The sequence below is a fragment of the Coregonus lavaretus genome (genome assembly GCF_964263955.1).
Source record: "Coregonus lavaretus genome assembly, contig: HAP1_SCAFFOLD_1089, whole genome shotgun sequence".
Lineage (NCBI taxonomy): Eukaryota > Metazoa > Chordata > Actinopteri > Salmoniformes > Salmonidae > Coregonus > Coregonus lavaretus.
The window spans coordinates 78,050-145,000 of NW_028163412.1; the positions used below are offsets into that span (position 1 = coordinate 78,050).

A 66,951-nucleotide genomic window follows, 5' to 3' on the forward strand; every position below is an offset into this window, starting at 1 on the left:
GTGATATTAATATAGTTGATGATATTGTTATGTGTATTCATATAGTTGATGATATTGCTATGATATTAATATAGTTGATGATAATGTTATGTGTATTAATATAGTTGATGATATAGTTATGATATTAATATAGTTGATGATATTGTTATGTGTATTAATATAGTTGATGATATTTTGTTATGTGTATTCATATAGTTGATGAATATTTTGGTGGACAGAGTGTTATAATAGGCCTACTCTCCTTAAAATGTTTTGGATATAAATTAGATGCGGGATGTGAATTCGTTCTGTTTCCATTTGTGTGCCCCAGGGTGATCACTCCTACACTATCTAGAATCTAAAAGGGTTCTTTAGCTGTCCCCATGGGAGAACCCTTTGTAGAAACCTTTTTGGTCCTAGGTAGAACCCTTTTGGGTTCCATGAAGAATCCTTTCCACAGAGGGTTCTACATAGAAGCCAGAAGGGTTCTACCTGGAACCCAAAAGCGTTATCCTGTGGGGACAGCCAGAGGACCCTTTTGGAACTCTTTTTTCTAAGAGTGTACTGTATCATAGGTCTATAGACTTGTCTTCTCAAAACAGGCTTAAAACACAACAAGCAACAACATTTTCTCTTTCTAATCTACTGTTAACTCTTTTCACTCAGGAAGGTATTTTGTGTGAAAGAGAGACAAATAAATATTGTGGAAAGGCTGTGTGTTCATTAGTGCCCACCGTAGCAAAACGTTTGGCAACAGAAACCGTTTAGGTCACGTTGTACAGCGTTTGGAGTAAACTGTTTATGCAACATTTTAAAACTGTTGGCTGCTGTGTAAACGAATGAATACGACCCAGGTAGTAGCCTACAACTTGGCTGTTGATGCCTGCCTCATGCTGAAACCTGAACTTGGTGTACTATGTGTGAGAAAAGAACTTGGTGTACTATGATGCTAGCTAGATATACTGGTTAAAACCGATTTGTAGGTGATCAATCCTGCTACTGATAACCTATGTGAACTGATTTGAACAGGTTTAGGCTGGTCATCTAGGATATTGTATGCTATAGCCGAGGTATAGACCTTGATCTGCATATCACTAACAAACTGCTATTATACAGTAAAACCTAGCCTACTTTGCATAATATAAAATCTCGTACTTCTTGCAAAAAACCTTTCTGTACGGATCACTGATCACCCTCAGATCAATCATGTCCGTTTTAGCCCTTCTGTCTACATTCTCAGATACGTTTAGAAAAGAACAGATTGAAAAAAATAGTCTACTTTTAATAAATACACATTAGCCTGAGAGAGTGGAAGGCCTGAGAGGAATGTGGCCTTGTGTTGCTGCACTGTCTTTAACTACCTTAACAAACAGTAACAGGGAGATGAGGTGAAAGATATCAGTCACGACTACATGTTGTTACAGGCTTTGGTATTTCCATTTATATTTTGAGGTTGGACGTTAGCACGTTGGCCGCACCTCTTGGCGCCACCTCAATAGACAGTATGCTTATGCCTGTGCTGGCTTGTCATCTCTTTAGTCAGAAGGGTTCCATCTGTTATGTGATATTGAAGAGCAGCTGGCCCAGTGTTCTGGTTGGCCTTAGATATGTTAGAAGACTGGTACCTCTTTGTAGCTCTGCTTCTTTAAGTTGATGAACAAAGTCTTTCTGCCTTGTATCTCCCAGGTTTTTGTCTGGTTTGGTTTGGTCTGGTTTGGTTTGGTCTGGTTTGGTCTGGTTTGGTTTGGTCTGGTTTGGTTTGGTCTGGTTTGGTCTGGTTTGGTCTGGTGTGGTCTGGTTTGGTTTGGTTTGGTCTGGTTTGGTCTGGTTTGTTCCACTTGTTTTTTTACTCCATATTGTAAGTTGGAGGGTTTTATTTCAGATGTCCTCGTCTGGAGCCACTTCAATGGGCACTCATGGTGGGAGTCTTTTAGGTACCACTTTCTTGTTGCTAGTCAACATTCAGTGGACACTAGGGATTGGACGATTAATACCGGAGCTACGATGTGCCGTTGCAGTTTTCAAAGCACTACTGATTCGACACAACGTATCAATGCTTGTATCAAAGTAACAATACTACGTGATGATGACGGTCGAAGCTTCAGACATCACACTACCATCTGACAGGTGTCAGAAGAGCACCGACCTCTGCTGGAAGCTTTGTGTTTTTATCTATACAGGACAAAAATATAAACGCAACATGTAAAGTGTTGGTCCCATGTTTCATGAGCTGAAATAAAATATCCCAGAAATGTTCCATGTGCACAAAAAGCATATTTCTCTCCGATTTTGTGCACACATTTGTTAACATCCCTGTTAGTGAGCATTTCTCAGTTGCCAAGATAATCCATCCACCAGACAGGGGTGGAAAATCAAGAAGCTGATTAAACAGCATGATCATTACACATGTGCACCTTGTGCTGGAGACAGTAAAAAGGCCACTCGAAAATGTGCAGTTTTGTCACAAAACACAATGCCACAGATGTCTCAGGTTTTGAGGGAGCGTGCCATTGGCATGCTGACTGCAGGAATGTCCACCAGAGCTGTTGCCAGAGAATTACATTGGTGTCAGAAGTGGAACGGCGGCTGTGAGGTCATCAGACTGGCCCGGACGTGTGAGTAGTCGACTTCCTGGTCGGAGGGGGCAGTGTGAGCCACATTCCAATTCCCACCATGTGGGTTAACCCTATTGGTGCGATGCGTAGGTTGTTTGCCTTTTACACGTGCAACCTGGGTTCGCTTCCCTGCCCTGCTGTTTGCTACATTGGAGTCAGAATAGTATGGTGTCTGTGAGGCCATCAGAATGCACGGCCCGGATGTGTGAGGGGTCTGAGTAGACGAAGCACGGGACTTGCTTTTATAAGGGGCAGTGTGAGCCAGGTTACAATTCCCATCGCAGCAATAGGTTTAACCCTATAGACAGGTTATAATTAGGTTTAACCCTACTGCTGCGATGCTTAGGGTGTTTGCCTTTTTCGCCAGCGACCTGGGTTCACTGCCCTGCCCCGCTGTTTATTACAATATTAATATCACAGGCTACCCGACGTCCGTTGAACAAAGAGACACAACAATATGAGTGAAAGGATTTTAGGATAATATCAGTTAGTGTTTATTTAGAGTTGTCTTCTGGGTTCAGCCTTCTAGCTGGCTTTTTCAATAGGGTGAAATATAACAAATGACATGGTCTCAGAGTTTGGAGATAACCATTCCCAGTTTAAATCGCCCATGATTTCCATTTCATTATTTCCCCAGAGCAGCAAGGGAATCTAGAGACTCAACCTTTGCAGAATCAGAATCACCTTTAATCGCCTACAGTTGGCATGCTGACTGCAGGAATGTCCACCAGAGATGTTGCCAGAGAATTGAATGTTCATTTCTCTACCATAAGCTGCCTCCAACGTCGTTTTAGAGAATTTGGCAGTACGTCCAACCGGCCTCACAAAATGCGAGAGATCTCACTGATTTCTCCCTGGTGCCAGTGCTTTTTTTTTTGATGCAAAGTCTCTTTCAAACACTGACCTCTACTGGACACCGTATTTATACATTTAGTTTGATGTCTTCCAGTTTGTAGCCCCTGAATGGGAGCTCAGCAGGTAGGGACAGGGATTGGGATTTCCCATTGTTGTTTAAATAATGTGTTTTATTTAGTGTAACCTATGATAATCTTCTGTATTTAGTATCCTAAATAATACCACAGATGCATCGTTTTTGAAAACATAACTAACTAAATGTTATTTTTATTAGTACTCAAATCTATCCATGGCGTTTTCAGCAAAATTTGTTGAAAGCCCCAAAGGGTTCAGAAAGCCTCTGTTTCCCATCACTAGTGGACACCCCCATGAGTGTCTTTCAGAACCCCTCCTAAAACCACCTGTTTCGTTTTGGTTGTTGTTAGTGACTCTTTGTTAGTTCCTTCTTCTGTTTGAGAGACAATGTTTTATTTCTTGTTGAGGAACGTAACAATGTTCCTCAATAATGTGATTAAATTAAATCACCCAACTGTTTGGATACGTCTGTTAGTAAATGTTTTATTTCTAAGAGATCATGAGTAAAAGAGAAAAATTGACATTCTAGAATGAGTTGTCACTGTGTTCACCACAACCAACATTCTGCATCTCTGTTTAGGGGTCAGTGGTCTAAAATGAGTCTCTCTGGGGAGAGAGAGGAGGGGGGCCCTGCCTCTAAAATGAGTCTCTCTGGGGAACATGACACCAAAGCTAAGAGGTGAGATAACAATTATATGAATAATTTATTATGTTTATTTCCAAAACGCTATTTCCCCCAAAAAATCACATTTGTGTTTAAAAAAATATATAATTTATTGCTAATATTACTTTTCTCAGATTTGTTATTCATAGATTTTAAATGTGTATGCATTTTTTTTTGTTGTTGTTTGCAAAACACTACATTTCCATTGTTCAGCCAGAATAAAATGTTTATATCCTGTATATATGACTGTGATATGTGGTTGTCTCACCTAGCTATCGTAAGATGAATGCACTTACAGATGCCATATCTTAATTTGACCCAGTTTCTCTCAGCAGGAAAATAATCCTGCAGCATCCTGCAGCAACAGGAAATATGAATTATTATGTGGATTATAATTAATGGAAATTTGTTGTAGGGGTTGATACATTTTTCATTATAGCAAAATAAGTCTGACATTTTGAAGTGGAAATTATAAACTTTAGAAGCCTTTTTAAACCTTGAATACATTACAAGTATGCATTTCCTGATGTGTGGGAAAATTCATTTTCAAATTTCAACTAAAAAAAAGAGAAAAGTAAAAAGAAAGTAAAGTAAAAGAGAACAATGGCACTGAGTTTGAAGGTAGGCCTTGAAATACATTCACAGGTACACCTCCAATTGACTCAAATGATGTCAATTAGAATATCAGAAGCTTCTGAAGCCATGACATTCCAAGCTGTTTAAAGGCACAGTCAACTTAGTGTATAAAAACTTCTGACCCACTGGAATTGTGATACAGTGAATTATAAGTGAAATAATCTGTCTGTAATCAACTGTTGGAAAAATGATTGTGTCATGCACAAAGTAGATGTCCTTACCGACTTGCCAAAAATATAGGTTGTTAACAAGGAATTTGTGGAGAGGTTGAAAAACGAGTTTTAATGATTCCAAACTCAGTGTATGTAAACTTCCGACTTCAACTGTATGGAACCAATAAAAGTAATATATATTTTTGGGTTCAGTGAAGAAGAACCTCTAGCGTTCTGATCAACGAAAGGTGAATGTTTTGAGGATGTGAACCCAGCAGCCCTCCAGGTCAGATCAAGCCCGCCTGTTTTTTCCAGCGCCCGGCCCGGGATTCGAACCAGCCACCTTTCTGCCATAGGTCCAACTCCTGCCACTGCTCCAACTCCTTAGACACTGGGCGAAAACCTGAGTTAATCTTCAGAAATAAGAATGAGTTGATCTGCCAAAATGAAGACAAAATGCTATGCAGACATACACAGTATCAGTTGTTATACATAATTATTATACATAAATCATTGCCAAAAGCACAAGACATACTGTGCATGTAGGTCTATATTTATGGATTGATCATATAGAAATATAAAAATATTATTTTTAACTACTCCAAAGCAATTACATGTGGTGCAGGAACCACTGACTCGCTGCATTATTCTATAGTATTATCAAGACACCTGCTGTTAATTCTTAACTGGTTAGGACAGCTCATGAGGTGTCCTAAATATCTGCCGACTAGGTGGGACTAGAGGCTTCATGCATAGCTTTAATTTATACCCATAAGTGTAAAATGTCTTTATTCTCAGCACTTATACGACCAATGTTCTACTCTGAGACATTTTGTGGATATGGGCCCAGATCTCAAAATATTGTTATAAAAAAACTTTAAATATTTGTTATATATATATATATATGTAAATTAATATTAAAAATGAAAGTTACTAATGTAAGCCACTGTAAAGACTTGGTTTAGTTTGTTGTGTTGCACTGCTCATGTCCACGTTCTGGAACTGTCCGCGTCCACGTCTGGTGTGGCGCCAGGATATTGTCCAGTTAGGGCTGAGGTGATCTTGGGGAATAATGACGAAGTTCGTTTCAGTGTTTCAGTGTTGAGATGCCGGAGTTTATTGTTCAATTTGCTTTTTGGTCAGGGACAGTATGAGTGTAGCCAGATCCTTTTCACTCGCTATCCATGTTTAATTTTGTGGTTCACCGGATTCGTCATCATCCTCGAGGGACAGACAAACGACCTGCTGGTTAGCCAAGCTAGTCGGTACAGCTAGCTAAGCTAGCTACTCTACCAGCAGAATCCTAGTTATCCTAGCTACCACTACATCATCACCGGCTGCCTGCATTTCTTGTGGACCGATGGAGCTCCCTGGTTGTTTCTTCCACCTGTTAAATACTGTGGAGAGCTTCTCCCTCTCTCGTTGACGGATGCTGGCTTCCTACGCTCCCTCTGTCCGGTTCTCCTCTCTTCACTAGATGGACGGTAACTTTAGTGTTTAACCCCTCTCTGTCCAAGGACCGAACTTTTGAATATTATTTTCGGGGCGCCTCAACTGGGCTCCATGACATTTTTAACGCTTTTTATCTTGATAAAAACTAGTTCATTGCATCCGCCATGGAGCCCAGTTTCATAATATTACCTTATGTCCCTACTTATGGAGTAATTGTGAAAAAACAGGCCTTATGTTTGGTCATGTTTCACCCTACCAGCTCCTATTAGTTCTATTGAGCTCCGAGACACTGACTCGCATTCAGAACGTTCTATTCCCAGCCCATTGTTCTGAGTCACAATGCCAGCTTCATTATTGTTATCAATGAGACCTGCCTGCGTTAACCCTGTAGGTTTACCTCAGGTAACTTATTATTAACAAGATTACGGCTACTTGGTGAGCGGGGCTAATGTTCACCTGTGTACACGTTTGCATTCACCCATTCTACTATCGATAGCCATCAAAAGTTTTAAAAAAAAACGCATATCCCTGTCCTCTTTTTCAAGATTTTGCCGATTTAAACAGCCAGAAGACATTTTTAAATTAAGAAATATACTTTTTTTTGACGATTTGTTGTTTCTATATGGCTGCTGGGTAATTTGATATGCATCGAAATCTTCGTTTGTAGGCATCGAATTGAGCGAATACTGACCAGGTTCACTGAGTTGCAAACCAAATGGATATAATGGGGTGATCGTTGTCTAATCGGGTGGTCTAGCTAATAGATTTGTAGATCTGACGCAGTTGCTACCTCAGATTATGAGCCTAGCAGGTGTTGTGAATGAGGTATGTAGTACCCACATACGGCCACAAGGAGGAGCAAGAGTGCCATAAACCCATACTGTTTTTTGCCTTAAAAACCCTAAACTTAACAATCAATCAAATATATTTATAAAGCTCTTTTTACATCAGCAGATGCACAAAGTGCTATACAGAAACTCTAACCCTAGATATAACCTATTTTAGCCTTAACCCTAGGTATAACATATTTTAGCCTTAACCCATAAGTTATTTTATGAAATTTATTATTGCAAGGCTGTACGTGAATTAATAACTTTTAATTAATAAATATTTCCAATAGATGGAAGCATATGACCACAAATCATCAGTTATAGGCTGCAAGCAGCAATATGATTGACATAAAATAGCATGCAACCAAAGACTATATGTCCCGTGATTAACTAAGACTGTCACTCATTACTTTAGTTAGCTATATATCTCGTATTAGGCCTGTGTTGCTTTTAGAAGAGCAATTAAATAGTGACTATAGCAGGTGATGAACACTGGGTAAATAATCACTAGTCAGATGCGCTAACCTCAACCCTAGTATACATGCATTATAAAAAATGATCTTAATATCTGATATTGGGAGTAAACAACCTCGGAATAGAAAAGACAAGAGTGCATCTTCCAGCCCGCCAATAAATTACATCATGCAAATGTACCTCAACATGCCCCTCGCTTGTGCTAGAAGGCAGAGTGCTCGCTGCTGGTTGATGAATCTGACAATGAATGTACTAGGAAAATAAGTTTTCCTTGACCAGAGGTGACTAAATTAATGTTCAGGCTTATTTATAATCGTTATAGTAATGAAGTATAATTTCAAAACATGAGCATAAAACAGCTAATAATAAACATGAATCATCATTATATTATTTCACAGTAATCTGTTAAATGCTTTTTCAGTCGTTCCTCTTGCGTTAGCAGTGTGGAAAGGGACAGTAAAAAGCGTGTGCAGGAGTTTTCCTGTGAGGGGGAGTGGTGGTGTATCCAGGGAGAAAACTAAAGGAATATTCTGAAATGTCATTTGTGGTCTTATGCTGCCATCTATTGGAAGTAGTCAGAAACTGCAGTAGTACTGAATAAAGTGTATCCTTACTGAAGTAGTAATTACTCAGAATTTCAAAATATGACATTTTCTAGTTCATTGTACCACCTACAACCATAAAATAACAATTTATAGCATAACAAACAATGAAACTGACATAAACCAAAAACACTATACAAAAACACTATACCTAGCAGTACTACTTATTTATCTGAGAGTGGGGCAGATATATGTATTATTACTGTGTAAAACCTAGCAGTACTACTTATTTCTCTGAGAGTGAGGTAGATATATATTATTACTGTGTAAAACCTAGCAGTACTACTTATTTCTCTGAGAGTGAGGCAGATATATAGCATTTTGCAAAAAACATGATTATTTGTCTCTCTGAAATAAAACTGTTAAGTGATAGATTTTAAACAAATGCATGTCTCCAATCTCTTTCATAATTTATTTAAACAACAAAAGCTACTTTACAAACATTTCTGAAAATGGATATATAGCGTTTTGGAATGAAACTCTTCTTATTTTTCCCGATCTGAGCTCAGAGTAGATGAGAGACATAATGTTTGTCTCTGTTGTGTTGAAGCCCAATCAAGCAGGAGAGACCAGCCTCCCCTGTACCCAGCTGTGTATCCATGAAGAGTGACCGGTCTATGAATCATCCTATAATGTTTAGAGAGGGAGACTTTTCTACTGAACAAAGGTAAGAATAACTCATGGGTCATGGTCAGTGAGTTAAACAACACTGTCTCTAGTAATTTCTCCTCTCCCATTTTCCCATTTATTTTTGTTGTTTTCATAATCCATAGGCTAATCTTTTTTTCAATTTTCATAGTCCTGAAACAATATTAAACAAACACAACATTCCCTCCCTGTGTGTGTGTGTGTTTGTGTCAGTGAGTGAGTGTGTGTGTGTGTGTGTGTGCACTCCCTGGATGAGGAGATGTAATCTCTATCCTGATTGCCTAGTCACTTTCACCCCTACCTACATATACATATTACCTCAATTACCTCAACTACCTGGTACCCCTGCACATTGACTCAGTACTGGTACTCCTTGTATATAGTCTAGTTATTACCTCAACTACCTGGTACCCAGCACATTGACTCAGTACTGGTACTCCTTGTATATAGTCTAGTTATTACCTCAACTACCTGGTACCCTGCAAATTGACTCAGTACTGGTACTCCTTGTATATAGTCTAGTTATTACCTCAACTACCTGGTACCCCTGCACATTGACTCAGTACTGGTACTCCTTATAGCCTCATTATTGTTATTTTATTATGTTACTATTTCCTTTTTTATTTAGTGACTTTTTGTGACTTTTTAACTCTGCATTGTTGGGAAAGGGCTCGTAAGTAAGCATTTCAAGGTAAAGTGTACCACTGTTGTATTCGGCCCATGTGAGAAATACAATTTGATTTGATTTTAAGCTCATGCGCAGAAATACGTCATTGGGTCTAATGGTCGTCTTGTGCCGAACTGCACATGTGCAGGCCGTCAAATCAAAGGCACTCCTTCGATATGAAGTTGTTTTTGACTAACATGAAAATGTGTTAGTTTGTTAAACTACTTAAGACAGAACATTTTCAAAATTAACAACTAAGGAAGTCATTTTTACCTCTCATTGACTTCTCAAACCCCAAACCCTGGCCTGGTCTGCTTCATATGTATTCCCAGAAGACATTTTTTACATCAGCAGTTGTCACAAAGTGCTTATATAGAAACCCAGTCTAAAACCACAAAGGGCAAGGCACGCGTAGACAAGATGGCGTATTGAATAGAAATCGGTACAAAACACCTCAAGATAAAAACATAATATTCAAAATCAGTAAGTTAGACTAAATATTAGCATTTCATATATTCACAGTTAATATAATTCAATCTGGATAATAACACAAAACAGATCATAAGGCTAGAGAAATATATCGACAAATATTACAACAACACGCAACACCCAAACATGACTGAAGAGAAGCGTGGAGAGCCGATCCCCAAAAGGAAACGCGACTCATCGACTGATACAGATGATATATGCTTTTCATCACTGGGTATGGTAAGTGTGGAAAGCGACCTGTTGAAGTCGATAAATGACAAATTGGGCATACTAGAATTGGTCAGTAAAGACGTAAAAGATATGAAAGCTAGTCTTCAAATGAGTGACGAAAAAGCTTTGGTAATGGAGAAAGAAATCAAAGAATTAAAAGTGACAGTTTCTAAAATGGAAACGGACGTTAGGGAACTAAAAAAGGAGAACTACCTTCTGAGAGAAGCCTTACTAGACATCCAAACTAGATCGATGAGGGAAAATCTAGTACTTACGGGTATTCAGGAAAAGGAGGGAGAAATAACAGAGAATATTATGAAGGACTTCCTGCATACAGCGCTACAAATCCCACTCGAGGCTGTCGATAAAATCCAACTCGAACATGTACATCGTTTCGGAAAAAGAGGACAGAAATATGAGCGCCCAATCGTTGCCAAATTTGCTTTATTTAAGGATAAAGCTATGGTGAAAAGCCTAGGAAAAAGACTTGCTGGCACGAAAATAGGCATGAATGATCAGTTCCTGAGGGAGATTGTAGAAAGGCGCAAAGTTCTGTATCCAATCCTCAAGGAAAACAGATTAAAAGGGAAACGTGTTGCACTAGTGGTGGATAAATTATATATTGACAACCAAATGTTCAGAGACACAAAGACTACTCCATGGCTATTCTAAAAGTTGTAATAGAGGAGTCAAATATTGGAGCACCTGACACTAGCAATGATAGGGTGTTAAAGATAATGATGTTAAATAACATTTATAGTAAGTATAGTATGTTATAAAAGGATAAAACGATATAACAAGCAGAATAATACATATTTAAATACAAATAATTAGAACATGGCTTTGTTGGCGGGAGGTTGTTGTTTTGGCGGATGGTTGTTGTGGTTGGTCCTGTGTTCTCTCTGGCGTCCTTTCCCCCTTGCGGCAGATGTGGATGCGGGTGCGTTTGCACGCTCGGCCCATTTCTTCCGCAGTCAACCATGTGATGTGCATTTTTGTGTTTGAAAAGGTGCGGTGTTAAGTGAGTGAGAGGGGAAATGGTTGCATATCCCAGAGCCGACCGGGGGTCTATGAGCAGGGGTAGTGAGAGAGAGCTTTCAATTTTGTGTAGATGAGGGATATACATTTTCAAATATAGTATACATCTAATCGAATTATTCATTGTCCTATCATGATGGAAAGATCCCTAACCCTATAACCTGGACACCCACCTGAGCGACCCATTCACCAAAGAGAAGTTCCCATCTCTTTTATGGACCTGCTGTGAATATGCAGCCTAAGCAGAGAAATAAATGTGGTCAGAGACATACTTGAGCAGCACCACCCCCTCAAGATTCTGAGCCTGCCTGGCAGGGTTGGTCCTACAAAGCCAGAGCCCCCTGATGGGAGAGCATAATATACAAGGAAATTCTCAAAGCTGCTAATGAGAACCTTGACGACCTTTTACCTAGCCGGTGGGGATTCCGGTGGGGTACGCCCACCCAGGTAGTGGATGTGCTGGCAACACTGGCTGCAGTAACCCATGGGGAGGGGGTCACACTCGGACAATCAGAGAGGGGGTTTATCATTGTGGCCCTGGTGGCACAAAATAATCAAAGGTCTGACCGCATGGAGATGCTTGGGAAAATGGTTACAACATCAGAGTGTTTGTGTCTCAGGTGAAGAGGGTGGATCTGATCTCCATCACCTAGGACTTGACATAGATTAAGTAGATTAATCAAATCTCACATTGTTATATATTTCTGCTCAATCTGCATGCTTTCTCAATCAGCTTTAACTGTATGTGCGCTCGTAAATCAAGTTATTTCTCGAGTTGGGCTCTGGGATATAACAGCCGTTGAGTATCTGATTTTATGGTGGATTGTGGAGGAGGGGGGTTGAGTGTGTTGGAGTATGTGAGTATGTGCGTGTGTGCTTGTCTGGCATCTGTTGTGGGGGGGTGGGGATGTTGGGGGGGAGGGGGGACTATGGGATGGACCACAGGAATTATTTGCTAGTATAATAATTGCTTGAATTAAATGTAATACAATGTCAATCCGGGTTATATGTTAGAATCCTATGCGTGAACTGCCGACATTATTACGCATATTAATTGATAATGATGGAAAATAGGATATGCATAATTTAAAAAAAATAGTTATATAGATATATATATATATATATAGAGGTGAAAGCATTGGAAATGCTTTTGGCGGTTAATCTGCTTCTGTTTTGTGGGTGGCACTGTGTGCTGTTTTCGATGGATGGGTCCTGGCCTCTCAGGGCCTTAGGGATCCGGAGGGACGTGGGTGGGATGCTGATCACTGGGATGACGGCTCAACTTGGGATGGGGAGGGGCTTTAGCGGGGGAATTAGTGGAGAACAATTGAAGGGTTACTCCGTAGCAATGCAAATATCACGGTACAGCTATATGGACACTCAATCATTACGGTATTTTTTATTGGTAAATTTACAAACATATATAATGATAAATAGACTTGAAACTTGTATCTCATTATGGTGTATGGTGAAATAAGTATAGCCAGTTATAATTTTAATGGCTTAGCTGATAATAACAAAAGAAGAACAATATTTACATGGCTCAAAGAGAAGGAATATAATATCTATTGTATACAGGAAACTCATTCAACAATTCGAGATGAAGTAGCGTGGAAAAAATAATGGGGGGATATACTTCTCCCATGGGCAAAGAAATTCAAAAGGGGTGATCTATTAATTAATAGTAATTTCGATCCGAATGTGCAAATTGTCCAAATAGATACGCAAGGTAGATGGATTATTTTAAATATGTTATTGGACCATAAACAGATATGGCTCATTAACCTTCACGGACCAAATAATGATGATCCACAATTCTTTGACAATATATATAATAAATGATCAAGCCTGCAAGCAATCCAAGACAATATTATTATGGTGGGGGATTATAATACTGTTTTAAATAGCTCAATGGACCGTAAAGGAAATCACACCACAAACAATCACCCACATGCTCTTAAGGAAATTGTGAATGTCATGGATACATTAGAACTAGTAGATATATGGAGGCTTAAATATACTGATCTAGTGAGATATACATGGCGGAGACTGAATCAAGCTAGTCGTCTTGACTTCTTTCTTATCTCATTCTCGTTGGCACCAAAGTAAAAAAAAAAGTGTTGATAGGGGACAGAATGCGGTCAGACCATCATATAATAGGCATATAAATTACTCTTACTGAATTTCCACGTGGGCGAGGATATTGGAAATTTAATCAAAGCCTATTGGATGATAATTTATTTATAATTAGAACAAAGGAATTTATAACTGACTTTTTCCAACATAACATAGGTACAGCGAATCCCCTTATTGTATGGGACACCTTTAAATGTTCCTTTAGAGGCCATGCAATTCAGTACTCATCTCGAAAAGCAATTTAGGTCAAAAGAGTTTATACAAAGAAAGGAAAATGAAAGTCTAACAGGACAGATAGATGGCAATAAAAACTGTAACATAGAGGCTCAGAATAAAATAGAGGAAAAACTAAAAGAAATTGAGAAACTTATTCAAGAAAGATCAAGTGTAATATATTATAAAAATAAAGCAAACTGGATGGAATATGGGGAAAAATTCACAAAATTATTTTTTAATCTTCAACACAGGAATGCTACCAAAAAGAACTTAATGAAACTGGTTACAATTGACGGTGTCACCCATAATTCACCAAGTTATATTTTGAAGGAAGAAACAAAGTACTTTAAGCATATGTTTTCTTTTCAGTCGCCTCCATCTCCTCTAACTGAAGCTAATTGTAGAGATTATTTTTCTATTGATAATGTCAAATTAACAGCCACACAGAAAGACTCATGTAAAGGTGAAATTACAGAGGAGGAACTTATGGATGCAATTAAAGACTTTAAGTCTGGGAAAACTCCAGGGTTGGATGGCATACCAGTCGAGGTATACCAAACCTTTTTTGATATACTAAGAGGACTGTTACTAGCATGTTTTAACCACTCCTATGTAAATGGTAGATTATCTCACACTCAAAAAGAAGGTCTGATCTCATTATTACAGAAACAGGATACAAGTGGAAAATATAAAGATCCAGTCCATTTACAAAATTGGAGGCCCCTTACACTTCAGTGTTGTGATGCAAAAATCCTAGCAAAATGTGTAGCGCATAGAATTAAAAATGTATTGTCGGATATTATTCATTCTAATCAGACAGGTTTTTTACATGGAAGATACATTGGAGATAATATAAGGCAAGTATTGGAAACAATAGAACACTATGGAAAATGTGGGAAACCAGGCCTGCTATTCATAGCAGACTTCGAAAAGGCATTTGATAAAGTTCGACTGGGGTTTATATAAAAATGCCTGGAGCATTTCAATTTTGGAGAATCTCTTATAAAATGGGTCAAAATCATGTATTGTAACCCTAGGTGTAAAATAGTAAATAATGGCTATTTCTCAGAAAGTTTTAAACTGTCAAGAGGAGTGAAACAAGGTTGTCCACTATCGGCATATCTATTTATTGTGGCCATCGAGATGTTAGCTATTAAAATCAGATCCAATAATAATATCAGAGGATTAGAAATACAGGGCTTAAAAACAAAGGTGTCATTGTATGCTGATGATTCATGTTTTCTTTTAAATCCACAACTAGAATCCCTCCACAGCCTCATAGAGGATTTAGATACATTTTCTAACCTCTCTGGATTACAACCAAATTATGACAAATGTACTATATTACGTATTGGATCACTAAAAAATACAATTTTACCAATAAAATGGTCTGATGGTGATGTGGATATATTCGGAATACATATCCCAAAGGAAATAAATGATCTCACTTCAATACATTTTAATAGAAAATTAGCAAAAATAGATGAGATCTTACTACCATGGAAAGGAAAATACCTGTCAATTTGTGGAAAAATCACCCTGATTAACTCTTTAGTATTATCCCAGTTTACCTATTTGCTTATGGACTTGCCTACACCTAGCGAACAGTTTTTGAAATTATATGAGAAAAAAATATTCAATTTTATTTGGAACGGCAAGCCAGACAAAATTAAAAGGGCATATTTATATAGAAATTATTACATATTAAAGCATTAGACCTATCACTAAAAGCTTCAGTCATACAAAAGTTATACTTAAATCCGAACTGGTTCTCAAGCAAATTAGTAAGATTGTCTCACCCAATGTTCAAGAAAGGCCTTTTTCCCATTATTCAGATTACAACCTCTCACTTTCAGTTATTTGAAAAGGAAATAATCTCCCAAATATCACTATTTCTAAAACAAGCCACAGAAAGTTGGTTGCAATTTCAATTTAATCCTCCAGAAAAGACAGAACAAATAATGCAACAAATATTGTGGTTAAATTCAAATATACTAATTGACAAAAAACCTTTATTTTTTGACAGAATGTTTAAAAAAGGTATAATCTTCGTAAATGATATCATCGGTAGGACTGGTGGAGTTATGTCGCACATGCAGCTAACAAAAACATATGGAAATGTCTGCTCTACCCAAAATTACAACCAAATAATTGCAGCCTTACCGCAAAAGTGAAAGAGGAAAGTGGAAGGGGGAGAAAGTAAGGAACTTGTCTGTCGGCCATTAAAGAACATAATTGGTTAAGGAAAACTGTGATAAATAAAAAAGTATGTCAGTTTCACTTAAGGACCAAAGGATTGACAGCCGTCCCATAAAGATTACAAAATAGTTGGGGAGAGATCTTTGACGTACCAATCCCATGGCATAGTGTTTATGAACTGACACGCAAAACGACACCGGATTCAAAAATTAGAATCTTTCAATTAAAATTATTATATAAAATTCTTGCTACCAATAGAATGTTATTTATATGGGGGATGCAATCTTCCCAGCTCTGCAGATTTTGCTGTGAAGAGACAGAATCGTTAGATCATTTGTTTTGGTTCTGTCCATTTGTAGCTTGTTTTTGGACACAGGTCCATGAATGGCTAAAGGATTGCAATATTTACCTGGTGCTAACCTTGCAGATAGCATTACCCAATGTTCAAGAAAGGCCTTTTTCCCATTATTCAGATTACAACCTCTCACTTTCAGTTATTTGAAAAGGAAATAATCTCCCAAATAGTATATTTGAATTTAACCACAATATTTGTTGCATTATTTGTTCTGTCTTTTCTGGAGGATTAAATTGAAATTGCAACCAACTTTCTGTGGCTTGTTTTAGAAATAGTGATATTTGGGAGATTATTTCCTTTTCAAATAACTGAAAGTGAGAGGTTGTAATCTGAATAATGGGAAAAAGGCCTTTCTTGAACATTGGGTGATGCTATCTGCAAGGTTAGCTCCAGGTAAATATTGCAATCCTTTAGCCATTCATGGACCTGTGTCCAAAAACAATTTGGGTGATCTGAAAAGTCATAGTCAATCAATCAATAATATAATAATACTTTTAGCAAAAATGTTTATTTTTTATTCACAATCTGTAGAAGCAATGAGAATAGAAAGGTTCAGAACTTTTGTAAAACATCACAGTACGGTTGAAATATACATTTACATTTTATATGGCAAATAGAAATCCTATATGGATGGTGTTAAGAGATAGATGGGAGGTATTGAATAGAGTTGAAGGATGGGACTAATAACAAATAACAACAAATAATAACAAAGATAGCTAATAATGTAAGCATACTGTGTCCATAATAAGTAAATAGGTTGTATGTTGGGAGCTTTTGGGAAAGAGCACAGTTAGAAAGATATGGCATATAGAAGCAAACCGGATGGACATCATGAAAATGATCGGAGAGATTGAGAGTAGAAGAAGTTCAGGAGAAAAAAAAAAATGTATATAAATATATATATAGAATTATTATAAAATTAACTCTGTCCATAAGGTGTAGATAGTAAGTATAGACTGGAAGTAGAGGCCTGGGCATTGTTGTTCACTCATTTACTCCAAGTAGGGAAAGGATGGTGGGGTTGAAAATTAATAAAGGGGAGTATATAAAAAAAAATAACATGGGGGATTGGAAGTGATGCAGACAATTACATTGATAGAAGTTACAATCTATCTGCAATATTAAGCTGATCCATTCCCCCCCCCCCCCCCCCCAAAAAAAAAAAGGAGACGAAAAACGAAAATCCAACCATCACCCCTGGTGAGACAAAACCGTGACTCATCAGTGAACAGCACTTTTTGCCAGTCCTGTCTGGTCCAGCGACGGTGGGTTTGTGCCCATAGGCGACGTTGTTGCCGGTGATGTCTGGTGAGGACCTGCCTTACAACAGGCCTACAAGCCCTCAGTCCAGCCTCTCTCAGCCTATTGCGGAATCTGAGCACTGATGAAGGGATTGTGCATTCATGGTGTAACTCGGGCAGTTGTTGTTGCCATCCTGTACTTGTCCCACAGGTGGGATGTTCGGATGTACCGATCCTGTGCAGGTGTTGTTACATGTGGTCTGCCACTGCGAGGACGATCAGCTGTCCGTCCTGTCTCCCTGTAGCGCTGTCTTAGGCGTCTCACAGTACGGACATTGCAATTTATTTACCTGGCCACATCTGCAGTCCTCATGCCTCCTTGCAGCATGCCTAAGGCACGTTCACGCAGATGAGCAGGGACCTTGGGCATCTTTCTTTTGGTATTTTTCAGAGTCAGTAGAATGGCCTCTTTAGTGTCCTAAGTTTTCATAACTGTGACCTGAATTGCCTACCGTCTGTAAGCTGTTAGTGTCTTAACGACCGTTCCACAGGTGCATGTTCATTAATAGTTTATGGTTCATTGAACAAGCATGGGAAACAGTGTTTAAACCCTTTACAATGAATATCTGTGAAGTTATTTTGATTTTTACGAATTATCTTTGAAAGACAGGGTCCTGAAAAAGGGACGTTTCTTTTTTTTGCTGAGTTTATGAGTACATGGCCATTAATGCCAGATCGTTCTTCAAGATGTTCAAATGTTCATAGATGACCAGCAGGGTCAAATAATAATCACTGTGGTTATAGAGGTTGCAACAGGTTAGCACCTCAGGAGTAAATGACAGTTGCCTTTTCATAGTTGAGCATTCAGAGGTCGAGACAGCAAGTGTGGTAGAGAGAGAGAGAGAGAGAGAGAAAGAGAGAGGGTCAAAACAGCAGGTTTGGGACAAGGTCGCACGTCCGGTGAACAGGTCAGGGTTCCATAGCAGCACGACAAGGTTGGATGTCCGGTGGAGCATGTATCAATACTGATAGGATCGAAAGAAAGGGAGCGCTGCTCTCGGATCAGTTTTCTCCATTCAAATCTTTCCTTAACATTATAATTATTGCACGATGCTGATAACGGATCAGCTCCTAGAGAGATATTACCACCTACGGCTGCAAATATTGAGGCAGCTTTTTCTAAATCACAGATTCGGCACATCATTGGGCACATGTTAGGCTACACATCATGAAATATATTGAGACAAATTACAGACTGTAGCCTCCAAGTAGCAAAATAGAACACAATTAATTGAACATTGAATATATTTCAATTTGATTGAAATAGGACTATAGCCTACGTTTTATATTGTAATGCAGTCATCTCGATTTTCATTTGAAACAAATTTGTATAAGTCCCTTGTTTGAATCAATTGCAAAGACATTGGCAACTTTGTATTTGTACTCAACTTTGTTCTGAATTTATCGGCGGTCACAGAGAGACAGATAAACCATGTGATTCTATGTTTAGTGGAGATCTTCTGTGTATAAAGTCACACGGAAGAGCAAAAAAGCATCTATGATGCTCCTAGGAAGATTATAACCATGAACTTAGCCTTTCTCTGAGAGTGAGGCAGATATATTATTACTGTGTAAAACCTAGCAGTACTACTTATTTCTCTGTGAGTAAGGCAGATATGTAGCATTTTGCAAAAAGAAACATGATTATTTGTCTCTCTGAAATGAAACCATCAAGTGATAGATTTTAAACAAATACATATCTGTCATTGAACAACCTCATGCCATGATTAGATAGTGAGAAAACACACCAATCTCTTTCATAATTTCTTTAAACAATAAAAGCTAATTGACCAACATTTCTGAAAATGGATATATAGCGTTTTGGAATGAAACTCTTGTTTCCCCATCTGAGCTCAGAGTAGATGAGAGACGTAATGTTTGTCTCTGTTGTGTTGAAGTTCAATTAAGCAGGAGAGACCAGCCTCCCCTGTACCCAGCTGTGTGTCCATGAAGAGTGACTGGTCTATGGTTCAACCTCTAAACTTTAGAGAGGGAGGCTTTTCTACTGAACAAAGGTAAGAATAACTCATGGGTCATGGTCAGTGAGTTAAACAACACTGTCTCTAGTCATTTCTCCTCTCCCATTTTCCTATTTATTTTAGTTGTTTTCAAAATCCATAGGCTAATCCTTTTTTCCATTTTCATAGTCCTGAAACAATATTAAACAAACACAACATTCCCTCCCTGTGTGTGTGTGTGTGTGTGTGTGTGTGTGTGTGTGTGTGTGTGTGTGTGTGTGTGTGTGTGTGTGTGTGTGTAATCTCATGTTTTGTCCACAGAAACCAACAGGAGAGATCAGAGTCAGAGATTCTCAGTGGTCAGTCTTCCCAGAGTCATCAAACAGACCTGTCCTCCATATTCAGTGTAGGTGGTCCTGTTATGTACATTTGTTTTTGATCTGTCAATCATTCATTAATGTGTTAATGAGAAAGCATTTAGTCTCTTGCTTAACTTATTTACTTGATTTATTTCAGTTGCTTGAAGAGAATATTATGACATTTGTGAAGAAGGAGCTGAAGATGTTCAAGAGGATTCTTAGTCCAGAACTCCCAGAAGGCTTTGAGAGTCAGAAGCAGGATAAGGAAGTGGTGGATGCTGAAGATGAGAAGCAGGAGAGCAGTGCCAGAGAGGGGGCTCTGAAGATCACACTGCACGTCCTCAGGAAAATGAACCAGAAGGAGCTTGCTGACACACTGGAGAAAAGTAAGAGCTGTCTGCCTCATGTTGAATGCTGTTTTAGAACAAACATTTAAAAGCTGTAGCTAAAGTACAGCTAAAGTAGCTGTGTGACTAAATGATATTGTAGCAGCCTTAACACAACACCTAGTGACCTCATCAAGTAGCAGCAGGGATGTGTTGTGGTGATTCATTTAGACAGAGAGAGAGAGAGAGAGAGAGAGAGAGAGAGAGAGAGAGAGAGATAATACTAACAATAATATAATCAGTCACACCAGTTTGTAATGCATTATGAAAACATTTACATTTCAGTCATTTAGCAGACGCTCTTATCCAGAGCGACTTACAGTTAGTGAGTGCATACACTTTTTTTTTCTTCATACTAGCCCCCCGTGGGAATCGAACCCACAACCCTGGTGTTGCAAGCGCCATGCTCTACCAACTGAGCTACAGGGGACCTTAAATTTGCACATTTAGAGACAGAGGAGAGAGAGAGAGAGAGAGAGAGAGAGAGAGAGAGAGAGAGAGAGAGAGAGAGAGAGAGAGAGAGAGAGAGAGAGAGAGAGAGAGAGAGAGAGAGAGAGAGAGAGAGAGAGAGAGAGAGAGAGAGAGAGAGAGAGAACATTAATAATACCATCAATAAGAGATTTATACATTTTTTACATTTACATTTCAGTCATTTAGCAGACAGTCAGTTAAGCGAAGAAATTATTATAATTTAACATTTTATAACAGTCCTACTATACTGTTGGCATTAAAACAGACATAATATTAATATCCTTTGTGTTATTTCTTCATTCAGATGAGCTTGCTGTGATTTTCAAACGTGAACTCAAATCTAATCTAAAGAAGAAGTTTCAATGTGTATTTGAGGGGATCGCTAAACAAGGAAACCCAACACTTCTCAACAAGATCTACACAGAGCTCTACATCACAGAGGGTGGAACAGGAGAGGTCAATAATGAACATGAGCTGAGACAGATTGAGACAACAACCAGGAAACAAGCAAGACCAGAGACTGCAATCAAATGTAACGACATCTTCAGACCCTTAACTGGACAAGACAAACTTATCAGAACTGTGCTGACAAAGGGAGTCGCTGGCATTGGAAAAACAGTCTCTGTGCAGAAGTTCATTCTGGACTGGGCTGAAGGAAAAGCAAATCAGGATGTCCAATTTGTATTTTCATTCCCTTTTCGGGAGCTGAATTTGATGAACGGGGAAAAACACACTTTGATTGAACTTCTCAGTCACTTCTCAATGGAAACCAAAGAATCAAGAATCTCCAACTACGACAAGTACAAAGTTCTGTTCATCTTTGATGGTCTGGATGAGTGCCGACTGCCCCTAGACTTCCAGAAGAACAAGATCTGTTGTGACGTCACAAAGTCAACCTCAGTGGATGTTCTGCTGACAAATCTCATCAAGGGAAATCTGCTTCCCTCTGCTCTCCTCTGGATAACTACCCGACCTGCAGCAGCCAATAAGATCCCTTCAGTGTGTGTTGACCAGGTGACAGAGGTACGAGGGTTCAATGACCCACAGAAGGAGGAGTACTTCAGGAAGAGATTCAGTGATGAGGACCTGGCCAGCAGAATCATCTCACACATAAAGACATCAAGGAGCCTCCACATCATGTGCCACATTCCAGTCTTCTGTTGGATTTCTGCAACAGTCCTTGAACACATGTTGAAACATAAGAGAGAAGAGATGCCCAAAACTCTGACTGAGATGTTCATACACCTTGTGGAGTTTCATACCAAACAGAAGAATGAAAAGTATCTTTGGAAAGAAGAGACAGGTCCACACTGGAATAAAGAGAGCATTCTGTCACTGGGAAAACTGGCTTTTCAACAGCTCGTGAAGGGCAATCTGATTTTCTATGAAGAAGATCTGAAAGAGGCTGGCATTGATGTCAATGAAGCCTCAGTGTACTCAGGATTGTGCACACAGCTCTTTAAAGAGGAATGTGGGCTGTACCAGGACAAGGTGTACTGCTTCGTGCATCTGAGCATTCAGGAGTTTCTGGCTGCTGTATATGTGTTCCTCTCATTCATCAACAACAATGACAATCTAATGGCAAAACCTCAATCAACGTCCAATAACTTTTCTGTGAGGATCAGACACAAGCATAAAGTTACTGTCTACAAGAGTGCTGTGGATAAAGCCTTACAAAGTGAGACAGGAAACCTGGACCTGTTCCTCCGCTTCCTTCTGGGCCTCTCACTGGAGTCCAATCAGAAGCACTTACGAGGTCTACTGACAAAGACAAGAAGCAGCTTACAGAGCCATGAAGAAACAGTCAAGTACATCAAGGAGAAGATCAGGGAGAATCCCTCTCCAGAGAGGTGCATCAATCTGTTCCACTGTCTTAATGAACTGAATGACCATTCTCTAGTGGAAGAGATCCAAAGATACCTGAGATCAGGAAGTCTGTCAAAAGTCAAACTGTCACCTGCACAGTGGTCAGCTCTGGTCTTTGTGTTGCTGACTTCAGAAAAGGAGCTGGATGTGTTTGACCTGAAGAAATACTCCAGATCAGAGGAAGGTCTTCTGAGGCTGCTGCCAGTGGTCAAAGCCTCCAGATCTGCTCTGTGAGTACATAACATGACATTTAAGTACTAATCATCAGGAAGAAATATTCAGTTTAGAGAAATATATGTATTATTGAAAAACATATTGAATCACTGCATTGATGTTCACATTAGTATAACAATATGACCATACAATTCTAGGAGACGGAAGATGAATCTATATGTTGTTTAAGAGAATAAACCAAATGCATCTGCCATTGTCCTACTACACTACTGGTGTTAAATTAACAGTTTGTGAAATCATGATGATCTCTTTGTCAGGCTGTCAGGCTGTGGAGTCACAGAGGAAGGCTGTGCTTCTCTGGTCTCAGCTCTGAAGTCAAACCCCTCACACCTGAGAGAGCTGGATCTGAGTAACAATGACCTGAAGGATTCAGGAGTGAAGCTGCTCTCTGCTGGACTGGGGAATCCCCACTGTAAACTGGAGACTCTGAGGTCAGTATTCCTGTATCACTCAATGAACACACATACACTGGACACACACTGGACACACACACACACCCAGGACACACATACTATACACACACACACTGGACACACACACACACTAGACACACACCCTGGACACACACTCATTGGACAACACACACACACACACTGGACACACACACAAACACACACTGGACACACACACCCATTGGACAACACACACACACACACTGGACACACACACTAGACACACAACCTGGACACACACACATACACACACTGGACACACTCATTGGACAACACACACACACACACTGGACACACACACAAACACACACTGGACACACACACACACTGGACACACACACACACAAATATTAATTTAGTAGTGTTTAGAAACATGTTATCTACTGTTAATAATGATACATTCATTCATTTATATACAGTACCAGTCAAAAGTTTGGACACACCTACTCATTCAAGAGTTTTTCTTTATTTTTACTATTTTTTACATTGTAGAATAATAGTGAAGACATCAAAACTATGAAATATCACATATGGAATCATGTAGTAGCCAAAAAAGTGTTAAACAAATGAAAATACATTTTATATTTGAAAATCTTCAAATAGCCACCCTTTGCCTTGATGACAGCTTTGCACACTCTTGGCATTTTCTCAACCAGCTTCACCTGGAATGCTTTTCCAACAGTCTTGAAGGAGTTCCCACATATGCTGAGCACTTGTTGGCTGCTTTTCCTTCACTCTGCGATCCAACTCATCCCAAACCATCTCAATTGGGTTGAGGTTGGGTGATTGTGGAGGCCAGGTCATCTGATGCAGCACTCAATCACTGTCCTTCTTGGTCAAATAGAGGTGTGTTGAGTCATTGTCCTGTTAAAAAACAAATGATAGTCCCACTAAGCTTAAACCAGATGGGATGGCGTGACGCTTCAGAATGCTGTGGTAGCCATGCTGGTTAAGTGTCGTTAAATTCTAAATAAATCACAGACAGTGTCACCAGCAAAGCACCCCCACACCATAACACCTCCTCCTCTATGCTTTACGGTTTGAAATACACATGCAGAGATCATCCGTTCACCCACACCACGTATCACAAAGACACGGCGGTTGGAACCAAAAATGTCCAATTTGGACTCCAGACCAAAGAACAAATGTCCACCGGTGTAATGTCCACTGCTCGTGATTCTTGGCCCAAGCAGGTCTCTTCTTCTTATTGGTGTCCTTTAGTGGTGATTTCTTTACAGCAATTCGACCATGAAGGCCTGATTCACACAGTCCCCTCTGAACAGCTGATGTAGAGATGTGTCTGTGACTTGAACTTTGTGAAGCATTTATTTGGGCTGCAATTTCTGAGGCTGGTAACTCTGGGTCTTCCATTCCTGTGGTGGTCCTAATGAGAGCCAGTTTCATCATAGCGCTTGATGGTTTTTGCGACTGCATTTGTTCTTAAAGTTCTTAAAATGTCCCGTATTGACTGACCTTCATGTCTTAAAGTAATGATGGACTGTTGTTTCTCTTTGCTTATTTGAGCTGTTCTTGCCATAATATGGACTTGGTCTTTTACCAAATAGGGCTATCTTCTGTATACCCCCCTACCTTGTCACAGCACAACTGATTGGTTCAACCACATTGAGAAGGAAAGAGATTCCACAAATTAACTTTTAAGAAGGCACACCAGTTAATTGAAATGCATTCCAGGTGACTACCTCATGAAGCTGGTTGAGAAAATGCCAAGAGTGTGCAAAGCTGTCATCAAGGCAAAGGGTGGCTATTTGAAGAATCTCAAATATAACATACATTTTAATTTGTTTAACACTTCTTTGGTTACTACATGATTCCATATGTGTTATTTCATAGTTTTAATGTCTTCACTATTATTCTTCAATGTAAAAATTAGTTGTTGTTTTTTTTACAAATTTGAATGAGTAGGTGTGTTCAAACTTTTGACTGATAGTGTATATATACATATATGAATAGATATGGCAGGTTTCAGGACTCTGATGTATCTGAAAATGTTTTTAAAATATATTTTCACCACCAAAGAATAGCAGTGTGGTTTTAATATGATTTTACTCTTGCAGGCTGTCAGGCTGTCTAGTCGCAGAGGAAGGCTGTGATTCTCTGGTATCAGCTCTGAAGTCAAACCCCTCACACCTGAGAGAGCTGGATCTGAGTAACAATGACCTGAAAGATTCAGGAGTGAAGCTGCTCTCTGCTGGACTGGGCAATCCCCACTGTAAACTGGAGACTCTGAGGTCAGTATTCCTGTAGTTGGTCAACAAGTGATAACTGTTCACCAGATCCACATGTGTTTACCAGGCACACATAGTCCGCACCATATGTGTTTGGACAGTGAAGCTTACAGTTTTAAATTTGACACTATGCTCCAGCATCTTGGATTTGAGATAAAACGTTTCATATTAGGCAACAGTATGTAATGTCACCTTTTATTTGATGTTAATGGTGAGAGGTTAGCATGTTTTGTTGTATCCTCTGTAACTCTCTCACTCATTATTATTCATGATTCATTCATAATTTTTCTTAATCATGACATCATTAGGATTAATTTAGTAGTGTTTAGAAACATGTTATCTAATCACTTAGACAGAAAATTACTCCAGTCATCATCCACCATTCAGTTACTGTTGGGCAAAACATAACCCAAAACACAACCAAAACAAACTGCAAATGCAACCAACGAGTTAGGGACCAAATACTCAACTTTTGACTACTTTAATGCATTATAAGTGAATTGGTCAGAATACTTATGACTTCTTCAAATGGGGGACTAGATACATAAAGTGCTTTCATTTCTAAATGGTGAAACAGATATGTATGAAAATACCCTCAAATAAACGGTGACATTATATACTGTCACCTCATATGAAACATTTAATCTGAAATCCAAAATGCTGGAGTACAGAGCCACATTTAAAATGTTATCTTTGTCAAAATAGATATGGTTTGGACTGTATACTCAATACAATCTAAATCTGATACCTCACTGTCTGTCTTTTGACTGATACTGCTTTTTAAACTGCTCTTGGTCAGTCTACTCAAATATTTGTACTATACATGTTTCTCTCTACAATCAATATATGATCGTTTCTAATAATGAAACATTAATTAATTTATTAATAGATATGGCAGGTTTCAGGACACTGATATATCTGAAAATGTTGAAAAAATATTTTGCCACTCTATTTTGACCACCAAAGAATAGCAGTGTGGTTTTAATATGATTTGACTCTTTGCAGGCTTTCAGGCTGTCTAGTCACAGAGGAAGGCTGTGCTTCTCTGGTCTCAGCTCTGAAGTCAAACCCCTCACACCTGAGAGAGCTGGATCTGAGTAACAATGACCTGAAGGATTCAGGAGTGAAGCTGCTCTCTGCTGGACTGGGGAATCCCCACTGTAAACTGGAGACTCTGAGGTCAGTATTCCTGTAGTTGGTCAACAAGTGATAACAGTTCACCAGATCCACATGTGTTTACCAGGCACACATAGTCCACACCATATGTGTTTGGACAGTGAAGCTTACAGTTTAACATTTGGTTCTATACTCCAGCATTTTGGATTTGAGATAAAACGTTTCATATTAGGTGACATTACAGAATGTCACCTTTTATTTGAGGTTAATGGTGAGAGGTTAGCATGTTTTGTTGTAGCCTCTGTAACTTTCTCACTCATTATTATTCATGATTCATTCATTATTTTTCTTAATCATGGCATCATCAGGATTCATTTAGTAGTGTTTAGAAACATGTTATCTACTCACTTAGACAGAAAATTACTCCAGTCATCATCCACCATTCAGTTACTATTGGACAAAACATAACCCAAAACACAACCAAAACAAACTGCAAATGCAACCAACGAGTTAGGGACCAAATACTCAACTTTTAACTACTTTAATACACTATAAGTGAATTGGTCAGAATACTTATGACTTCTTCAAATAGGGGGACTAGATACATAAAGTGCTTTCATTTCTAAACGGTGAAACAGATATGTATTAAAATACCCTCAAATAAAAGGTGACATTATATACTGTCACCTCAAATGAAACATTTGATCTCAAATCCAAAATGCTGGAGTATAGAGCCACATTTAAAATGTCATCTTCACTGTCAAAATAGATATCGTGTGGACTGTATTCTCAATACAATCTAAATCTGATACCTCACTGTCTGTCTTTTGACTGATACTGCTTTTTAAACTGCTCTGGTCAGTCAACTCAAATATTCGTACTATACATTTTTCTCTCTACACACAATATTATGATTTTTTCTAATAATTATATAGATATGGCAGGTTTCAGGACACTGGTATAAATGAAAATGTTGAAAAAAAATACTGCCACTATTTTCACCACCAAAAAATTGCAGTGTGGTTTTAATATGATTTGACTCTTTGCAGGCTGTCAGGCTGTCTAGTCACAGAGGAAGGCTGTGCTTCTCTGGTCTCAGCTCTGAAGTCAAACCCCTCACACCTGAGAGAGCTGGACCTAAGTAACAATGACCTGAAGGATTCAGGAGTGAAGCTGCTCTCTGCTGGACTGGGGAATCCCCACTGTAAACTGGAGACTCTGAGGTCAGTATTCCTGTAGTTGGTCAACAAGTGATAACTGTTCACCAGATCCACATGTGTTTACCAGGCACACATAGTCCACACCATATGTGTTTGGACAGTGAAGCTTACAGTTTTACATTTGGTGCTATGCTCCAGCAATTTGGATTTGAGATCGAATGTTTCATATTAGGCAACAGTATATAATGTCACCTTTTATTTAAAGGTATTCATACATATCTCTGTTACTGTTTAGAAATGAAAGGACTTTATGTATCTATTTCTCCCATTTGAAAAAGTCTTAATAATTTGGACATATTCACTTATAATGTATTAAAGTAGTCATAAGTTTAGTATTTGGTCCCATATTCCTTACCTGCAGTGATTACATCAAGCTTGTGATTCTACAAACTTGTTGAATGCAATTGCAGTTTGTCTTGGTTGTGTTTTGGATGATGTTTTTCCCAATAGAAACTGAATGTTGAATAATGTCCTGTCATTTTGGAGTCACTTCACTTGTATTGTCAGTAAGAATAGAAGATGTTTCTGAACACTTCTACATTCATGTGGATACTACCATGATTATGAATAATCATGAATGAATCGTGAATGATGATGAATGAGAAAGTTACAGAGGAACAAGGATCATACTGTCACACTCTGGCTCCGGGACTGTGTTGTTTGAGCCAGGGTGTATTCATTTGGTTGTGTTGGGTTAGGGTGTGTTCATTTGTTGTGTTTGGTTTTGGTTTTGTTTCCGTGTTTGGTCAGTGACTCCCAATCGGAGGTAACGAGTGTCAGCTGTCGGCTCGTTATCTCTGATTGGGAGCCATATTTATACTGTCTGTTTTCACCTTGGGGTTGTGGGTTTTTGTTCCGTATCAGTCTTTGTCACTGTGGACTTCACGTATCGTCATTGTTTGTTGTTTTGGTGTCCTATACTTTAATATAATAAAGTCATGTTCGCTCAACGCGCTGCGCTTTGGTCTCCCTCATTGGACGATCGTGACACATACCCCCTCTGTTATTGGTAATGGTGGGAGGTTAGCATGTTTTGTTGTAGCCTCTGTAACTTTCTCACTCATTATTATTCATGATTCATTCATGATTTTTCTTAATCATGGCATCATCAGGATTAATTTAGTAGTGTTTAGAAACATGTTATCTACTCACTTAGACAGAAAATTACTCCAGTCATCATCCACCATTCAGTTACTATCGAGCAAAACATAACTCAAAACACAACCACAACAAACTGCAAATGCAACCAACGAGTTAGGGACCAAATACTCAACTTTTGACTACTTTAATACGCTATAAGTGAATTGGTCAGAATATTTATGACTTCTTCAAATGGGGGGCCTGATACATAATGTGCTTTCATTTCTAAATGGTGAAACAGATATGTATTAAAATATCCTCAAATAAAAGGTGACATTATATACTGTCACCTCATTTGAAACATTTGATCTCAAATCCAAAATGCTGGAGTATAGAGCCACATTTAAAATGTTAGCTTCACTGTCAAACTAGATATGGTGTGGACTGTATACTCAATACAATCTAAATCTGATACCTCACTGTCTGTCTTTTGACTAATACTGCTTTTTAAACTGCTCTGGTCAGTCTACTCAAATATTTGTAATATGCAATTTTCTCTCTACACACAATATTATGATTTTTTCTAATAATTATATATATATGGCAGGTTTCAGGACACTGGTATAAATGAAAATGTATAAAAAAATATACTGCCACTATTTTCACCACCAATGAATAGCAGTGTGATTTTAATATGATTTGACTCTTTGCAGGCTGTCAGGCTGTCTAGTCACAGAGGAAGGCTGTGCTTCTCTGGCCTCAGCTCTGAAGTCAAACCCCTCACACCTGAGAGAGCTGGACCTGAGCTACAATCACCCAGGAGACTCAGGAGTCAGACTGCTCTCTGCTGGACTGGAGGATCCACACTGCAGACTGGAGAAACTCAAGTATGTAGAGGGTTTATGTCAATGTTCATATCAGACATGTTGGAGTTATCAGGCTAGTTAAGACAAACATTCTGACCACCACTTGGACTAAGTTATATAAAGACTGTGTGTGTGTGTGTGTGTGTGTGCAGTGTGTCCGGTGTGTGTGTGTGTGTGTGTGTCCAGTGTGTGTGTGTCCAGTGTGTGTGTGTCCAGTGTGTGTGTGTGTGTGTCCAGTGTGTGTGTGTGTGTGTCCACGTGTATCAGTACACACACTGGACACACACAAACACTGGACAAACACACACACTGGACACACACACACAAACACACTGGACACACACACACATTTGACACACACTAGACACACACACACACACACACTGGGGACACACACACACACACACTCACACTGGACACACACACATACACTGGACAAACACACACACTGGACACACACACACACACACACACACACAAACACACTGGACACACACACTGGACACACACACACTGGACACACTGGACACTTCTGACTTCACTGGACACACTGGACAGACACACACACACACACACACAAACACACTGGACACACACACACTGGATACACACTGGACACACACTGGACACACACACACACAAACAGTGGACACACACATTCACTTGACAAACACACACAAACTGAACACACACACACAAACACACACACACACTGGACACACACTGGACACACACACACTGGACACACACACACACAGGACACACACAAACTGGACACACACACACACACACACACTGGACACACACACACACACACACACACACACACACACACACACACACACACACACACACTGGACACACACAAACTGGACACACACACACACAAACAGGACACACACACACACACACAGACACACACACACACACTGGACACACACACTGGACACATACACACACACACACAGACAAACATTCTTACCACCGCTTGTACAAAGTTATATGCTGAATGTGTGTGTGAGTGTCCAGTGTGTGTGTGTGTGTGTGTGTAAGTGTGTGTGTGTGTGTGTGTGTGTGTGTGTGTGAGAGTGTGTGTGTGTGAGTTCAGGTGTATCCCTCAATGACTGTCTGTTCTTCTGCTTACCGCTACAGTGTGGAACATGGTGGAGAGAACACAATGAAACCTGGACTTAGAAAATGTGAGTGTTGACTGCTGTGAAGAATATGACTAAGAATAAGTCTTAATTCAAGTCAAAGTCAAAGACCACCATCATTACTTACTTGGTCATATTAAATATCAGCTGTAGTTCTACAGAAGCACAAATCAGGGACATCAAAGTTTACAAAGAGTTGCTTTGACAATGTGTGTGTCTGTGTGTGTGGCGTGTTTGTGTTACTTTAGAAATGTGTGTGTGTGTATCCAGTGTGTGTGTATGTGTGTGTTCAGGATGTGTGTGTGTGTGTTCAGGATGTGTGTGTGTGTGTGTGTGTGTGTATTCAGGATGTGTGTGTGTTTGTGTGTTTGTTCAGGTTGTGTGTGTGTTCAGTTTGTGTGTGTGTGTGTGTGTGTGTGTTCAGGATGTGTGTGTGTGTGTCCAGTGTGTGTGTGTGTTCAGGATGTGTGTGTGTGTGTGTGTGTGTGTGTATTCAGGATGTGTGTGTGTTTGTGTGTTTGTTCAGGTTGTGTGTGTGTTCAGTTTGTGTGTGTGTGTGTAATGAATGGGAATAAGTGTGTTTTATATTACCATACAGTATAACATATGATCATTCAACAAGTCTCAAGTTACCTTAACTTCTCCTTTTGATACCTAGAAACATCTACATTAAATGAATTAGTGAAAAGTGAGTTAACGTTCTAATGTGAATGATGATGATTTCTAATATTGTGTCTGGTTTCATCCATCAGATGTCTGTGATCTCACACTGGACCTAAACACAGTAAACAGACTCCTCTCTCTGTCTGAGGAGAACAGAAAGGTGACATGGAGGAGAGAGAAGCAGCCGTATCCTGATCACCCAGAGAGATTTGAGGACAGGGAACAGGTGCTGTGTAGAGAGGGTCTGACTGGACGCTGTTACTGGGAGGTAGAGTGGAGTGGGAGAGAGGCTGATATAGGAGTGACATATAAAGGAATCAGCAGGAGAGGATGGGGTAGTGACTGTAGGCTTGGATGTAATGACAAGTCCTGGAGTCTGTTCTGCTCTGACAACAGTTACTCTGCCTGGCACAATAATAAGTCCACTACCATAGACGTCCCCTCCTCCAGCTCCCACAGAGTAGGAGTGTATCTGGACTGGCCAGCCGGCACTCTGTCCTTCTACAGAGTCTCCTCTGACACACTGACCCACCTGAACACATTCCACTCCACATTCACTGAGCCCCTCTATCCAGGGTTTAGGGTTCATGTTGACTCCTCAGTGTCCCTGTAAATAATAACCATGGTAACACTGGACACACACACACACACACACTGGGAACACACACATACTGGACACACAAACACTGGACACACACACACACATTCTGAACACACACACACACTGGACACACACACACACAGAGAACACACACACACACTGGACACACACACACACACACACACACACTGGACAAACACACACACACACACAGGACACACACTCATACACATTGGACACACACATACACACTGGAAACAAACACACAGGACACACATACACACTGGACACACACAAACACACAGGACACACATACACACTGGACACACACAAACACACAGGACACACACACAGGACAATCACACACACTGGACACACACACACACGCACACTGGACACACACACACACCTGACACACACACACACACACACACACACACACACACAGGACATACACACAGGACACACACACACTGGACACACACACCTGACACACACACACACACACACACACACACAGGACCACACACAGGACACACACACATACGCTGGACACACACACACTGGACACACAAACACATACACACTGGACACACACACCTGACACACACACACACAGGACACACACATTGGACACACACACACACACACACACTGGACACACACACTCACACACACTGGACACACACACACACACAGGACACACACACACAGGACACACACACACACACTGGACACACACACAGGACACACACACACACACACCTGACACACACACAGGACACACTCACACACACTGGACACAAACAAACACACACACACACACACACACACACACACACACACACACACACACACTCACACTGGACCCACACACATACATACTGGACACACACACACACACACGACACACACACATACACACTGGACACACACACACCTGACACACACACACACACACTGGATACACACACACAGGACACACACACACTGGACACACACTCAAACACACTGGACACACACACTGGACACTCACACTCACACACACTGGACACACACACATACACACTGGACACACACACATACACACTTACACACACACTCACACACTGGACACACACACACACACACAGGACACACACACACTGGACACACACACACACACTGGACACACACACACTCACACACACTGGACACACACACACACACACTGGACACACACACTGGACACTCACACTCACACACACTGGACACACACACAGACACTGGACACACACACATACACACTTACACACACACTCACACACACTGGACACACACACACACTGGACACACACACTCACACACTCGCACACACTGGACACACACAAACACACACACACACTGGACCCACACACATACACACTGGACACACACACACATACACACTGGACAGACACACATACGCTGGACACACACACACTGGACAACCACACACATACACACTGGACACACACACACAGGACACACACACACACACACACACTGGACACACACACTCACACACACTGGACACACACACACACACTGGACACACACACACTGAACACACACACACACACACTGGACACACACTCATTTCTATGTGTAGGATTTTGATGAAAGGAAATCGCATATAGCCTACTGGACAGGACTTTCTCTGTGTCTATTTCCAGCCCTGCCATTTCTACCTGTCCTGATCTAGTGTTTCACCCCTGACCTCCTCACACCATCTCACTGTCCATGTCTGCTTTTAGCTCCCACCTCTACTTCACTGTGTTATAATGGACCTTATGCTTGTTATGTCACCTCTGTAACCAGTTATCAAACATACTGACCTTTCTGACCCTATCCCATGGCTCTACTTTCTACAACTGAACATTTAAATTCCTCTATGAGTTTTGTTTAGTGTCCATTTACTTATCTATGTATTTTTTGTATATTGGGGTTGTGCTGCAGAGCATCATGGGGGTTTGTATGTGTTGAGATGATCACGTTCCAGATAAATGGTTGAACTGATTCCTGTCTCCTGTCTCATCATTATTGAATTGTTATACAGACGTGGTTATGAAACCCACGAGACATAACAAAAGATTGGTGATGAGTAAGTCTGAATCTACAGGAACTATTCTGTCTGGAAGAAGTGGGTTTTTACAACTGTTTAAAACTGTTATTTTCTGTGGTCCAGAAAAGGCTAATGTTAGCACAGTGTATTGCTAGCAGAGGCAAGTGCATAGTCTAGCTAGCTAAGAAAGAGAGTTAACATCGTCATGATGTCAGAAAAGGACTGGAGACGGACGTCGGAGCGGGAAAACAAAATGATTAAAAGGGAGGAATATACAGTGATTAAAGGAAAGGACATTTATTCAACTGTGAAGATGAACTTTGGAATAAAAAATTGCTAAATGAGTGAATTTATGAGGAAACGTCAGTGAGTGAAGTGAATGAAGATCACGTGACTGAGGAAAATATTGCTGTGGTTGAGGACAATATTGAAGTGAGTGACAATCAGGAGCTTATTGAGAAATGAACAATTATTGGAATTGATGGAAACATTGGACAGTTTGATAAAAGTATTGAACAGTGGAGCTCATATACAGAACGGTTTGAATATTTTGTTCTTGTAAATGACATGGATGAGGACAACATTGTGCCTACATGTTTTAGTGTAATGGGGCCAAAGACATTTAATTTACTAGGCAGCCTGCTACAGCCAGACAGAACAGGTAATAAGACGTATGGGGATATTGTGGAGATACTTAAAGGACATTTTTCACCAGAACCACTAGTTAATGCTGAAAGGTTCAGGTTCCACAGGAGACATCAGGAAGAGGGAGAATCAGTAACAATGTTTGCTGCTGCATTAAAGAAACTACCAGAAAACTGTGAGTTTAATGCTGTTCTAAATGACATCATTAGAGACAGACTAGTATGTGGGCTACGGAGTGAAGCTACACAAAAGAGACTGTTGACTGAAAGTCATCTGACCTTGGCAAAGGACATTGGAATCAGTGTGTCCATGGAACTAGCTGCTAAAGAGGCTCACCAGTTGAGTTCATCAGGAACTTAGTGGGTTCATCTAACAATCCTAATCATCAGCTGATACATTTTAATCTCATACCTTCCACCTAGAAAACATCATTTAATAGAAATCACAACCGCTCCTCTGTGTGATCTATATAATCAAGGTGCCTTGGGCTCCTTTAATTATATGTACTGGGAGTGACCAGGGGACATGTTTTGGAAAGAGGTATCCTCATACCTTGTTCCCCCTAACTGTTATTACTGAATGATAATTCACCACTGTCATTACAGCAAAGACGTATAATGTTGTCAGGTTGGACAGCAGCTAAAAAGATGTTGGAACTAAGATGGCAACCACCACACCTCATTGGATCAGCACTTTTATAGATATCATTTATTTAGAACTATCCACTGCTAGGATCCATGGGGCTAGCCAAACAACAATTGCAGCTGAAACCATAAAATAACTCCTGTAATGGGTTTTACCCAACAGATTGAACGTTCATTATAATTTTTGTGCAAATCTGTACCTTGATTTAGTATTTAATTTAATGGAGATCAGGTTGGGTGGGTTGGGGTGGTCCCAGGAGGGGTTGGAGGGTGGGTTGGGGTGGTCCCAGGAGGGGTTGGAGGGTGGGTTGGGGTGGTCCCAGGAGGGGTTGGAGGGTGGGTTGGGATGGTCCCAGGAGGGGTTGGAGGGTGGGTTGGGGTGGTCCCAGGAGGGGTTGTAGGGTGGGTTGGGGTGGTCCCAGGAGGGGTTGAAGGGTGGGTTGGGGTGGTCCCAGGAGGGGTTGGAGGGTGGGTTGATGCAGCTGAGGTGGGTGATTGTATATGTGGTTTATTATAAATGTATTTATCTGCAATAACTAGTTTCCATAATATACTGATATATATTTTAACAATATTGTGTCTCTAGCTGTATAACCATTCCTGCTGCTATTTGTTCTTGTCTGTGTTCCTTTGAAAATAAATAAAAAGTTAATCATAAAAAAAGGAAAAGTGCACAGAGTTTCAACTGAAAATCAGAGAACGGGAAATCAAGTCACATGCTTCCACTGTGGCAAGGAGGGACATCAGGCTTCTACATGCTGGTGGAAGGACATGGATTGTCCAGCCTGTGGTAAAAAGGGACATCAGGCTTCTACATGCTGGTGGAAGGACATGGATTGTCCAGCCTGTGGTAAAAAGGGACAACAGGCTTCTACATGCTGGTGGAAGGACATGGATTGTCCAGCCTGTGGTAAAAAGGGACATCAGGCTTCTACATGCTGGTGGAAGGACATGGATTGTCCAGCCTGTGGTAAAAAGGGACAACAGGCTTCTACATGCTGGTGGAAGGACATGGATTGTCCAGCCTGTGGTAAAAAGGGACATCAGGCTTCTACATGCTGGTGGAAGGACATGGATTGTCCAGCCTGTGGTAAAAAGGGACAACAGGCTTCTACATGCTGGTGGAAGGACATGGATTGTCCAGCCTGTGGTAAAAAGGGACATCAGGCTTCTACATGCTGGTGTAAGGACATGGATTGTCCAGCCTGTGGTAAAAAGGGCAACATCAGACAAGTCTCCAGAAACAAAAAGAGAACAGAGAAATCACAAAAACGGGAAACAAGAAACAGACATTCCAACGAAAGACAAATAGACATGTTCACACTGTTGAGTAAGAGAACACTGAGGTGAGTGACTCATCAGACCAGGAAGTCACACTGAAAATCCTGACTTTTTCCTGGCGGGCCGCACGGCTACTATGTCTCCCCCTTGCTAGAGGGACAGCCGGTGGGTATGGAGATTGACACAGGGGCAGATGTATCTCTTGTGTCAGAAAAAAAGACACTGAAACACCTTCCACTTCAACCAGCGCACCTTGTGTTAAAGACTTACACAGGTGAATCTGTTGCTGTGAGAGGCATCACTGATGTCACAGTTCAGGTAAACAGATAAACTGAAAAGCTGCCACTCTATGTTGTGAAAGGAGACTATGCATCACTACTGGGATGTTCATAGATGGAGAAAATCACACTGGACTGGCCATCAGTGCATACAATGACACATGGAGACACAGACCTACCTGCCATCTTAAAGAAACATGGAGAAGTCTTTAATGGACAGCTGGGTAGTATGAACGACATTACAGGGAAGCTTAGCATTAAGCCAGACAGCAAACCAACGTTTCTGAAAGCACGACGGTCAGCATGAGTGAATGCATGAGCAACACCCATCTACCAGTCCTTAACACTAGAACCGCCTGTTCTTTCAGCATATAAGAACCCGCTAGAGAAAGTTACCAGGCGTCCACTTTAGCATATGCATCAGATGCATATCAACCAGCAAGGTGCAAGGTGTGCAGACATGGTTTGTTAAATAAACGCTTGATAAATTGTGCATTAACTGTTGTAAATTATTTATTGCATGAAGAAATATTAGTGGAAATATATCAATAAAATAACAACAATAGTTAATTTTACAAAGTAAAAATAAAATCGGCCTAAAGCCTATTTCTGTTTCCCTTACAATAAAAACATTACAGTGTAAACCATTTAATCAACTGTATTTGTAGATTCAATTAGTAATAGAGTTAATAAAGTCAATTTACAGTTTATTTTGACAAAGTACAAATGAAAAAAGTATTATAATAATAATATAACCAGCCAGGTATTCAGGTAAAATGATTTGCTGTGTTCCTAAACAAAAGCACCAGTGCATGAACAATTGTAAAGGATGAATTGCATAAATACATTTTTGTGGAAATATATTCATGACAAGTTGTAAAAACAATAATGTGTTGATTGTTTCAGACACTGTACTGAGCCTTTACACATGAACCAATCACGTCTTCTCTTTATGCTTCAGGTCCACAAACAAATCAAATCGGTTCCCTGCACACAGTTTTCATGGGCCTTGTTCGGTGTGCACCTGCCGACTTGACATTGTGTATTTTTCCCCAGTGGGAGCTGTGGTGCTTGGGGAAGAGGGAGAGCAGGACCTGCTGTCTTGGCATTGTGTATTTTTCCCCAGTGGGAGCTGTGGTGCTTGGGGAAGAGGGAGAGCAGGACCTGCTGTCTTGACATTGTGTATTTTTCCCCAGTGGGAGCTGTGGTTCTTGGGGAAGAGGGAGAGTAGGACCTGCTGTCTTGACATTGTGTATTTTCCCCAGTGGGAGCTGTGGTGCTTGGGGAAGAGGGAGAGCAGGACCTGCTGTCTTGACATTGTGTATTTTTCCCCAGTAGGAGCTGTGGTGCTTGGGGAAGAGGGGGAACAGGACCTGCTGTCTTGACATTGTGTATTTTTCCCCAGTGGGAGCTGTGGTCCTTGGGGAAGAGGAAGAACAGGACCTGCTGTCTTGGCGGCCTGCTTGGTGACTGTAGCTTCTTTCTCTGCGTTCATGTGGTTCTCACCAAGCTCACATCATGCCAGATCCATGATGAAATGTCTCCTGCTGACTGTCTTGTCAAGGCATTGCTTGTACAACACGTTTTGATAGCAGTCATGTCGAGCACATTGTAGAACACCTCAACAGGCCAGAGGAGAGTACCCCCTTTTACAGAGTACTGTCAACAGGCCAGAGGAGAGTACCCCCTTTTACAGAGTACAGTCAACAGGCCAGAGGAGAGTATCCCCTTTTACAGAGTACAGTCAACAGGCCAGAGGAGAGTACCCCCTTTTACAGAGTACAGTCAACAGGCCAGAGGAGAGTACCCCCTTTTACAGAGTACAGTCTGGACATCTGGTCGAGTGCATCCACACCAAGCTTTAACATCAAATAAAATAGAATAGAAGAGGTTATAATTATATAGAATGATAATACTAATAGAAATAATATGAATGTAATATAATAAAAGGGGATCCTATTTGGTGTTTGGCAGATGGGAAGGCTATCTGTATATGGTAGAGATACTGTATATACCTTTGTGTGATTGTAGTCTGTCACTGTCTCCGGTTTCTTCTTCTGGTCACTGCCGGTGGCAGCAGTGGGGTGCATGGTGCTGAGGAAGCTAACACTTATTTATTTAACATCTGTACACCGTGAGTGTTGTTTTACCACTCTCCATCACACTGTGAGTGTTGCTTTACCACTCTCCATCACACCGTGAGTGTTGCTTTACCACTCTCCATCACACCGTGAGTGTTGCTTTACCACTCTCCATCACACCGTGAGTGTTGCTTTACCACTTTCTATCACACCGTGAGTGTTGCTTTACCACTCTCCATCACACCGTGAGTGTTGCTTTACCACTCTCCATCACACCGTGAGTGTTGCTTTACCACTCTCCATCACACCGTGAGTGTTGCTTTACCACTCTCCATCACACCCTGAGTGTTGCTTTACCAGCAGCTTCTGCCTTTGTTTGTTCACTGTTCTGAGCAGGATAGTCTTCTTTACGTTCTGTTTCTGCTCAGCGGTCTCCCCACCCTGATAATAAAGTGTTTTATTGGTATCTTCCACTAGATGGCAGTAAACACCTGCTGTAACTAGACTTTTCAACCGTATGTGTCCGGTTTCTTGGTCCTGGTGACTCCTGGGCCCTTATTCATAAAGGCAGTGTCTCAGAGGAGGAGTGCTGATCTAGGATCAGGTCCCCCCTCTCCATTTAATCTGTTTCATTATGATCTAAAAGGCTAAACTGATCCCAGATCAGTACTCCTACTCTTTATGAATACTGTCACAGGTGACTCCTCAAGATGAGGCTCAGGATTTATAAGTTATATTCTTCAAGAATGAATTAATATCATTAATTGAACTGCTTTGCCATGAACAGATCTGTGAGGTCTTAACTTAAAGGTGCTATATAGACTTTATGGTTATTTTAATGGGGTTGAACATTCATCCCATCAGATTGTGTGAAGGATTTTAGGAGTTCAGAAAAATACTGACTGACCTCACCCTCTCTGACCTCACCCTGCTGAAACACACTCAAGTAAAGACCACATAGCTACAGTTATATGCTTGTCAGGTTTTATCCACTTTTACAGCCAATGTATGGACTGGTATCCATATGAATCAGTGGAATATACTGACTAGTTAACCACCTCCCAATAAGGGTTCAGCAAATCTATTTTATTGGTCACATACACATATTTAGCAGATGCTATGGAGGGTGTAGTAAAATGCTTGTGTTCCTAGCTCAGTGCAGTAATACCTAACAATACACAACAATACACACAGATCTAAAAAGGAAAAGAATGGAATTAAGAAATATATAAATATTAGGAGGACATCAAGCATACAGCACTAAACAGACAGACATCTCAGGACATCAACAACTCCTGGGGGCCATATCAACATTCTACATGGACTTCCTCTCCTTGTCTCCTCTCCTTGTCTCCTCTCCTTGTCTCCTCTCCTTCATCTCAACTACATGAGAGAACTGGACAGGTGAAAGCAATGTTTCCACACCTAGTACTATCTTAAGGGTCCAAGACAAATGCGCTGTAAGACGTTGGTACCCAGGTGATAATGTGTCTCTCTCCTCACTGGTTGAATGATGCCAATGGATGAACGGGCGATGGAAACGGATAATGGGGCACGTTACTTTACAATTACATTTGAATGAACTGAACGATGAGGAGGGTGAAGAGGGTGAATTTAATTTAGAACAATGGTGTAATGATGATGAAGAATTGTGGGTGTTGTGGGTGGTCTAATTATTTTTACACATTTTGCCATGTGGTGTAGAGAAAATATTGCAGTTTTATAACACATTTCATGCAATTCTACATATTTTGACATGGGGCAGAGATACATTTTTTGAGTTTTAAAGCAAATTTCTTGCAATTTGACCCATTTTGCAAAGATTTCTTGAGTTATCTTGATTAATTCAGACTATTTTGAGGAAGTGTGTACTGGCTGCGGTGTCTCAAAATGGACAAACAGTACTATAGCTTTTTTTTCAAGTTTTTTAAGTGAAGGTCTTTTAAGGTATTTTTAAGGGAGTATGCAAGAACACTCGTTGGGTTTGGCTAGCCGAGTTCAGCGCCAGCCACTCTGAAGCATTATTCATGAGATTGATTCTGTCACGGACGTTGAGAGACGGGTCAGACCCAGGTGCAGCGTGGTATGCGAACATGTTTATTTAACTGAAATAAACATACAAAAACAACAAAACAACATAACGTGAAGTCCTCAGGCTAAACAAGCCCAACACAGGAACACAAACAAGATCCCACAACAGCAGGAAAACAGGCGACCGCTGCCTCTGATTGGAAATCACACCCGGCCAAACCTAGAAATACAAATATAGAATGTCCACATAGAAATACACACACATGATATTCACACCCTGACCAAACTACCTCGAGAATAACAGTCTCTCCAGGTCAGGGCGTGACAGATTCATGAGTTAAGACACGGGTCAGGCCACAATACAGGGTCCCATACAATCGATAAATTACTCTTGTTTTCATATCTTTTCATGGATATCTTTTCACCGATATTTATTCATATAATTCATCCTTTCCAATTGTTTCTGCACTATTTATCAAGCTTTGGCACTCATGTTTACAGCAAATAATATGACCGTGAGCCTTGCGGGTTGATATAATTCTCTTTTACGTTTTACTTTGTAAAAAGAAGCTGTTACTGGACTGTATTACTTACTATAACTCTATTACTAATCAAATCTATAAATACTATTTATCAAATGTATTACATTGTCATGTTTTTATTGTAAGGGAAACGAAAATATGCTACATGTTGCAGTAGGCCTTTGTAGAATATTATACAACGTCTAATCCTGAATGCTGATTGGTTATAATATAAAACATATCTTTACATGCATTTTATGTACTTCTAAATATACAACTATTCAAAATAAGTAACAAAATATTTTTAAGACATTCAATCAAGCAATATTTTATTTTAGATGGTATTTATTTAGATTGATAACAACCCAGTAGATGAATCTGATGCGTATGCTAAAGGAGATGCCCAACAACGTCCCCTACTGAAGTCTGAACGGTCTATAATGCAGTGCCTTCAGAAAGTCACACCCCTAGGAATTTTTCCACATTTTGTTGTTACACAGCCTGAATTTAAAATGGATTAAATTGAGATTTTGTGTCACTGGCCTACACACAATACTCCATAATGTCAAAGTGGAATAATGTTTTAGAAATTAATTTAAACGAAAGCTGAATTGTCTTGAGTCAACAAGTATTCAACCCCTTTGTTATGGCAAGCCTAAGTAAGTTCAGGAGTAAAAATTTGCTTAACAAGACACATAATAAGTTGCATGGACTCACCTGTGTGCAATAATAGTGTTTAACATGATTTTTGAATGAAAACCTCATCTCTGTACCACACACAAACAATTATCTTTAAGGTCCCTCAGTCAAGCAGTGAATTTCAAACACAAATTCAACCACAAAGACCAGGGAGGTTTTCCAATACCTCGCAAAGAAGGGCACCTATTGGTAGATGGGTAAAAATAAAATAAAAAGCAAACACTGAATATTCCTTTGAGCATGGTTAAGTTATTAATTACACTTTGGATGGTGTGTCACTACAAAGATACAGGCGTCCTTCTTAACTCAGTTGCCGGTAAGGAAGGAAACCGCTCAGGGATTTCACCATGAGGCCAATGGTGACTTTAAAACAGTTAGAGTTGAATGGCTGTGACAAGAGAAAACTGAGGATGGATCAACAACATTGTAGTTACTCCACAACACTAACCTAATTGACAGAGTGAAAAGAAGCCTGTACAGAATACATTCACAATTCAGTCATTTAGCAGACGCTATGGTCCCCCGTGGGAATCAAACCCACAACCCTGGCGTTGCAAGCACCTTGCTCTACCAACTGAGCCACACGGGACACAAATATTACAAAACATGCATCCTGTTTGCAATAAAGCACTAAAGTAAAACTGCTAAAAAATGTGGCAAAGAAATTCACTTTATGTCCAGAATAAAAAGTTTTATGTTTGGGGCAAATCCAACACAACACATCACTGAGTGCCACTGTTTTCTTGGTGGTGGCTGCATCATGTTATGGGTCTGCTTGTCATCGACGAGGACTAGGGAGTGTTTTGGGGGATAAAAATAAACGGAATAGAGCTAAGCACAGGAAAATTCCTAGAGGAAAACCTGGTTCAGACTGCTTTCCTTCCACTGACTCCTCAGGAGAGTTCTGGACTCTGCCAGTGAGGCCACACCACAACAAGAGACTACAGGTGGCCGCCATCTTTAACCCCCCTCCTGCCTGAACGTCTTGTGGACTAGAGTGCCAGTTAACCACCCTCCTGCCTGAACGTCTTGTGGACTAGAGCGCCAGTTAACCCCCCTCCTGCCTGAACGTCTTGTGGACTAGAGCGCCATCTTTAACCCCCTTCCTGCCTGAACGTCTTGAGGACTAGACACTAAAAGCTAAAGTAAAAGCATCTGAAACTTTTGTTGTGTCCGGCACACCCCACTCTTCCCGACACCACCATTCTCTTCTCTAGCAAATAAAACATCTATCTTCTGAATGAAGCTTGTAAGGTCAGTACAGTAGCCTCTGCTTCAGAGAGGGGAGGGGCAGGGAGCCTAAACACACCCACTGGTAAAGACTTTCAGCTGGCAGGCAGGGAGCCTAAACACACCCACTGGTAAAGACTTTCAGCTGGCAGGCAGGGAGCCTAAACACACCCACTGGTAAAGACTTCCAGCTGGCAGGCAGGGAGCCTAAACACACCCACTGGTAAAGACTTCCAGCTGGCAGGCAGGGAGCCTAAACACACCCACTGGTAAAGACTTCCAGCTGGCAGGCAGGTAGCCTAAACACACCCACTGGTAAAGACTTTCAGCTGGCAGGCAGGGAGCCTAAACACACCCACTGGTAAAGACTTTCAGCTGGCAGGCAGGGAGCCTAAACACACCCACTGGTAAAGACTTTCAGCTGGCAGGCAGGGAGCCTAAACACACCCACTGGTAAAGACTTTCAGCTGGCAGGCAGGGAGCCTAAACACACCCACTAGTAAAGACTTTCAGCTGGCAGGCAGGGAGCCTAAACACACCCACTGGTAAAGACTTTCAGCTGGCAGGCAGGGAGCCTAAACACACCCACTGGTAAAGACTTTCAGCTGGCAGGCAGACACTGGAATAAGTTGGAGTGACAGAGTGAGGGCTTTGCATGAGCACTTTATAGCGTTTTTTTGTGTGACTCGTAAAATAATGTTATTAACCAGTTGTTTTTAAAATATCAGTTCTGTTCTAGAACACTATCGATCACTTTCGTTCCCGGTTCTGTTGCTGTTCCTTGAAAACATTTTTTTCTGGTTTTCGGTTCTGTTGATCTTGCTTCCTCTCGACTGCCTTTAACTTTTTAAGACAATTATTTTCATTGTTAGAGCGGCCAATGGAGTATCTGGTCAATAGATAGGTTTTCATCCAATATTCGAAAGGTTTCCATGCGAATATTCTAAAATCTGCATAAAACAATATGCACATTTTCCCTCCAGAGATGTTTCCATCAAACTGATTTTTTGTGGATAAAAGACTGTACATGATAACGTAATTACTTTTGTGGTTAAATTCCCATGTACCACATGAAAAACACAAGTTAAATGGGTTTCCATCGCATCTTCAACTCTACTGATGGTTTTGTCACTAAAGCTGTTGCATTATATAGCAAATGTGCCCACTCTGGCCATGACAAATGCCAACAACTCACAGATACAGTGTGGGTATGGCTATATCGATATTATTTGTATTTCTCAAACGGCAGCTGAGCATCGATCATCATGTTATCTGAATAAGAGCCTTAATATTTATTGGAAAGGAGCATCAAGCTCGTCACCTTGCACTTTCACCAACCTGTGAAGTTCATCATAACTTATTTCATCTGTAGCCTAAAACTGCATGCTTTCCCGAGTCGTAGTGGGAGGACCACGCAAAATATCGCGTGACTCCAAGTTTACTTCGATATGATGGTTATAGTGTATTATCAGTGCTTAATTTGATCCGGATCCTGCCGGAACAGGATCCGGCACCTCTCCGTTTTGGACTGTTTAGTTCAGGAACCTATTTGGCCGGATCCGGTACCTCTCCTGGCATGAAAGATAATTGTCACTTTTAGCAATGTAAAAATTCTAATCTCTCCCAGAACTCTCTCTGCTCTGACAGACATGAGCCTCCAACTCTCATCTCTCCAGCATTGCCCATCATTTATAGAGCCGAGCCAAGGGTTCTGGAGGAGCTGCAGCACACCTGATCAATTCAAATACATTTTACAAAGTTATAGAATTACTGCTGTCTGTTCAGAAATAAATGAAATAATTCAAAATAGCCTAATACACAATGAGAAAGCCTAAAATGTAGTCACAGAGGATAAATAGCTTATTTTAAAAATAACCTAGGCCCCGTGTAGCTCAGTTGGTAGAGCATGGTGTTTACAACGCCAGGGTTTTGGGTTCGATTCCCACGGGGCGCCAGTATGGAAAATGTATGCACTCACTAACTGTAAGTCGGTCTGGATAAGAGCGTCTGCTAAATGACTAAAATGTAAATGGAGTGCAGCACAATAACAAGGCATACTATGGGGAACGCGCGGCAAATCTGTCAGAGAAACTTTAAAACATTTTTAGGACTATAATTTCCTCCTCATATTGTAGCATACAGTATGTCTAGACACACCCAGGCATAGGCTATTGATGGATTCAAGTTCGTTTTCATTGATCTCAGATTCTCAGTTTTTCAGTGTCAAAATAGCCTGTCATTTCGATCATTTGTGCGGTATTGCGCTTTCAAGACAAATGGGAAACTCGGGGAAAAAATGAGGTAGAATCATGACATCAGTGGTCTTCAAATCAGAAAAGTCGGAGCTCTAGAAAGAGGCCAGAATTCCCAGTTGGATGACCGTTTAAAACAAATGTGTCCAGTCGGAGCTCTAGAAAGAGGCCAGAATTCCCAGTAGGATGACCGTTTAAAACAAATGTTTCCAGTCGGAGCTCGTTTTTCCCCCATTTCCCAGTTGTCTTGAACTCATTAAAGTCGGAAGTCTGATATTTCCCAGCTCAGAGTTTCCAGTTGTTTTGAACACGGCATTAATAAAGATTATGCCAGAGTTTCCAGTCAAGTAAAATGACGTGGAATTGCATGAAATGCGTTTACAAAAGGGCAAATTGCTAAAACACTAAAACCCATTGGCTGAACAAAGTTCTCAGTTGCCTGGACTCATTTAGCTAATTATGCAGTCTGTTGTCAATACCTTAAACCATTTCACATGGTAAAACACAATATGCAGATCTCACTTAGACTTTTCAGCAAAACTCTAAACACGTTCTCATTCTCCAAACACATTCTGCACTCTAATGCACATGTCATCCATACTGGTAAACACAAGAGGCAACAATCAAACACAAATAGAGAACACATGTCATTGATTGAACACAACCACTCAAAATGGATTTAACCTGTTTCAAATGATGCGACACAACCAATATAAGGCAGTTCAGAGAGCAAACAGGTTGTTGAAGGTGGGAAGGAGAAAGTCTGAGAATGGATAGAAGAAACAATGTGAGAGGACGAGGACGAGTGCGTATGCCAGGTGGGCGACGAGGAGGAAGAGGAGGAGGAGGAGGCAAGAAAGAGGAAGAGGAGGACGAAGAGGAAGAGACAATGATGGAAAAACATGAAATTTGTTTTGAGATTTAAAATGTACTTCTCCCTGAGAACTGTTTGTTTTGAACAATGTGTTTTCTATTTTTTGGTGTATTGTTTACTGACTGCTTGAGAGTGTTTATCATTTTGATCACTTTGTTTATGATTTGAGAGCAGTGTTTGATTTTGAACACAGGTAAAAACTGTTTTGAGGGCGAATGTTTCATTTTGCGAGAGGAGTCAGAGGTTTTGTAAATAGTGCTTGAAGATGAAGTTTTGTGTTTAATGTTTTCAGGAAATGGAGCAAGGTTTCAGAAATTGTGTTTTAGCAATTGAGAACAACTGTAATGCCAAACACCACAGACTACAATTACAATTTACTTTCCATAAATATGACCATTTACGTCACATTAAATTCATCTATTTTTCATATATCACTTCTAAACTGACAAATAAACATCAAATATACCTTTTACAAATACATCAGCACGTTTAATACATTTGTTTCAAGCAATAGAGCATATGCTTTGAGTTTTTGGCCAAATTCTCATATCACTTTGCTCAATTTGTCACATCCAAGGCTTTTGTATGGCTGTTGAAATGTGCAGAACAGTAATCAGCTATGCCTGCCCCATATGTACGGCCCTCTTTGAGTTGTTGCTGGTGCTGCTTTACTTTCTTGACTGTGTCATGTGACCTGCGCCCCCCCCATGTCACACTCCATTGAAGCAGCATCAGCTCTCACAACTCCTCTCTGATTGCTTCCAGTGTCACCAAAGTGCTGCCAATACACAATTAGTCCATCCCATCTGATATAGCAGTGGCTCCCTCATTGAACGTGGCTACTGCCATACTGGCAATGAGGCTTTTGCCCAAGAAGACAGTTTTGGGGCGTCGCGACCATATTAGAGTTCAGACGTTCATTTGCATTCTGGGTTCGTCCATGCTACATTCTTTTGAGGATGTTATCATTTGACATCCTGTGATATACAGGTACCATTTTCTGTGCATCCTCTCAATTAAAGAATGTATGGCCTCCATGTTTTTGCGACTGGGTGGATCTTCACCATTTTCTAGGGCTGGCTGGTACCAGCACCAATGTACACACCTATCCCGTAGTTGGAAGTGAATCCTCTCTTGTGCCAAGAGCCATCAAAGGATCCATGAATGTCTATGATGGCATCCTCATCCTCCTTCAGCAACTCTGCTATGTCTGGGTCTATATCTGCGTATTCTAATTAGCTTTGCAGCACTCCCCATTGGCTGTTGCCCTCTCTGAATCTCTGCTACTAAAGTGGGGGGAAAAAGTACTTATTATGATGTCTGTCGACATTACAGTCATAACTGCAGGACTAAATATCAGCATATCAGCATGTTACCCTATGTACATATTAGCATATCAGCATGTTACCCTGTGTACATATTAGCATATCAGCATGTTACCCTATGTACATATTAGCATATCAGCATGTTACCCTATGTACATATTAGCATATCAGCATGTTACCCTATGTAAATATTAGCATATCAGCATGTTACCCTGTGTACATATTAGCATATCAGCATGTTACCCTGTGTATATATTAGCATATCAGCATGCATTTACTTTATGTAAAGCTAATTTCTCAGTAATCACAGTTGGCTACTAAATATTATTTATACACAGCAAGTCACCTGACAATAATGGGCTACTCTCCCTTTTTATTGACCTGTCACTCTCCTGTCATGTCTCTGATATGAGCTGAGACTCAGGGAAGGAATCCCTAGGACTTTGTTTATTTTCGTTAGAGCTGCATAACCAAGTCCAAGATCGTGTGCTAGAAGAACCATCCTCACATTTATATAAAATGCCACATCTCCCCTGGAGCCCTCCTGCAGCCTGGAGGAAGTGGAAACACTCCTCCTAAATGCATCACCATCACCTTCTCAGGGTGCACATTCTATCATGACAGAATTACAGAATCCCTGGTTGGTGGGGGTCTATGGTGATTTTCAGTCCAGTGTTTAGACACTTAGGGCAAATCAAATCATGTACAAGTTGGTTTCTTTGTGACATGTGGAATAAAAGCCACTGTTGTCTGTCTGCTGTCTGGTTGATCGCTGCTAGCTGTCATCTTCATCCCAACTAATGTGCGTCTCGACGCGCTGCTGCCGGCCTCCTCCTTTTCCTCCTCTACCTGTACTGCCACTGCCTGGATCGGCTGATCAGGCTCATGTTTTCTTTCATTCACTGCTTTTCTCGCATTGGCTAACTGAGATCGCCTATTTTTTTATCCACATACTGTAGGTAAATTCTTCGAGATTTTCTCATTTTGTCTCTCTTTACGTGGATTCTTCGCGGGAGATATTTTCAAACGAGGAAGCGCTGTGTGGCACGTGAGGCCTTTTAACCAATCAGGTTGCCGGAAAGTGCCATTAAATGCCAGTAACCAATCAGGTTGCCGGAAAGTGCCATTAAAAATGTCAGTAACCAATCGGATGTCAGTAAACGCCTCCTCTTTCAGCACTACGTCACAAAGGATATAGCCATGTATGCCATGTTCCTGCCACTCGCACCAAGCCTACGGTGCGCGTCGCCAGCCCGGCCCGGCCTGTTCCTGCCACTCGCACCAAGCCAGGGGTGCGAGTCGTCAGCCCGGTACGGCCCGTTCCTGCTCCACGCACCAAGCCAGGGGTGCGCATCGTCAGCCCGGTCCGGCCCGTTGCTGCTCCACGCACCAAGCCAGGGGTGCGCATCGTCAGCCCAGTCCGGCCCGTTCCTGCTCCACGCACCAAGCCAGGGGTGCGCATCGTCAGCCCGGTCCGGCCCGTTGCTGCTCCACGCACCAAGCCAGGGGTGCGCATCGTCAGCCCGGTCCGGATCGTTCCTGCTCTACGCACCAAGCCAGGGGTGCGCGTCGTCAGTCCAGCACAACCCGTGACTGGGTTACCGGTGCCTGGTCAGGTACCGGTCAGCTGCTCCACACCGGAGCCTAAGCAATCCGCTCCTACGATGTCCAGTCCAGCTCCAGCCAGCGGGGCCAGACCAGACCAGGGGCGCTACGGGGGGATGGTTGAAGGGTGGTGGTCAAGCCCGGAGCCGGAACCGCCTTCTCAATCAGAGGCAACGAGTATCAGCTGTTGCTTGTTGTCTCTGATTGGGAGCCATACTTAAGCAGCCAGTTTTCCCACAGTATTTGTGGGATCTTGTTCCGTGTTGGTTTATGTTTGTTAACCAAGGACGTCACGTTATCGTTTGTTGTTTTGTTCGTGTTGGAATCATTAAATAAATAAGTATGTTTGCAAATAACGCTGCGCGTTGGTCCTCCTCCTTCGACGATCGTGACAATCATTTAGAATGAACCTCTTTGGGGCGATGCTATGCATAGCAGGTACATCTAGCTTAAAGACTAGCGTCTAAGGGTATGGTTTATTAACTCCCTCAGTTGGGGAGGGGGTTGGTGGGTTTGCGGTAGGGTCAGGGTATTAGCTCACCAGATGGTTACTATTTTATACTTTCATCATTTCATTTAGTTTCTATCTTTTTCCCTCTTTCTTATTATCTTTAAAGATGTCTGCTCCTAATAACTATACATTTATGACACTTAACATTAAGGTACTGTAATGAATACTCAGGGAGAAAAAGGTGTAGATTCAAGCGCAGAGCGGCAGGTGTGTATTACGCCTTTACAGAAGACAGGAATCGTGGTCACAGGCAGGCAATGGTCATACACAGGTAGGCAAACAGGCAGGTGAATCAAAACTAGGACTGAAGGCTAAAACTGGTTCTCACAAACGAGCTAGGAAAAGGCTTAGTAACTAGTGGTTCTGGTGAAAAATGTATTTTAAGTATCTCCACAATATCCCCATACGTCTTATTACCTGTTCTGTCTGGCTGTAGCAGGCTGCCTAGTAAATTAAATGTATTTGGCCCCATTACACTAAAACATGTAGGCACAATGTTGTCCTCATCCATGTCATTTACAATAACAAAATATTCAAACTGTTCTGTATATGAGCTCCAGTGCTCAATACTTTCATCAAACTGTCCAATGTTTCCAACAATTCCAGCCATTTTAAATTTCTCAATAGGCTCCTGATTGTCACTCACTTCAATATTGTTCTCAACCACAGCAATATTTTCCTCAGTCCCGTGATCTTCATTCACTTCACTGACTGACGTTTCCTCCTAAATTCGCTCATTTAGCAGTTTTAATTAAAAGGTTTGTCTTCACAGTTGAATAAATGTCCTTTCCTTTAATCACTGTATATTCCTCCCTTTTAATCACGTTGTTTTCCCGCTCCGATGTCCGTCTCCAGTCCTTTTCTGCCGTCCATGACGATGTTAACTCTCTTTCTTAGCTAGCTCAACTATGCACTTGCCTCTGCTAGCAATACACTGTGCTAACATTATCCTAGACTGGACCACAGAAAATAACAGTTTTAAACAGTTGTAAAACCCCACTTCTTCCAGACAGAATAGTTCCTGAAGATTCGGACTTACTCATCGCCAATCTGTTGTTATGTCTCGTGGGTTTCATAACCACGTCTGTACAACAATTCAATAATGATGAGACAGGAGACAGGAATCAGTTCAACCATTTATCTGGAACGTGATCATCTCAACAAATACAAACCCCCATGATGCTCTGCGGCACAATTCCAATACACAGTAAATACATAAGTAAATAGACACGAAATCAAACTCAGAGGATTTTAAATGTTCAGTTGTAGAAAGTAGGGCCATGGGATAGGGTCAGAAAGGTCAGTATGTTTGATAACTGGTTACAGAGGTGACATAACAAGCATAAGGTCCATTATAACACAGTGAAGTAGAGGTGGGAGCTAAAAGCAGACATGGACAGTGAGACGGTGTGAGGAGGTCAGGGGTGTGTGTGTGTCCAGTGTGTGTCCTGTGTGTGTGTGTGTGTGTGTGTGTGTGTGTGTGTGTGAGTGTGTGTGTATGTCCAGTGTGTGTGTGTGTGTGTCCAGTGTGTGTGCGTGTGTGTGTCCACTGTTTGTGTGTGTGTCCATTGTGTGTGTGTGTGTGTCCATTGTGTGTGTGTGTGTATCCAGTGTGTGTGCGCGTGTGTCCACTGTTTGTGTGTGTGTCTAGTGTGTTTGTGTTTGTGTGTGTGTGTGTATCCAGTGTGTGTTCAGTGTGTGTGTCCAGTGTTTGTGTGTGTGTGTGTGTGTGTGTTCAGCATGTGTGTGTTCAGTGTGTGTGTGTCCAGGGTGTGTGTGTCTAGTGTGTGTGTGTGTTCAGTGTGTTTGTGTGTGAGTCCAGTGTGTGTGTTCAGTGTGTGTGTGTGTGTGTTCAGTGTGTGTGTGTGTGTCTCGTGTGTGTTGTTGTGTCCCAAGTGTGTTTGTGTATGTGTGTGTGTGTGTCCAGTGTGTGTGTGTGTGTGTGTGTCCAGTGTGTGTGTATGTGTGTGTGTGTGTGTGTTTGTCCTGCGTGTGTCTGTCCAGCGTGTGTGTGTGTGTGTGTGTGTGTGTGTGTGTGTGTGTGTGTGTGTGTGTGTGTGTGTGTGTGTATGTGTGTCCATTGTGTGTGTGTCCAGTGTGTGTGTGTGTGTCCAGTGTGAGTGTGTCCAGTGTGTGTGTGTCCAGTGTGTGTGTTTGTGTGTGTGTGTGTGTTTGTGTGTGTCCAGTGTATGTGTGTGTGTGTGTGTGTGTGTGTGTGTGTGTGTGTGTGTGTGTGTGTGTGTGTTTGTGTCCAGTGTGTGTGTTTGTGTGTCCAGTATGTGTCCAGTGTGTATGTGTCCAGTGTGTGTGTTTGTCCAGTGTGTGTGTTAGTGTGTGTGTGTGTGTGTGTGTGTTTGTGTGTGTGTGTGTTTGTGTCCAGTGTGTGTGTTTGTGTGTGTGTGTGTGTTTGTGTCCAGTGTGTGTGTTTGTGTCCAGTGTGTGTGTTTGTGTGTCCAGTATGTGTCCAGTGTGTATGTGTCCAGTGTGTGTGTTTGTCCAGTGTGTGTGTTTAATGTGTTTGTGTGTGTGTGTGCCCAGTGTGTGTGTGTGTGTGTGTGTCAGTGTTACCATGGTTATTATTTACAGGGACACTGAGGAGTCAACATCAACCCTAAACCCTGGATAGAGGGGCTCAGTGAATGTGGTGTAGAATGTGTACAGGTGGGTCAGTGTGTCAGAGGAGACTCTGTAGAAGGACAGAGTGCCGGCTGGCCAGTCCAGATACACTCCTACTCTGTGGGAGCTGGAGGAGCGGACGTCTATGGTAGTGGACTTATTATTGTGACAGGCAGAGTAACTGTTGAGGAGGCAGATCAGACTCCAGGACTTGTCATTACATCCAATCACACAGTCACTACCCCCTCCTCTCCTGCTGATTCCTTTATATGCCACTCCTATAACAGCCCTGCTCCCACTCCTCTCTACCTCCCAGTAACAGCGCCCAGTCAGACCCTCTCTACACAGCACCTGTTCACAGTCCTCAAATCTCTCTGGGTGATCAGGATACGGCTGCTTCTCTCTCCTCCATGTCACCTTTCTGTTCTCCTCAGACAGAGAGAGGAATCTGTTTACTGTGTTTAGGTCCAGTGTGAGATCACAGACATCTGATGGATGAAACCAGACACAATATTAGAAATCATCATCATTCACATTAGAATGTTAACTCACTTTTCACTAATTCATTTAATGTAAATGTTTCTAGGTATCAAAAGGAGAGGTTAAGGTAACTTGAGACTTGTTGAATGATCATATGTTATACTGTATAGTAATATAAAACACACTTATTCCCATTAATTACACACACACACACACACACATCCTGAACACACACTCACTGGAAACACACACACACACACACACATTTCTAACGTAACACGAACACGCAACACACACAGACATTAATTACATACACACACACACACATCCTGAATACACATACACCCTGAACACACACACACACACACCTTCATGCATGCATGCATGAAAACACACACACACATTTCTAAAGTAACACAAACACGCCACACACACACACACACATTGTCAAAGCAACTCTTTGTAAACTTTGGTGTCCCTGATTTGTGCTTCTGTAGAACTACAGCTGATATTTAATATGACCAAGTAAGTAATGATGGTGGTCTCTGACTTTGACTTCACTTGAATTAAGACTTATTCTTAGTCATATTCTTCACAGCAGTCAACACTCACATTTTCTAAGTCCAGGTTTCATTGTGTTCTCTCCACCATGTTCCACACTGTAGCGGTAAGCAGAAGAACAGACAGTCATTGAGGGATACACCTGAACTCACACACACACACACACACACACACACACACACACACACACACACACACACACACACACACACACACACACACACACACACACACACACACCCCTACAGTCAGCATGTAACTTTGTGTGTGTCTAGTGTGTACAGTGTTTGTGTGTGTGTGTCCTTTGTGTGTATGTGTCCAGTGTGTGTGTACGGTGTGTGTGTGTGTGTCCAGTGTGTGTGAGTGTGTGTGTGTGTGTATTTGTGTGTGTGTTTCCTTTTTGTGTGTCTGGGACCAGTGTGTGTGTGTGTGTGTGTGTGTGTGTGTGTGTGTGTGTGTGTGTGTGTGTGTCCAGTTTCTGTTTGTATGTGTGTCAAGTATGTGTGTGTGTGTGTCCAGTGTGTGTGTGTGAGTCCAGTGTGTGTCCAGTGTGTTTGTGTGTGTGTCCAGTGTGTGTGTGTGTCCTGTGTGTGTGTGTAGGTGTGTGTGTGTTTGTCCAGTGAGAGTGTGTGTCCAGTGTGTGTGTGTGTGTGAGTGTGTGTGTCCATTGTGTGTGAGTGTGTGTGTGTGTGTCCAGTGTGTGTGTGTGTGTGGGTCCAGTGTGTGTGTGTGTGTGTGTGTGTGTCTGTGTGTGTGTGTGTGTGTGTGTGTGTGTGTGTGTATTTGTGTGTGTGTTTCCTTTTTGTGTGTCTGGGACCAGTGTGTGTGTGTGTGTGTGTGTGTGTGTGTGTCCAGTTTGTGTGTGTATGTGTGTCAAGTGTGTGTGTGTCCAGTGTGTGTGTGTGTGTGTCCAGTGTGTGTGTGTGAGTCCAGTGTGTGTCCAGTGTGTTAGTGTGTGTGTCCAGTGTGTGTGTGTGTCCTGTGTGTGTGTGTGTGTAGGTGTGTGTGTGTTTGTCCAGTGTGCGTGTGTGTCCAGTGTGTGTGTGTGTGTGTGTGTGTGTGTGTGCCCAGTGTGTGTTTGTGTCCAGTCTGTGTGTGTGTGTCTGTGTATCCATTGTGTGTGAGTGTGTGTGTGTGTGTGTCCATAGTGTGTGAGTGTGTGCGTGTGTGTCCAGTGTGTGTGTGTGGGTCCAGTGTGTGTGTGTGTGTGTGTGTGTGTCTGTGTGTGTGTGTGGGTCCAGTGTGTGAGTGTGTGTGTGTGTCCAGTGTGTGTGTGTGTGTGTGTGTGTGTGTGTGTGTGTGTGTGTGTGTGTGTGTCCACTGTCTGTGTGTGTGTGTATTTGTGTGTGTGTTTCCTTTTTGTGTGTCTGGGACCAGTGTGTGTGTGTGTGTATGTGTGTCAAGAGTGTGTGTGTCCAGTGTGTGTGTCTGTGTGTATCCTTTGTGTATGTGTCCAGTGTGTGTATGCGTGTCCAGTTTGTGTGTGTGTGTCCAGTGTGTGTGTGTGTGTGTGTGAGTCCAGTGTGTGTCCAGTGTGTGTGTGTGTGCGTGTGTGTCCAGTGTGTGTGTGCGTGTGTGTGTGTGCCCAGTGTGTGTGTGTGTCCAGTGTGTGTATATGTGTGTCCTTTGTGTGTGTGTGTGTGTGTCCACTTTGTGTGTGTCTAGTGTGTGTGTGTGTGTGTGTGTGTGTGTGTGTGTGTCTGTCCAGTGTGTGTCCAGTGTGTTTGTGTGTGTGTGTGTGTCCACTCTGTGTGTGTGTGTGTGTGTGTCCAGTGTGTGAGTGTGTGTGTGTCCAGTGTGTGTCCAGTGTGTTGTGTGTGTATCCAGTGTGTTTGTGTGTCCATTGTGTGTGTGTGTGTGTGTGTGTGTGTGTCCAGTTTGTGTGTTTGTCCAGTGTGGGTGTGTGTGTGTGAGTGTGTGTGTCCAGTGTGTGTGTGTGTGTGTGTGTGCACGTGTATCAGGACACACACTGGACACACACACACACTGGACCCACAAACACACACACACACTCACGCACTGGACACACACATACACACACACACACACACACACACACACACACACACACACACACACACACACACACACAAACACACACTAACACTAACACACACACACACACTGGACACACACACACACGCACTGGACACACACACACACACTGGACACACACACACGCACTGGACACACACATACACACACACACACACACACTGGACACACACACACACACACACACACACACACACACACACACACACTCACACTAACACTAACATACACACACACTGGACACACACACACACACACACACTGGACACACACAGACACACACACCGGGGACACACACAAACACACACACACACACTGGACACACACTGGACACACACACACACACTGGACACACACACACACTGGACACACACACACACACTGGACACACACACTGGACACACACACACACACTGGACACACACACACACTGGACACACACACACACACTGGACACACACGCACACTGGACCCACACACACACACACTGGACACACACACACACTCACACACACACACACAGTCTTTATATAACTTAGTCCAAGTGGTGGTCAGAATGTTTGTCTTAACTAGCCTGATAACTCCAACATGTCTGATATGAACATTGACATAAACCCTCTACATACTTGAGTTTCTCCAGTCTGCAGTGTGGATCCTCCAGTCCAGCAGAGAGCAGTCTGACTCCTGAGTCTCCTGGGTGATTGTAGCTCAGGTCCAGCTCTCTCAGGTGTGAGGGGTTTGAATTCAGAGCTGAGACCAGAGAAGCACAGCCTTCCTCTGTGACTAGACAGCCTGACAGCCTGCAAAGAGTCAAATCATATTAAAACCACACTGCTATTCTTTGGTGGTGAAAATAGTGGCAGTATATTTTTTTCACAGTTTAGAAATGAAAGCATTTATGTATCTATTCCCCCTATTTAAAAAAGTCATAATCCCCCTATTTGGAAAAAGTCATAAGTATTCTGACCATTTGACTTATAGTGTATTAAAGTTGTCAAAAGTTGAGTATTTGGTTGTAAACTCATTGGTTGCATTTGCAGTTTGTTTTGGTTGTGTTTTGGGTTATGTTTTGTCCAATAGTAACTGAATGGTGGATGATGACTGGATTAATCTTCTGTCTAAGTGAGTAGATAACAGGTTTCTAAACACTACTAAATTAATCCTGATGATGACATGATTAAGACAAATCATGAATGAATCATGAATTATAATGAGTGAGAAAGTTACAGAGGCTACAACAAAACATGCTAACCTCTCACCATTACCAAAAACAGAGGGGGTATGATCCTTGTTCCTCTGTAACTTTCTCATTCATCATCATTCACAATTCATTCATGATTATTCATAATCATGGTAGCATCCACATGAACGTAGAAGTGTTCAGAAACATCTTCTATTCTTACTGACAATACAAGTGAAGTGACTCCAAAATGACAGGACATTATTCACCATTCAGTTTCTATTGGGAAAAACATCATCCAAAACACAACCAAGACAAACTGCAAATGTATTCAACAAGTTTGTAGAATCACAGGCTTGATGTAATCACTGCAGGCAAAGAATATTCAAAGACCAAACACTAAAACACTAAACATTGGACTAAATTAATTTGTCCAAATAGTTATGACTTTTTCAAATGGTAGAACTAGAGAACTACATACATAGAGTGCTTTCATTTCTAAACAGTAAAACAGGTATGTATGAATACCCTCAAATAAAAAGTGACATTCTGTACTGTTGCCTAATATGAAACAATTTCAAATCCAAAATGCTGGAGCATAGCACCAAATGTAAAACTGTAAGCTTCACTGTCCAAACACATATGGTGTGGACTATGTGTGCCTGGTAAACACATGTGGATCTGGTGAACAGTTATCACTTGTTGACCAACTACAGGAATACTGACCTCAGAGTCTCCAGTTTACAGTGGGGATTCCCCAGTCCAGCAGAGAGCAGCTTCACTCCTGAATCCTTCAGGTCATTGTTACTCAGATCCAGCTCTCTCAGGTGTGAGGGGTTTGACTTCAGAGCTGAGACCAGAGAAGCACAGCCTTCCTCTGTGACTAGACAGCCTGACAGCCTGCAAAGAGTCAAATCATATTAAAACCACATTGCTATTCTTTGGTGGTCAAAATAGTGGCAGTATATTTTTTTCAACATATTCAGATATATCAGTGTCCTGAAACCTGCCATATCTATTCATAAATGAATGTTTCATTATTAGAAATGACAAATTATCAAAGTATTGCATGTAGATAGAAAAATGTATAAAACAAATATTTGAGTAGACTGACCAGAGCAGTTTAAAAAGCAGTATCAGTCAAAAGACAGACAGTGAGGTATCAGATTTAGATTGTATTGAGTATACAGTCCACACCATATCTAGTTTGACAGTGAAACTGACATTTTAAATGTGGCTCTATAATCCAGCATTTTGGATTTGAGATCAAATGTTTCATATGAGGTGACAGTATATAATGTCACCTTTTATTTGAGGGTATTTTAATACTTATCTGTTTCACCGTTTAGAAATGAAAGCACTTTATGTTACTAGTCCCCCCCATTTGACGAAGTCAAACGTATTCTGACCATTTCACTTATAGTGTATTAAAGTAGTCAAAAGTTTAGTATTTGGTTCCAAACTCGTTGGTTGCATTTGCAGTTTGTTTTGGGTTATGTTTTGCCCAATAGTAACTGAATGGTGGATGATGACTGGAGTAATTTTCTGTCTAAGTGAGTAGATAACAGGTTTCTGTAGCTGTGCCACTAGAGATCCTGGTTCGAATCCAGGCTCTGTCGTAGCCGGCCGCGACCGGGAGACCCATGGGGCGGCGCACAATTGGCCCAGCGTCGTCCAGGGTAGGGGAGGGAATGGCCGGCAGGGATGTAGTTTGGTTGGTAGAGCATGGCGTTTGCAACGCTAGGGTTGTGGGTTCGATTCCCACGGGGGGCCAGTATGAAAAAATTTAATAAAAAATAATGTATGCACTCACTAACTGGAAGTCGCTCTGGATAAGAGCGTCTGCTAAATGACTAAAATGTAAATGTTTCTAAACACTACTAAATGAATCCTAATGATGCCATGATTAAGAAAAATTATGAATGAATCATGAATAATAATGAGTGAGAAAGTTACAGAGGCTACAACAAAACATGCTAACCTCTCACCATTACCAATAACAGAGGGGGTATGATCCTTGTTCCTCTGTAACTTTCTCATTCATCATCATTCACGATTCATTCATGATTATTCATAATCATAGTAGAATCCACATGAATGTAGAAGTGTTCAGAAACATCTTCTATTCTTACTGACAATACAAGTGAAGTGACTCCAAAATGACAGGACATTATTCACCATTCAGTTTCTATTGGGAAAAACATCATCCAAAACACAACCAAGACAAACTGCAAATGCATTCAACAAGTTTGTAGAATCACAAGCTTGATGTAATCACTGCAGGCAAAGAATATTCAAAGACCAAACACTAAAACACTAAACATTGGACTAAATTAATTTGTCCAAATACTTATGACTTTTTCAAATGGGAGAACTACATACATTAAGTGCTTTAATTTCTAAACAGTAAAACAGGTACAGTCGTATGAAAAAGTTTGGGCACCCCTGACAATTTCCATGATTTCCATTTATAAATAATTGGGTGTTTGGATGAGCAATTTCATTTTGATCTATCAAATAACTGATGGACACAGTCATATTTCAGTAGTGAAATTAGGTTTATTGGATTAACAGAAAATATATATGAAATATGCATCAAAATGAAATTAGACAGGTGCATAAATTTGGGCACCCCAACAGAAAAATCACATCAATATTTAGTAGAGCCTCCTTTTGCTAAAATAACAGCCTCTAGACGCTTCCTATAGCCTCTAATGAGTGTCTGGATTCTGGATGAAGGTATTTTGGACCATTTCTCCTTACAAAACATCTCCACTTCAGTTAGGTTTGATGGTTGCCGAGCATGGACAGCCTGCTTCAAATCATCCCACAGATTCTCAATGATATTCAGGTCTGGGGACTGGGATGGCCATTCCAGAACATTGTACTTGTTCCTCTGCATAAATGCCCGGGTAGATTTTGAGCAGTGTTTTGGGTCGTTGTCTTGTTGGAATATTCAGCCCCGGCGTAACTTCGACTTTGTGTCTGATTCTTCAACATTATTCCCAAGAATCTGCTGATATTGAGTGGAATCCATGCGACCCTCAACTTTAACAATATTCCCAGTACCGGCACTGGCCATACAGCCCCACAGCATGATGAACCCCCACCAAATTTGACTGTGGGTAGCAAGTGTTTTTCTTGGAACGCTGTGTTCTTTTGCCGCCATGCATAACGCCCCTTGTTATGACCAAATAACTAAATATTTGTTTCATCAGTCCACAGCACCTTATTCCAAAATGAAGCTGGCTTGTCCAAATGTGCGTTTGCATACCTCAAGCGACTCTGTTTGTGGCGTGTGGCAGAAAAGGCTTCTTCCGCATCACTCTCCCGTACAGCTTCTCCTTGTGCAAAGTGCGCTGAATTGTTGAACGATGCACAGTGACACCATCTGCAGCAAGATGATGTTGTAGGTCTTTGGAAGTGGTCTGTGGGCTGTTTTTGACCGTTCTCACCATCCTTCGCCTTTGCCTCTCCGATATTTTACTTGGCCTGCCACTTCCGGCCTTAACAAGAACTGTGCCTGTGGTCTTCCATTTCTTCACAATGTTCCTCACAGTGGACACTCAGAGCTTACATCTCTGCGATAGCTTTTTGTATCCTTCCCCTAAACCATAATGTTGAACAATCTTTGTTTTCAGGTCATTTGAGAGTTGTTTTGAGGCCCCCATGTTGCCACTCTTCAGAGGAGAGTCAAAGAGAACAACAACTTGCAATTGGCCACCTTAAATACATTTTCTCATGATTGGATGCATGTGTCTATGAAGTTCAAGGCTTAATGAGTTCACCAAACCAATTGTGTGTTCCAATGAATCAGTGCTAAGTAGTTACAGGTATTCAAATCAACAGAATGACAAGGGTGCCCACATTTTTGCATAGCCTATTTTTCACATCTGATTTAATTTCATACAACTTAATATTGCTACACTAAAAATCTTTGTCTGGACAATACCCCAGTACTCAGCTTTTATTAGAAAATGAATGGCATGCCACTGTGATCATTTTCTGTGATGACAGAGTAAATTATTATGCAGCCTCAGAGGGGTGCCCAAACTTTTTCATACGACTGTATGTATGAATACCCTCAAATAAAAAGTGACATTATATACTGTCACCTAATATGAAACATTATATCTCAAATCCAAAATGCTGGAGCATAGCACCAAATGTAAAACTGTAAGCTTCATTGTCCAAACACATATGGTGTGGACTATGTGTGCCTGGTAAACACATGTGGATCTGGTGAACAGTTATCACTTGTTGACCAACTACAGGAATACTGACCTCAGAGTCTCCAGTTTACAGTGGGGATTCCCCAGTCCAGCAGAGAGCAGCTTCACTCCTGAATCCTTCAGGTCATTGTTACTCAGATCCAGCTCTCTCAGGTGTGAGGGGTTTGACTTCAGAGCTGAGACCAGAGAAGCACAGCCTTCCTCTGTGACTAGACAGCCTGACAGCCTGCAAAGAGTCAAATCATATTAAAACCACACTGCTATTTTTTGGTGGTGAAAATAGTGGCAATATATTTTTTCAACATATTCAGATATATCAGTGTCCTGAAACCTGACATATCTATTCATAAATTAATGTATCATTATTTGAAATTATCAAATTATTGCTTGTAGATAGAAAAATGTTTGTACAAATATTTGAGTAGACTGACCAGAGCAGTTTAAAAAGCAGTATCAGTCAAAAGACAGACAGTGAGGTATCAGATTTAGATTGACTTTATGTATCTAGTCCCCCATTTGAAGAAGTCAAAAGTATTCTGACCAATTCACTTATAGTGTATTAAAGTAGTCAAAAGTTTAGTATTTGGTCCCAAACTCGTTGGTTGCATTTGCAGTTTGTTTTGGTTGTGTTTTGGGTTATGTTTTGCCCGATAGTAACTGAATGGTGGATGATGACTGGAGTAATTTTCTGTCTAAGTGAGTAGATAACATGTTTCTAAACACTACTAAATTAATCCTGATGATGCCATGATTAAGAATAATCATGAATGAATCATGAATAATAATGAGTGAGAGAGTTACAGAGGCTACAACAAAACATGCTAACCTCTCACCATTACCAATAACAGAGGGGGTATGATCCTTGTTCCTCTGTAACTTTCTCATTCATCATCATTCACGATTCATTCATGATTATTCATAATCATGGTAGCATCCACATGAATGTAGAAGTGTTCAGAAACATCTTCTATTCTTACTGACAATACAAGTGAAGTGACTCCAAAATGACAGGACATTATTCACCATTCAGTTTCTATTGGGAAAAACATAATCCAAAACACAACCAAGACAAACTGCAAATGTATTCAACAAGTTTGTAGAATCACAAGCTTGATGTAATCACTGTGGGTAAGGAATATGGGACCACATACTACACTTTGGACTAAATTAATTTGTCCAAATACTTATGACTTTTTCAAATGGGAGAACTAGATACATAAAGTGCTTTCATTTCTAAACAGTACAACAGGTATGTATGAATACCCTCAAATAAAAAGTGACATTCTGTACTGTTGCCTAATATGAAACATTATATCTCAAATCCAAAATGATGGAGCATAGCACCAAATGTAAAACTGTAAGCTTCACTGTCCAAACACATATGTTGTGGACTATGTGTGCCTGGTAAACACATGTGGATCTGGTGAACAGTTATCACTTGTTGACCAACTACAGGAATACTGACCTCAGAGTCTCCAGTTTACAGTGGGGATTCCCCAGTCCAGCAGAGAGCAGCTTCACTCCTGAATCCTTCAGGTCATTGTTACTCAGATCCAGCGCTCTCAGGTTTGAGGGGTTTAAACTGAGAGCTGAGGCCAACACTTCACAGGATGTGTCTGTGAGTTTACAGCCAGTGAGTCTGTCAACAGAGTAAATACCATGAGGGACAGGTTGTATTAAAATGTTACATTTAGCTTTTCCTGCTTACACTGTTACCCCTGCACTAATAATGTGAACACTGTGTATAGATGTCTCAATGCTACAACTTTTCTGATCCGTTTTATATTACAGTTTGTTTAAGACTTTTCAGCTGATAGAAAGTTTAGTCAGCCAATGAAAATATTGTTGTTCTTACATACAGTCAAGTTTGGTCTGAGGGATAGTCACATGAGTACTTACAGATCCAGTCAGCCAATAAAAATGCTGCTGTAACTACAATGTATTTTGTTGTGGGATATTTCCATGAATACTTACAGAGCTTTCCTGCAGCCTCTCACAGCTGGGAGCAGTCTCCTACGACCCTCCTCTGATGTCTTGTATACCTTCGGGTCAAACACATCCAGAACCTCCTCTGATATCTGTAGCATGTAGGCCAGAGCTGAACACTGAGAATGTGTGAGGTTTTTGGATCTCTTCTCTGACCTCAAGTACGCTTGGATTTCCTCCTGTACTGAATGGTCTTTCATCTCTATCAGACAGTGGAAGAGATTGATGCACCTCTCAGGGGAGATGTTCTTCCTCTGCATCACCTTAAGGGATCGGATTGTTTTCTGGATGCTGTCTGGACTGCTTTCTGTCTGTGTCACCAGACCTCGTAGGAGTTTCTGATTGGACTCCAGTGACAAGCCATGAAGGAAGCGGACAAAGAGGTCCAGGTGTCCGTTCTTGCTCGCCAAGGCTTTATCCACGGTACTCTTCAGCAGCTCATGCGAGGTTAGCTCTTCAGATGCAGCTCTAGACTTTCTCTTGAGGAAGGGCTTCAGTGCATCCATGTTCTTGGTTGTGTAACAATGGTACATGTAGACAGCTGAGAGAAACTCCTGAATGCTCAGATGAACAAAGCAGTACACCACTCTCTGAAATAACACAGACTCTTCTTTAAAGATTTGTGTGCACACTCCTGAGTACACTGAGGCTTCTTTGACATCAATGCCACACTCTTTCAGGTCTTCTTCATAGAACATGAGATTACCCTTCTCCAGATTTTCAAACGCCAGCTTCCCCAGCTTCAGAAGAATTTCCTTATCTGACTCCATGAGCTCCTGTTGATCCATCTCATCTCTTCCATGATATTTCTGGTTCTTCAGGCTGGTCTGAATGAGCAGGAAATGTATTGCCATCTCAGTCAGAGTCGTGGGAATCTCTCTACTCTTGTCTGTACTCAACATGTGCTCAAGGACTATTGCAGAAATCCAACAGAGCACTGGCATGTGGCACATGATGTGGAGGCTCCTTGATGTCTTTATGTGTGAGATGATTCTGCTGGCCAGGTCCTCATCACTGAATCTCTTCCTGAAGTACTCCTCCTTCTGTGGGTCATTGAACCCTCGTACCTCTGTCACCTGGTCAACATACTTAGGGGGGATCTGATTGGTTGCTGCTGGTCGGGAGGTTATCCATAGGAGAGCAGAGGGAAGCAGATTCCCCTTGATGAGGTTTGTCAGCAGAACATCGACAGACGATGTCTGGGTGACATCAGACACCTTTTCATTGTGCTGGAAATCCAATGGAAGTCTGCTTTCATCCAAACCATCAAAGATGAACATAGCTTTACAGGCAGTGAGTTTCTTTGCATTGCCTATGTCTAGTTCTGTGTGGAAGCCATTTAAAAGTCTGAGAAGACTGTACTGGAGATCTTTAATCAAGTTCAGCTCCCGGAAAGGAAGCACAAATATGATATCCACATCTTGGTTCGCCTTCTCTTCAGCCCAGTCTAGGATTAACTTCTGCACAGAGACTGTTTTTCCGATGCCAGCGATGCCCTTCGTCAGCACAGTTCTGATGCTTCTCTCTTGGCCTGGTAAGGGTTTAAAGATGTCATTGCAGTGGATTGCTGTGTCATGTGAGGTTGGTGTCCTGGATGCTGTCTCTAGCTGCCACACCTCATGTTCATTGTTAACCCCTTCACTCTCTCCTTCTGTGATGTAGAGCTCTGTGTAAATCCTGTTGAGGGGAGTTTGGTTCCCTGCTTTTTCCATGCCTTCTATCACACATTCATACCTCCTTTTCAGACTGTCTTTATGGTTTACTATAGCTCTCTGCAGGTTGTCATTCACTACAAGGGAAGAGGAAAAATGATGTGTATCAGAAACATTCATTGACAGGATGAAAAGTGGGCCTTCCACAACTACAGTAACTTCTATTATCTCATAATATTGTAGTTAACTACTGTAAATCATATTAAGGTATTGACTTGGCCCACGTGTGCAAGTGGTCTTACTGTTTTCAGAGCCTCTTGTTTTATTGGGTTGACTCAGCTGCTGTAGTACAGGCCGTGTTCTGGATCTCTTTCTACACTGAGGACAGTCATAGTCTCCTGAAGGAGGAGGTTTCTCCCAGTATCTGGTGATGCACTGTCTGCAGAACCTGTGTCCACAGGTGATAGAGACTGGATCCCTCAGCACCTGCTGACACACTGCACACCTGGACAGATCCTCTGGCAGAGTAGACCTTCCACTATAGAGATAAAGGAGAGAGAGATTGTAGATGTTAATACTGATCCTCTAACCTAGTAGACCTTCCACTACAGAGATAAAGGAGAGAGAGATTGTAGATGTTAATACTGATCCTCTAACAGAGTAGACCATCCACTATAGATATAAAGGATAGAGAGATTGTAGATGTTAATACTGATCATTTAACAGAGTAGACCTTCCATAATAGATATAAAGGAGAGAGAGATTGTAGATGTTAATACTGATCCTTTAACAGAGTAGACCATCCACTACAGAGATAAAGGAGAGAGAGATTGTAGATGTTAATACTGATCCTCTAACAGAGTAGACCATCCACTACAGAGATAAAGGAGAGAGAGATTGTAGATGTTAATACTGATCCTTTAACAGAGTAGACCTTCCACTACAGAGATAAAGGAGAGAGAGAGAGATTGTAGATGTTAATACTGATCCTTTAACAGAGTGGACCTTCCACTACAGAGATAAAGGAGAGAGAGAGAGATTGTAGATGTTAATACTGATCCTCTAACAGAGTAGACCATCCACTATAGAGATAAAGGAGAGAGAGAGATTGTAGATGTTAATACTGATCCTTTAACAGAGTAGACCTTCCACTACAGAGATAAAGGAGAGAGAGAGATTGTAGATGTTAATACTGATCCTTTAACAGAGTAGACCTTCCACTACAGAGATAAAGGAGAGAGAGATTGTAAATGTTAATACTGATCCTTTAACAGAGTAGACCTTCCACTACAGAGATAAAGGAGAGAGAGATTGTAGATGTTAATACTGATCCTCTGGCAGAGTAGACCTTCCACTACAGAGATAAAGGAGAGAGAGAGATTGTAGATGTTAATACTGATCCTTTAACAGAGTAGACCTTCCACTATAGAGATAAAGGAGAGCGAGATTGTAGATGTTAATACTGATCCTCTGGCAGAACAGACAGACAGACAGACACAGAGAGAGAGAGAGAGAGAGAGAGAGAGAGAGAGAGCGAGAGAGACTTAATACTGATCCTCTGGCAGAGCTGCAGAAAGTTTAGTGATGTTTGGAGTCATACAGTATGTATCAGGACCTTGACATATACAGTAGATGGACCTCCAGTAACACCATGAATGTTTTAATGATCAGAATGGAGCAAAGAACAAGATGGGTTTGTTAATCCATGGAAATATCTTCATGATAAATCACAATCTTGACATTTCAGTTCATACAATGGATCAGTTGTACAATCAATATAAGTCTTAAATCAATATATGTTAGAGGATTCCACCTAGTAGTAGTAGTAGTAGTAGTAGTAGTAGTAGTAGTAGTAGTAGTAGTA

At 41.2% G+C, this 66,951-nt stretch overlaps 3 protein-coding genes across 3 annotated transcripts in view; 1 reads left to right on the forward strand and 2 right to left on the reverse strand.

The window, feature by feature from the left end:
- Positions 1-4,055: 4,055 nt before the first annotated feature.
- On the forward strand, positions 4,056-32,277 carry LOC311118173 (NACHT, LRR and PYD domains-containing protein 3-like; the record flags this gene model as incomplete). The annotated part of the gene is made up of 11 exons (XM_084193030.1): positions 4,056-4,203; positions 19,873-19,957; positions 20,068-20,296; positions 21,072-22,863; positions 23,125-23,298; positions 25,395-25,568; positions 26,571-26,744; positions 27,731-27,904; positions 29,695-29,868; positions 31,000-31,046; positions 31,754-32,277. The coding sequence occupies exons 1-11, from the start codon at positions 4,121-4,123 to the stop codon at positions 32,275-32,277; spliced, it is 3,630 nt and encodes a 1,209-aa protein (XP_084049156.1). The 5' UTR covers positions 4,056-4,120.
- A 28,506-nt stretch (positions 32,278-60,783) lies between these two features.
- Positions 60,784-65,147, reverse strand: LOC311118170 (NLR family CARD domain-containing protein 3-like; the record flags this gene model as incomplete). Its single annotated transcript, XM_084193028.1, has 4 exons — positions 60,784-60,897; positions 62,971-63,088; positions 63,424-64,372; positions 64,700-65,147. The coding sequence occupies 4 exons, from the start codon at positions 65,145-65,147 to the stop codon at positions 60,784-60,786; spliced, it is 1,629 nt and encodes a 542-aa protein (XP_084049154.1).
- Positions 65,148-65,256: 109 nt separating this feature from the next.
- Positions 65,257-66,951, reverse strand: part of LOC311118172 (uncharacterized protein) — a 6,104-nt gene continuing 4,409 nt past the window's right edge. The window contains exon 4 of the mRNA XM_084193029.1: positions 65,257-65,625. Within this exon, the coding sequence (XP_084049155.1) occupies positions 65,331-65,625 (295 nt within the window). The 3' untranslated portion in view covers positions 65,257-65,330. The remainder of the gene's footprint in view (positions 65,626-66,951) is intronic.